This window comes from Sus scrofa, chromosome 13 (assembly GCF_000003025.6).
Source record: "Sus scrofa isolate TJ Tabasco breed Duroc chromosome 13, Sscrofa11.1, whole genome shotgun sequence".
Classification (NCBI taxonomy): domain Eukaryota; kingdom Metazoa; phylum Chordata; class Mammalia; order Artiodactyla; family Suidae; genus Sus; species Sus scrofa.
Genome location: NC_010455.5, coordinates 156841342 through 156913430, shown reverse-complemented (window position 1 = coordinate 156913430; position 72089 = coordinate 156841342). Strand labels below are relative to the sequence as shown.

The 72089-nt window shown below is 37.3% G+C and overlaps 1 long non-coding RNA gene across 1 annotated transcript; it reads left to right on the top strand.

Moving 5' to 3' along the window:
* Nucleotides 18149-64638, top strand: LOC110256438. Its single transcript, XR_002337937.1, has 8 exons — nucleotides 18149-22374; nucleotides 22479-22589; nucleotides 37761-37877; nucleotides 46019-46129; nucleotides 48446-48565; nucleotides 52207-52302; nucleotides 54292-54359; nucleotides 62562-64638. It is a non-coding gene; the product is annotated as an uncharacterized LOC110256438 (long non-coding RNA).

Below are 72089 nucleotides of genomic sequence, written 5' to 3'. Positions count from 1 at the left end.
ATGTGCACTTGAAAAGAATGTATATTCTGACTTTTCTGGATGTAATGTCCTGAAAATGTCTGTTAAGTCTAATTTTTGTATTGTGTTATTTAGGGTTTCTGTTGCCTTTTTTTTTTTTTGTCTTTTTAGGGCCACACTCACAGCATATGGAGGTTCCCAGCCTAGGGGCCTAATCAGAGCTGTAGCCACCAGCCTATGCCACAGCCACAGCAATGCCAGATCCAAGCCAAATCTGCAACCCACACCACAGCTCCTGGCAATGCTGGATCCTTAACCCACTGAGCAAGGCCAGGGATTGAACCTGCAACCTCATAGTTCCTAGTCAGATTCGTTTCCTGTGACATGATGGGAACTCCTCTGTTGCATTATTGATTTTCTGTCTAGAGGGTCTGTCCATTGACATGAGTGGGGTGATAATATTTCCTGCTATTATTGTATTCCCATCAATTTCTCCTTTTATATCTGTTAGTATTTGTTGTATGTATCTGGGTGCTCCTATATTAGGGGCAAATATATTGACAAGTGTAATATCCTCTTCTTGAATTGACCCTTTTATCATTAAGTAGTGTCCTTTGTCTTTCTTTTTTTAATTTTTAATTTTTTATTATAATTTATTTTTTTCCCACTGTACAGCAAGGGGATCAAGTTATCCTTACATGTATACATTTTTCCCCTCATCCTTTGTTCTGTTGCAATATGAGTATCTATACATAGTTCTCAATGCTACTCAGCAGGATCTCCTTGTAAATCTATTCTAAGTTGTGTCTGATAAGCCCAAGCTCCCTGTCACTCCCACTCCCTCCCTCTCCCATCAGGCAGCCACGAGTCTATTTTCCAAGTCCATGATTTTCTTTTCTGTGGAGATGTTCATTTGTGCTGGCCTTTGTTTTAAAGTCTATTTTGTCTGATATGAGTATTGCAACTCCTGCTTTCCTGTCATTTCCATTCCCATGAAATATTTTTCTATCCCCTCAGTTTCAATTTATATGTGTTCTTTGCCCTAAGGTGTGTCTCTTGTAGAGAGCATATTGTAGGCTCTTTTTTTTTTAATCCAGTCTTCCACTCTATGTCTTTTGATTGGAGCATTCAGTCCATTGACATTTAAGGTAATTGTTGATAAATATGTATTTATTGCCATTTTAAACTTTGTTTTTCATTTGATTCTGTTTCTCCTTTGTTTATTTCTTTTTTCACGTGGATGATTTCCTTTTATTTTATGTTTGTGGCCTCTTCTTTTCAGTTCTTGTGAATGTATTTTTTTGGTTTTGATTTGCGGTTGTCCTGTTCTTATGGTGGTTTTAATTGAATTTCTATGATGATTAGAGATGTTGAATAATTTTTCATGGGGCTGTTGACTACCATCTGTGTATCTTTTTTGGAAAATTGTCTTTTAGGTCTTCTGCCCATTTTTAAATTGATTTCTTTGTTGTTTGATATTGAGTTGTATGAGTTTTTTATATATTTTGGATATTATCCCCTTATTGGTCCTCTCATTTGTAAATTTTTTTTACCATTTAGTAGGTTATCTTTTCACGTTGTCAATGGTTCCCTTTGCTGTGCAAAAGATTTTAAGTTTAATTAGGTCCTTTTTGTTTATGGTTTTATTTATTTTGCCTTAGGAGATAGACTGAAAAAGATAATGCTATGATTTATGTCAAAATGTGTTATGCTGATGTTTTCCTTTAGGAGTTCTGTGGTTTCAAGTCTTACGTTTAGGTCTTTAATGCATTTTGAGTTTTTTCTATATAATGTGAGGAGATGTTCTAATCTTGTTCTTTTACATGTAGCTGTCCAATTTTCCCAGCACTTCTACTGTCTTTCTTCCATTATTTTTGCCTACTTTGTCATAGATTAATTAACCATGAGTGCATGGGTTTATTTCTGGACTCTTTATTCTGTACCATTGAGCTAAGTGTCTGTTTTTGTGCCATTGCCATGCTATTTTGATGACTATTGCTTTGTAGTATAGTCTGATATCAGGGAGTGTGATACCTCCAGCTTTGTTCTTTTTTCACAAGATTGCTTTAGCAACTTTGGGTCTTTTGTGATTCCATGTACATTTTAGGATTCTGTGAAAAATGTTATGGTTATTTTGATATTAAATCTATAGCCTGAGCTTCTAACTACAGTTATTTACCACCTCACTTGTACATATGAGCTGCCCATAAAGGTTGACCCAATGACCGAGTTAGCCTAAACACAGAGGCCCTACTATTCTGTGGAGGCTTTAATTGCTAACTCCAAAGTAGGTGACATGAAGAGAATTCCATTTGAAGAACGAGGACTCTTGTCCAAATGTCTATTTTCTGCTTCCAAGTACTGGGAATAGAGAAGTTAACAAAACATTGTTCCTGAATCAAAATACCTAAACCTCTGACTACTTATCTGTGAGCTGTTCAAATGATAGTTTTGCCTCTTCAGTCTATATTTACCATGAACTCCTGGTCAGTCGCCTTAGGATTAATAAGCCACAATGTACCCCTTTTTGTCTAAACCACAAAAGTGTGTTTATTCCTACCATATGTTAATTATTCATGAATAACACCATCAAAAGACACTAATAGAATGTAAATGTTTGAGTCCTTTAAAGGTTCATTTCCAAATTTTCTGAGTAAGCTGTATGGTTAATAAATAAAATAAAGTCTTAACTCTGCTATCTACTAGATAAACACACATATATATATTTATTAGATAAATATACATATATTAATTTACTATATATGTACATATATTTAATTCTTGAGCATGACATTTTGTTTTTCTATACTTCAGTTTATCATCTGTAAAATGGGAATTAAAATGTTCTACCATACCTATTTGCCAGAGTTTTGTTAAACTCAAAATACATCTGCTAATTTGAATTTTTAAAAAATAAAAACATGAAAAATATCCATTCCCAGAGAAAATAACCTCAACTCTTGATTGTAGATTTTGTTCAATGGAAATGTAGATAGCATGTGCTCAGTGGAACCCAAAGTTTATGATTTAAGGCTTTGTTTAACCTTTACCCGCTCTGTATCAAATCTAGCAATCTAATAAATTACAGTAGATCCGAATGATAATAGAAAAGTCAGTTATATCACTTTATTCAATACCCTGCAGTAATTTTTTTTTGTCCAGAGTAAAATCAAAGTCTTTACAGTGGCCTAAGAGTCCCTGTGACTTTTGTCTTCCCAATTACATAATTGACCTTAGACTCTGCTCCAGCCCCCTTGGCCTCCTAGGAGATTCTCCCTTAAACTCAATCCATTTTTACTTTAAAAACATTTACTTTGCACTGGCTCTTCTGTCTTCCTGGAATTTCCTTCCAAATGAGTGCCTCATCTTCTTAAAGTTCTTGCTCAAATCTCACTTTTACAATGAGGCCTATTAGACAGCTCTAGTTAAAACTGCAATGCCCTCAGCACTCCAGTCACTCCCTTACCATGTTGTTTTTCCTTTTTATTTTTTTCCCCAGGGAACTCCTCACCTCTTAAAAATCTATGTAATTTATTTTTTGTATGTTTATTTTCTGTCCAAATATACATAAGTCCCATGAAGACTTTTTTATCTCCAGTAAAAAGAAATGTTACTGGAACATAGCAATTACTCAATGCTGATGATTAAATGGAAAACATGAAAGTTGGCACATAACACTGGAATAATGTCTAAAAACTCAGAAAAAGGAAGATTTTCAGATATCTTGGGTGCAAAAGAATTTCCTTTCAGGATGAGAAATTTTTACTTCTCAAATATGTGTGGTAGATTAGTGCTATAAATGGTGAAGTTGGAAACGAAGGAACTTGGAGTTTCTGGCATTCATTTGTTCCCAGAACAGTTCCTTATACCTGTGGATCTCAGGCTAGTCCCTCAAAATGAAGCCTGGCAGAGGTGTTAGAAACTTCTACTAGCATTGTGCCTGGGAGCTTGGTAAAAATGAATATTTCTATCCCCTGTGTGGGGCCTATGAATCTGCATTTTAATTTTGCAACCTTGTAATTGTTTTAAGCAAGAGCCACAATTAAAAAGAAAACTGACCTATTTATTTACAAGTCAAGGATATTAGTTTTCATAGGAAGTTCATGTCCAGTCAGGGTTTTAAAGACTTCAAGTTTGCTCTATTTCCACAAAAAGGTGGGATAGGCTTCACTGGGCAGTGAGGGGTATCAAGGGACCACCACTTAACTCTGTTGACCTTAAAAAAAAGCTATTTACCAGAAAAATTATTTATTCAGGAATAGCAGAGAATTGCAATTCAGGACAAGCAAACTATGGTGAACCGTAATCAAGGCATATGCACACTGATTTGTATTGAACGACTGGTCAACAGGGTCCTGCTGTATAACACAGAGAACTCTACCCAATATTCTATGATAATCTATATGGGAAAGTAATCTGAAAGAGAATAGAAGTGTATACATGTATGAATGACTGAATCACTTTGTTGTATAGCAGAAATTATCACAGCATTGTAAATCAACTATACTTCAATAAAACTTTAAAAAATAATAAGAAAAGGAACAGAGGAGAGGGGCTTGCTTTTATAGAGGAAAAGAGGAAGTTGGAAGGAACTGTTTTGAGGAATCCAAGTTGGTAAATGTGTTTAAATGGTGAACTCTTGCTGGGCAAAGTGAATTTCTTCCTTTCTCCTTCTGGGCTCTGATTAATAGTGAGAGCTCCCCCTTTATGACTTTATTTTAAAGATTACCTTTATTTATTTTCATAACTCCCAGTTTCTAGGAGCTGTCTTCAAAACTTTCCAAGACTGATGTATTTCAAGGGCAATTAATTTTCAGGATGAATTCAGTTCTGAGCAATCCATGGCTGATTTTTAGCACACAGTGTCATCTCCCTCTTGCCAAAGAAGTGTCTGAGAAAAACCAGAGAGATTTAGAACAGACAGCCCAGTGACAGGAGTTCTTTCATCCATGAGCAGTATCTCTCTAAAACCTGATTCTGGGCCAGTAAGGCATACTTATTTTCCGAGATTGCCCAGGATTTTTTTTTTTTGGATTCTTGTAGCACTCCTAAAACTTCCATCTTCAAATCCCTGACCTGTGCCAATTTCTCAGTTAACTGGCAAGGTTACCTTAGACATTTTCTGCTCCACACTAATGCTGTACCTCTAATGTCTATTTGGCTTTGTCTTCTTTCCCCATCCTTATCTTAAAGAAAAAGTCCTGTAAGTATTCTTCATCTATAATCTTATCTGCAAATTTTTTTTTCCTTAAAAGGGTCCTAGAAGAAATCACTAATCCAACCTCAAGAGCCATGGAACTTTTTTACTACATGTCTTATATTTCTTTTCTCCTCTTCCCTCCAGTATGTTTCTTCTCACCTGTTTTTACTTCCTTTGCACTTTCTTGGGTAGATGTGTCCCTTTTATTTTCAATATTCTCTCTCAATTCAGACCTCCTTTTCTCTTGAGTACCTTAGGCTCATAGGATGTTGGAAGTGGAAAGTCCTTCAAGATCATTTGCTTTAAGACTCTCATTTTTTAAAGTAAAGATGCTGAAGACCAAACAGGTAACAATATTTGCCCAGGGTCCACAGCAAGGTAAAGGCAGGAATGAGCCCCTCTGATTCTCAGGTCAGTACCCTTCCATGGTGGGCTCTCCTTTTTTCTCTTTCTATAAGGCAGAGCTTATACTTGCCAGCTCAGGGGCCACATCTAACCCACTGCCAACTTTTCCTTGACCTGCATATAAATAAAAAAAATTATTTGTTATTTTTTAAAAGTGTAGAATTTCAGAAAAGATCTAGAGGTGGACTATATAGTGGTTCAGACCTTGTTTCCTGGGGATGAGAGCCCCAGTTTAAATCCCAGTTAGACTTCTTACTAACTGGTAATTTATGGAGGAGTTAATAAACCAACTTCCCTTCATTTTCTTCATCTATAAAAAGGGGTTGAAGTCTTTACCTCAATGAGTTTTTTTTTTTTTTTAATTAAGGCTTAAAATGTTATCCTTTTATTATCTCAGGGTTTCTGTAGGCCAGCAATCCAAGCATGGATTAGCTGGATTAGCATCTCATTTGGTATGGTTCACTGGGGTATATTCTAAACTGGGAGTTCTTGGGGAATGATCTTCTTTCAAGCTCATTTAGGTTGGAAGCGTTCAGTTCACTGAGATTATAGGACTGAAGTCAACATTTTCTTTTTGACTATTGACTAGGAATTGCTCTCAGCTTCTAGAGGGTGCTCAAAGGCCTTTGCCTGTGGCCCCCTCCATCTTCAAAGCCAGGAACAGAAAATCCCCCTTGCATGAAGTCCCTCTCACACTTCAAATCTCACTCATCAGACAGCCTCTCCTTTCAAAGGCTTATCTGGTTAGGTCAGATAATCTCTGCTTCTTAAAGATAACTGTTTCATAATCTAATCATGGAAGTGACTATCCCATCATACTCATGATTCATACCTCAAGGGAGGTGATTATATGGGATGTCTACACCAGAGGGTAGGAATCTCGGGAACCTACTGGGAATTCTTTCTTTTGTACTATGAGAATCCAAGAAGCTTAATAAATGGCAGTACATATAAAGTTCTTAAAACAGTGCCTAATAAACAAGTGCTGTGTGTGTCTGTTATCATCTACTTTTTATTATTATGGTCATGCTGTTTTGATTCTGACTCAGAATCAGGAAGCTTATCCTGTTTGTATCCCTTCTGGCCCTTGTGTGCTGCTCCCTCATCTACCTGTGTGTATATCCTCTGCCTCCAGGCACCAATTCCATTACTCTAAGTTCTCCATAAGAAGAACTTTTAAGAACAATGAAGTTTTGTAAATTCACTCTTATCTGGAGGGACAAGTTGTCTGGAATTTTTAAAGTATGGAATAATAATAACATTAAATCCTACTACATAGCACAGGGGACTATATCCAATCTCTTATGATAGAACATGATGGAAGATGATATAAGAAAAACAATGTATACATATGTATGACTGGGTCACTTTGCTGTACAGCAGAGATTGACACAACATTGTAAATCAATTATACTTTAATAAAAAATTTAAAAAATGATAGCATTAAAGAGGACAAAATGCAGTTGCATCACTTCAGGTCTGTAGAATAATGCTAAGGTTTAGGGCTTGCTGAGCTGGGCTATCAGGGCTAGAGAGGTGTGTTTTAAACTGCTGCTATAGACTCCTTAGTAAAGAGGGAAATCAGTTGAGGAAGGTGTCATTAGAATTTAAAACATGGAATACAATAGATATGTTCCAATTTTTGGTATATAATAAGGGCAAAAATTGTTCTGTAAAATCCCTTTACTTGCATATTCATGTTTGTATTGGGAAACGTTGAAAAATGCATTTCTCACTGCGAGTCGTTAACTAAGTTGGAAAGCCAATGCGCTAGAGAAACTTGTTTCTTAATAATTAGATATGGATAATACTTAATTGACACTTCTAATGGATTTAATAGAATATTTCTAAATTACTCTTTTGAGAAGGCTCTTTTTATATTATTTATTTGCTTAACAAACCATGTTGTCAAAGGTTCAGGGAAAATTCCATTACCAAAGGATTGTGTAAGAGACTTGTCATCCAGCAGATATGCTGAGGTAATCTAATATGACATATTTACAAAAATAATAATAACCTTGTATAATAAATCTTTTTTTTTGTTTTTTTGGTTCTTGTCCATGTTCATGAGGAAAATTTGAGAGTATAATACATAGCTTATATTGTTAGTATAGTGGAGAGGATTTAGCTGTTAACAATTCTTTATTCTTCCATTGGGTGCAATTTCCTTGTGCCACTTCAATCAGTGTTCACCAAGGCCCATGTTCTGGCTACCTGGCAACAAATACCTTAAACATATTCTATGAGCTGAACTTTCATGGCATTCTCTATTCTTCCTGGTGGCTTGAAGGCTGTCCTTTAAATTCACTGTAACTTGATTTCACTTTTATAAAGAGGCAAAGAGATTCTGAAGAGCTGTATAAGTGAAATGCGAGGTTATTTTAAGCTTCCACCCACTGACTTGAGTTCTTGGGGACATTCCATTTGATAAAACGAATTAGCCAACTATCCCCCAAATGTATATCTCTTTCATACGAATGTACAACCCTACTGATATATTACATACATTATAAAACACATACAAGAGTAGAAGTAAAAAATGATGAGATGATATAAATAATATTTTAAGTAATTTTTGAAAGATAGAAATTATAATCTTGCCAATAATATATAATAATAACATTTTAGTTGTTGAATATCTTTGTTATTTTGAAACAAATTGATAACGAGAATCAGAGTTCTAGTTTCAAATACAGTTCATATCAATCTGGTTTTAGTGGAAAAAAGATACCTCACATCGATATATAGACCCAAAGGAAGAAGTATGTCATTAACTGCTATTGCTTTATGTGACACTCACTTTTTAATTTCACACATCAGTTATGCAAAGTTTTATTGAAATTTGGTTTTTAATATTCATTTTCCCTATGACAATCATTAGTGTTTAAAATTCATCAAAGTGGATTCAATACCTACTGAAATAGCTCGTTTGGAGGATTTTTAGCTGGGTTAAATAATGCCATTCCCTTGTTTTAAAGTGTGCAGATATGAAAGTTGTTATAGGTGCGACACATCACTTATAGCAACACAAACCCGTAATGATGAAAATATTTCTTAATATTTCACTTTCAGCATCTTTTTTCCATAATTTCTTTTGAAAATCAGCTACTGCCTTACTTAGCATTGAAGCATCACTTCTAATGTGAAGAGACAGATTTTGTTTACTTATTCATTTAAAAAAGTATCTACAAGGGTGCTTTCTATAGATAGGTACCTGTTACTAAAAATCGGCAAATTTGGATCAGTTATATTTGTAAATGAAAAATGGGTATCTCATCAGTAAATTTGATACCTTTTTGTTATGGGATAACCAGGGAATTTCAAGAACTACAAAAGATTTTCATGGTTACTCTCCTTTTCATTACAAAGTGCTGTTCAAATCTTATTTTTGTAAAATCACTAACATCAATGATATTTTGTAGTACTTTGTATACTTCTGTCTCATCTTTGCTGTAATTGCTTGTCTTTTAATGTTAGAGTGCATGTAATTTGCTCTCTCTATGACTTACTCCAATAACTTACATTGTTATCATTTTCTATTATATTCAAAGCTTCTACTCCATCAAGAGTAGATTAAATTATTTTCATAAATGTATCAGAGAAGCAAATATACTAAGTAGAATAGTCTTTGCATATACTTTTCCTTCAGCTGTTCACAAGAAAATTAGTACTTCATGTATACTGTTATTGAAAAAATCTAGAATACACCGTAAGTATTGACATGTGAAAAACAGATATACTTTCCTCTAGTTGTATAGAAAAACTCCTATATTGGGTAATACTTATTTCTTCAAATATGCAATGTTGTTTGTATTTTCTTAATACTTTCTGGCAAAAGGATATATTTAATTTTTAGTCATATTATTTCTCATGTATTTTATCAGCTCTTTTTACTAAAGAAGGATATGTTGATTGATGGTTTATGGTTTTTCTTTTTGCCTAACTAGGAAATTTAATATATATTACATATTTGGTTAAATATTATAAACATCTGGATTAAATATTGCATGGTATTTTGAACTGCTACTAAAAAAACTTGCTATTTGTCTTCATATTTTGCATGATTATTGTGTCTTAGTAATTATGATGGCTTTCAAACTATCATTAACTAGTGTTTAAGGTACAATATATACATAGGACAAGATTAATCTTTAAAAATGATTAATATAAATGCATATTTCATAGAATATTCCTGCTAATTTTGAATTATTACTGGCAAATTCTTTTTAGGTTAAATTGCACTGCATAAAGCTGATTCCATACTTGGAATAAAAGTATAAAGTCTGACATTGTCTTATTGCCTTACATTATTTGAGGTAAACCATTAAAATTTTTCCCCATAACTTTATTATGGAATTTTGCAAATACATGAAAAGTAGAGAGAAACATATAATGAACCTGATGCCTATTTCCCTGTCTTAGTCATTACTACTGTACAGTAGATCTTATTTCATTTACATCTGCCTGCTCACCTCACCTCAGATTATTTAAAATCCATTCTCAGACAACGTATTTTTTTACCTGTATATATTTAACATGTACTTCTAAAAAATGATTACAGTACTAAACACATTAAAAATTAATGATATTTTAAAATATTCTTGAATAGTGTTAAAATTTCTCCTATTGTTTTACAATTTTTTTTTATCTTTGAAGACAAAAGCAATGTGTTGTGGATGCATTTTGGGAGTAAAATCTACAGTACTTTCTGTTTGGTTGTTTGACTGTTAGAGAAAAAGGAAGAGCTTGAAGGTAAAACAATTTTCTGGGTGAGTGGGGTGTTGAATGTTGAAATGAGGAAAGAAAACAAAGGTGATTAGGGTGAGAAAATAAAAACTTCAGTTGAGGATGTGCAGAAATATCCAGATGGAAATGACAAGTTGACATTTGGAAGAATAGACCTGGAACTCAAAATAGAGGCAAAGCTGAGAGATTTAAATAGAGAATAGATATAGCATAGATAATATTTAAAACTATCAGAATAAAGACAAATCAAGCCTAGGCTAAAGAGTAAGACAGAGCTCAGAAATAAGACTGGCCTGCGTTTTTCTGAATGAATGTTTTGTCTGTATATTATTTGAATTCTGCCTTTATTTTTTAATAGATTAAAATATTAAAAATCATAGCACAGCTTTACATAAATTAAATAATTTAGAAACACATGGATACTGCAATAAATATGGTGTTTTTTTTCTGAAAAAAAAGAAAAAGAACTAAGACTGGCCAATTGTAACTCCTTGAGGAGAATAAGAAGAGATCACAGACAGTAGAAAAATTAAGGGTGTAGTGCAGTGGAAACCCTGAGAAAACAATAGGGGGTCAATCATGTTGGGTGCTGCTAAGCAGTTTCCTGGAATGAGGGTTGAAAAATGAGGGAGTTCCCTGGTGGCATAGTGGGTTAAAGATCTGGCATTGTCACTGCTATGGCTTGGGCTGCAGCTGTGGCACAGGATTGATTTCTGGGCCAAGAACTTCTGCATGCTTCAGGTGTGGCCAAAACCAAAAAACCAAAAAACAAAACCTCCCAATCATTCTGAGACCCTGCTCCTCCACTTGCATACTTTCTGGAACTAAAAGAGTCACCTAACATATTTGACTTTTACTTTTATCATATGCAAAGTATGGATGGCAGAGAAAAAGAGGTGTGGGTTAGGAAGTGCTAGGCATCTCATCCAGTGCTACATCTTACAAGGTAGGTGTTGAAGAAAATCTACATGATTTTCTACCAACTCTTAAAAGCTTGTTGTGATATATATGCACATATACTTAGCCATAAAAAAGAGTGAGATTAATACCATTTGCAGATGAACCTAGAGATTATCATACTAAGTGAAGAAAGCTAAACAGAAAAAGACAAATATATATGTGGAATCTAATATACATATTAACACATACAAATGAACACATGTACACATACAAATGAACTTACAAAACATAAAGAGACTCACAGACTCACAGACATGGAAAACAAACTTAAGGTCACCAAAAGGGAAGTCTGGGGGAGGGATAAATTAGGAGTTTGGAATTAATATATACACACTACTATATGTCAAATAGATAACCAACAAGGACCAACTGTACAGCACAGGGAACTATACTCAATATTTTTAATAACCTATAATGGAAAAGACTGAAAAAGTATATCTATATATAATACATATATGTTATGTATATTATATATATATGTATGTGTATATATATATATATATATATATATATATATATATATAAAACACTGAATCACTGTGCTGTATACCTGAACCTAACATGATATTGTAAATCAATTGTACTTCAATTAAAAATTAAAAAAAACTCTGATGTATGAGAATATGTATAATAACATTTTACCTCTCAGGACAGAAGAACAAATTTTCTGAGTCACTCTGTAAACTGGCATGTGCTAGGTATATAGAAGGCGGTATTTCTCCTTACCAAGACAATGAATGTCAAAGAGAATTTTTGTTGTGTACTTGTTGTGGCAGCTTTAAGGCAGATGTACCATAATGGTGATTCCTTGGAGAAGGAGCTGGGGACAAGGTGGTCAAGGCTGTGATCCAGAGTGTTAGTGCATCAGTATGTTGGCAGTTCAGAAGTCCCTGAGGCTTTAGGATTTGTCTCCCTCTAGTGTTATTTATGACAGCCACTAGGAAATATCTCCTTGTCCTCATACAACAGAGCTATCTGGAAGTTCTGCATAATCTGAAGCCCTAGGTCGGCGGTCAGTTCAGGACCCTGTGCAGCCCTCCCCTCAGCATGACTCTCAGAACCTCCTGTCATTTATTGCTGTCCCTGTTGCTGTCATTTATTGCTGTAACAGGAGATAGAGGAAAATGGAGGATGACCCCCTTCTGTAGGTCCGTGCTGTGGAGATGGTGCAAATGGTAAGAGAAGACAGGAAAGGAGGGAAGCAGAACATAAGCATATTGGCCATTTTCTGGAATTGGGCTTCCAACCAGAGTGAAATGGAAATACGGCAAAATCTGACACATTTTAAAAGGATAAAAGTCAGTATCTAGGTAAGAGACGATGGTGGTGCAGACGTAGCAGTAGAGGATATGTTTTGAGGATAGAGCCACCATCATTTCCTAACAGCTTTGACATAGAATGTGAGAGAAAGAAAGGAGGTAAATGTTGCTCCAAGAGTTTGAGCTTGGAGAACAGGAAGAATGGAAGTGAATGAGATGTACAGGGGACAGTGGAAAGTGAGGGAGCAGATTTGGGACAGAATATTGGAATTTCAAAAGTTGTCCATGAGGACATGAGTTTGATCCCTGACTTTGCTCAGTGGGTTAAGGATCCTATGTTGCTGTGAGCAGTGGTGTAAGTTGCAGATGTGGCTTGGATCTGGCGTGGCTGTGGTACAGGCTGGTGGCTAAAGCTACGATTTGACCCCTAGCCTGGGAAACTCCACATGCCATGGGTGCGGCCCTAAAAAGACATAAGACAAAAAGAAAAAAAAAAAAGTTTTATACATGTTGCATTTGCGATATCTGCTGGCCATTTAGAGATTCTGAGCAGGCAGTTGGATATATAAGTCTGTAGTTATACTGTAGACTGTATCTCTGGGGTGTTCTGCAGGGAGAAATCCTTAGGCCCTCAAGTTGCTATCCCATGCATTAGGGAGGCACACTCAGAGTACCTTGTTCAGGAACTCAGTTGAGTGTGTTTCTCAAGTGCAGGAAACTGACCTTGGGTTCTCATACAGAGCCTCCAAGCAGTGAATGCTCAATAAATGATGTTTAAATAGAGAACGCCTTAGCCATTGATGGGAAGCAAGGCCAGCCTTTGTCATTGGCCTATGGTGTCAGCTCTCTGGGGATGGTTTTGAAGATTCTGTCAAACATCCTCTCCCTCAAATTACTCTCTGTATGATTACAATTCTACTTTTGGAATTCTACCCATTAAAAGGCCTGTTCTTAGGCAAAATGCAAGCATGCCTAGGAGAGCAAAATTTCATCCTCAGATTCTTATATCTTACTATATTTGAGTTCTTTGGGTCTATTCTGATAGCATTTGACTAAAGACATTGAGAAGAAAGTGGGGTAATGAAGGGATAAGGGAAACGTAGCTACAAAAAATCTGATTTTACAGACTTCACAGTTGTGCCTAGAGCTTGTCCTGATTGATAGCTTGACAAAGCAAATATCCAAGGATGATGCATATTCCTTCTTACTCATTTTTTTTTTCTTTTTTGCTCATTCTTTTATACTTCATTGCGAATACATACAGTGGGTCAAATGCTATGTACACAGGCAGTCACATATTATTTACACTGTTACACCTAGATGCACAAAGAGGATACAGGAAACATTTTTTGGTCTTGCACTCCCACTTTCTTGCACCTGATTGATTAGTACAGTAACATGAGCAAACACTAAGCACCAGAGCTTCAGGTAACACATTCAATTAATGACATTCAGGCAAGCAAAGAAAGATAAGCATTCTGGTACTAGGCAATTGCAAATTACAGATTAATGAATGCAATTTTGCTTTCACAGATTTTCCTATTTTACTCTGTAACACTAGGATCAACGTTCATTAGCTCAGGAGGGTCTAGGTGAAGGCCTGAGGGCAAGTCATCAATATAAGGTAAGTTTTTGCATTTGCTCAATGTGCACGCCAGGTTAGATAGAATTGCCAAACTTAATCTGACCTCTAGTGGCACTTTGTAATAAGGAGCACACTTGAAATCTGCCTAGAAGCTTTGCTGTGGGTATCCTGCCACCATTTTATCTTAAAACTGAAAGAAACCTTGAGATGATCTGCTTGGCAAGCTTTCCACCCTTCTGCAGGTGAGGAGCCTGAGGTCAAGAAATGTTAAGCAATTTGATCAAGGTTGAAGAGCTAATTCGTGGTGGAGATACTAACTAATGATAAAATCCAGGTTTTGAGATTCCCAGGCAAATATGACAATATCACCAGAGAAAAACCAATCTGAAAGTAGTTTATAAGTTTGAGTTTTGTTTTTTTTTGTTGTTTGTTTTTGTTTTTTGTCTTTTGTCTTTTTAGGGCTGCACCAGCGGCATATGGAGGTTCCCAGGCTAGGGGTCTAATTGGAGCTGTTGTTGCCGGCCTACACCAGAGCCACACCAATGCCAGATCGGAGCCATGTCTGTGACCTACACCACAGCTCACGGCAACACCAGATCCTTAACCCACTGAGCAGGGCCAGTGATTGAACCCGCAACCTCATGGTTCCTAATCAGATTAGTTTCTGCTGCACCATGACGGGAACTCCAGTTTGGTTTTTTTTTTGGTGCACTGGTGGCATGTGGAAGTTCTTGGGCCAGGAACTGAATCTGTGCCACATTTTCAACCTGTGTCACAGCTGTGGGAACACAGGATCCTTAACCTACCTTGCCACAAGGGAACTTCTAAATATGTTTGTTGATAAGGACACACTGAGATATGTAAACTTAATGGCTTTCTGAATACTACAAGTCAGGAGCTTCAGAGCACTTTCAGCTCAATTTTTAAAATTTTAAATGATTTTTATTTTTTCCATTATAGCTGGTTTACAGTGTTCTGTCAAATTTCTGCTGCACAGCGAGGTGACCCAGTCACACATACATATATATATTCTTTTTCTCACATTATCATGCTCCATCATAAGTGACTAGATATAGTTCCCGGTGCTACACAGCAGGATCTCATTGCTTATCCATTCCAAAGGCAATAGTTTGTATCTATTAACCCCAAATTCCCAATCCATCCCACTCCCTCCCCCTCCCCTTTGGCAACCTCAAGCATGTTCTCGAAATACATGAGTTTCTTTTCTGTGGAAAGTTTCATTTGTGCCATATATTACATTACAGATATATGGCATTTGTCTTTCTTTCTGACTTACTTCACTTAGTATGAGAGAGAGTCTTTAGTTCCATCCATGTTGCTGCCACTGGCATTATTTTGTTCTTTTTTATGGTTTGCTCAATATTGTTATTTTAGCTCAAAGTAAATAAAATAGTATAGTAACTGAGTCAAAATTACTGACTTCCATCGAGCCATTCTCAAATGGTGAATTGATTTTTTTCTTTGAATTTACTGTTTAGAACCATCATGGCAATAATCAATAAGTGGGAGAATTCTAACGATTTAAACAGATTAACAATCGCTCATCTGGTTCAATACTCAGTTCCAGATCTTGGGAATGTTCAAATTGGGACAAGCTCTGAATCCAAAGTGAACCTCTAGGGACAACAAGGCATCCTTTGGCTCCTGCCTACATCACCCTGGTCTCTGCTTCCGTGGTCATATCACTGCATCTTCTGTAGTTGAATTTCCCTTATAAAGATACATGAGATTCCCATGTCTGTGATTTCTTTTCTGTGGAAAGGTTCATTTGTACCATATATTAGATTCCAGATATAAGTGATATCATATGGTATTTGTCTGTCTCTTTCTGACTTGCTTCGCTGAGTATGAGAGTCTCTAGTTCCATCTATGTTGTTGCAAAAGGCATTATTTTGTTCTTTTTTATGGCTGAGTAGCATTTCACTGTGTATATATACCACAGTTTCTTAATCCAATCACCTGTCAATGGACATTTAGGTTGTTTCCATGTCTTGGCTATTGTGAATAGTGCTGCAATGAACATTTCATTTAGAGGACACCTCAATTATCTAGGATAATTTTCCCATCTCAAAATAATTAATTTAATCATACCTCCAACATTCCTTTTGCCATATAACACGACCTTCACAGGTTCTATGGATTAGGACATGGATGTTTTTGGGGGAGATTGGTCACATGTCACAATCTCTTACTAGCTAAGTTATCTTGGTCTGATCATCTTAATTTCCCTTTTAGAATTGGTTGTGTGGATTAAAATACAGGATTGATTAACATATATCTAGCAAGCTGCCTGGTACTCAATAGATGCTCAGCAATTTTTCCATTTTGTCCTTTCATTTGATCTATAGATTAAATCTTTAACAGCAGATTAAGGACATAAAAGAGGACACTTAAATTCAATGTCATCCAAGATCTGCTTCTGGAAGTGGGGTTACCATCTGGTGGATGAGGTAGACATCACAAATTCCCCCAAATACAGTATTTCTCAGTCCTGTTTTTCCCAGGCAATGGACTTCTCTCTCCAGCCTCCTGAATGGGGCATCTCACATTCTTATTTTGGAAACTTGGTTAGTTTCCTCATCTCATTTCCCGTCTGCTAGTTTGCATAGATAAAAACTTCATTACTTGTGATCAAATTAATTGTCTTTTAAAATAATTATGTCCTGTGGCGATCAATTATACAAGTCTTCCAGATGGTACATAAAGTGTGGGCTGAATGGAATTATTTTCAAGTATACTCTGTTTTACAGTTTCTACTCCTCCATGGGCTTGGTCTACCTGGGAGAGACACTTTAGAAATGTACTATTGTATTTGGCCCTATATGTTTTGCTTTCCCTTTTTTTCCTCTTCAATATGACTTAAAGAGGATAGGTGTAGTAGAACTCAGTTTCCTTGATTGAAAATGATTCACCGATAGTCATTCTGGAAGCCTTACTCTCAAAATCTCCTTTGGTGACTAAAGAAGTTACAGGCCATAACCTGACTGTCACTAAGCTGAATAGAGTCTTCCAAAAGCAGCTTTCTTGGGCAGGATAGGGTTCACAATTTTTAACTTTCATCCCTTCTGACAGGCAAACAGTCTGTAGTTTTCCCAGTGGTAAGATTTACCACTTTGTAGGACACGGCATATAGAGTTCCAGGCATTTCTGTGACCCATTAGCTCCCTGAAGGCATTTCTCCAGGTCAGAAACAGATATCCAGAAAAGAAGGTGAAGAAAGGTTTGCTATCTATTGCTCCTTAAAAAGATGCCCCCCAGAGTCAAACATTAGTTCTTATCTTAAAGTTCTGTGGACACAGCTATGCATGGCTGCCTTTACCCTATGAGGGCTCTTTCTTTTTTCAGAGTTTTATTAGAGTTGTCTCTGTAACTGGCTGATTTTATGACACTAGCCAATTGAAAGTACCTAGATCCTATATATAGAATGAGATAAGTGAAACTAGATAGTCTGCAAAAATATTTTTGCTCAAACATTCTGTGATTCCATGTTGTAATGATTTTGTCAGTGGAAAGGGTTAACTTTTTGCTGATGGAAAAAAAAAAAGCCATAATAAATTTGGGGAAAAAAGAAAAGGGCTGGGTGGGCAGGTGGAATGAGCTTGAGAGAAAAAATAGAAGACAGAGAAGTTCATAGAATCTGCACTGGTGACTCTGGCCAACAATCAGTTCTCTGTGCCATGTCTCCTAGTATTTTTTTTTTTTCTGCTTTATTTTCCATTGTTATCAGATGGTCATTAAGAGTTCTTAAGCTAAAGGAGTTCCCATTGTGGCTCAGCAGAAATGAATCTGACTAGGATCCATGAGGATGCAGGTTCAATCCCTGGCCTTGCTCAGTGGTTTAAAGATCAGCATTGCCATGAACTGTGTTGTAGGTCACAGACTTGGCTCAGATCTGGCATTGCTGTGGCTGTGGCATAGGCTGGCAACTACAGCTCTGATTCAACCCCTAGCCTGGGAACCTCTGTATGCCTCGGGTGTGGCCCTAAAAAGACAAAAAAAAAAAAAAAAAAAAGTTCCTCAGCTAAAAAATTCTTTGGTTCTCTGTTACTACATCTCCATAGGTTCTAGAGAACACACTTATTTGTTAGCAACAACTTCTGTTTCTTTCGTCAGTCTTCTGTGCTTTATTTCTGTGTGTGCTGCAGTGCAGCAGAAATTCCTGGCAAGATCAAAATAGTCTAAAGGTAGAGTTTTCAATAGGAAATACTGTAAACACAAAGCCAATTTTTATGTTATCACTAAATCAACAAATTCCAAATGTGTAGTTCTAGCCCTGGGCAAAACAGATACCTCACGGTATTGGTTTTTCCATGGCCAAGTGCATGCTTTGCTTCAAGAGAGGTAGGAGTGTTTTCCAGCCACAAAATCCTAAGCAAATTTGCTGTCACAGACTCAGGATAAAGCCTGCACCGATTCTGGATCACAGGGAAGCCAGTGGTGCAGTTGGCTCTTCATCCACTAGATGGAGGTAGAGGAGCACAGAAAAACATCACCTTAGGCTGTTAATCAGGTTGACTGTTTAGACTCTAAGAGGGAAGCTTATCTGTCACTAGATAAGATCCACAGGTAAAATTGATGAATTTCAAACCTTTGAAAACTAGTGGAAAACGTTGGCTTGAGGTATAAGCTAAAGTATAAGTGCTAATATCTTTCAATTATATGTAAAAATTATATTCCTCCATCGCCCTGTTTTGTCTTGATTTGAGCAACTTTCAGCTTTTCACAGTTGGATGAACTTCACCTTCAGCCCACACCAGCCCCACACCCCAAGGAAGTCCTGCAATGCAAGGGATAGCCGCTGCCTCTGTGCAGGTGCATTTGATTAATTTCATTAGTGGAGTTGTCCTTGCGTATTGGAACAACTGGCACTTCCGGTCTCTAGGAGGGATTAGTTTTTGCCTCTTGAGAAGAGTCCTATGGTAAGGAGTTCATCAAACAGGAAAAGGATTTAAATGCTGGTTCAGGCAACAAATGACAATGTTATTGGTGTACTGACCAAGACGAAATTCAGATGGTCACCCATAATTGGTAAGACGCTTGAGCACTAACTAGTATCCCGATTTCCTTCCTTCCTTCTTCTCCCTCTCTCCTGCTCGTTCTCTCCCACTCCCTCTCTTTCTCTCCCTGACTGTTTCTCTCTTCATTTCTCTCACTCTCTCCCTTTCTCTCTTCCTCTTCTTCACTGTCCAGAAGATTCTGAATTTGGAAACTGAAGGGTACCCTTTAAGCTTTGGATTCTCTGTTTTCTCTCTGGTTTTACTTTGCCTAGGATTTTACTCAGTCCTTTGTTTAACTCTACCTGGTAATGGAAGCATTGGTACCCAATCCTCTGTCCTCTGCCTGGAGGCTACCATCCTATGAACACAAGTAGCTGCCCTAAATACCACTGCCATATCTCATCCACAATTCTTTGCCCCTAGAATGTCTCTCTTAATGTGGGGCCATTGTCTGGGTCACACCTGAACCTGTTAATGAAATCAACACCCCTGGGAGTGGGGGAGGAAGGAAAGGAGAGGAGACAGGTAGAGGCTGAGACATAGCCTCAGGTGGGACTCTGTTTCAGGGAAGACAATTTTTTGTGCCTTTTTATTTTAAAAATGTGTGTGAAGTTTGCATGAAATTGATATGCATTCCTGTTTTAGTATATTGAAGTTATTTCATTACTTTGTGCAAATTTTTTTTAGGAAGAACAATTGAGTCCTTCTGGCCGCATCAGTGCTAGTAAATGCTGATTACTTCTAGCATTTGAATTTTTCAGTTAAACACAGACAGGAGCAGTGGTAAAGACAGTAGGCTTTGGAGTACGACTGAACTAGGTTTAATCCCAACTCCTCCAGTTTAGTAAGTGTATCCATAGGCACAAGCAGGCATCTCTCAGTCTCTTTTTTTTTTTTAATCCATGAATAGCAATAATTGTTACCACAATGGATTGAAGATTAAGTGATAGAATGTGCACAAAAGGATAGATAGTATATAAACAGTATAGAACCAGCTACAGAGTAAGCACGCTTAATAAACATCATCATTGTTAGGAACAAGCCATTTGGATACTACACTGAACCATCCATTTGTTCTCATTCGATGCATATGAACTCAGTCTGGCCTTTTCAATAGTACCAAGTTCAATATGGCTTTCTGTAATGTAAAGACAACCTAGAAAACATCAGAGTTGCTTTAATGTTGTTGCTTGCAGTTTGTGCCTCTTTCAGTAAAGCAACTGATATAAATAAAACATCATCAATTTTGGAGAAATGGAGTGAAAATGGGGGGGAGAACAGGGCTTATTTGTTACTCCCATAACTTAACTTCTTGGCTCTGGAATGATCAGGAGATTTGGCAGTTGGCAGCTATTTGATGCCATGAGATTTTTAGGAACCTGGGCAAGAGAGCATTTCCGGGAAGACAGAGGAGGTGTAGTTGGCTCTGGCTGCAGAACTCAGTTTTTAAGTTTGGTTTTTAATCTCCTGAATTGACTATGTTCCTTTTATCACTCTTTGCTCCCAAACAAAGCAGAATTGGAAGCCAAATAGGGCCGAGGGGCCAGCTAATTCTTCATGCTGTCACAATAGGTTTTGGAAGAGGACCTGAGAAATGGTCATCTTAAATGGTCTCTTGAATGAAATATTAATATAGGGGAAGTAGGGAAATATTGTTTGGGCTGCAACCTGGTTCTAGTTTGTGCTACATGGCATCGAGAGATACTGCCTACATCAATCGCAAGTATCACCTAGATACATAGTATGTTTAAAGCATTGCCTTAGATTCACTGGGCCATAAAGAAATTGAAAATCCTGGCCTGGCAATTAAGTACTTTACATGTGAGTGGGAGAAACAACATAGACTCCTTGCAACACTATACTTACAAAATCACTAATGTAGACTCCCTTCACACAAGAATCTCTTAAACAACTAATTCAACACACGAAGTATATACAGGGTCCGAAGCCCATGGTGTGGATTTGATTGAACAAGATATAGCTGTTGCACTTAATGACCTCACAGTCTAGTTGGAGAGAGATGCATACGGATGTCTGTGATGCAACCACTAAGAGAAAGTGCCAGGTCTGCCTGGAGTCAGGAGGGTCTTTAATCTCAGTGCCTGGGTGGAGTCATGTCTTTGGAAGGGATGTGGTTGTTACAAGCAGAATGGATTGGGACATTTCTGGTTTTTGAGGACTGAGCCTGGTCATGGAAATGGAATGATGACTGCTAAAGTCATTTTAAAGGAAGACTTGCAGATCTCTGTGACTTACTCGGTAAGAATTCAAGGAGAAAAAGAGGTTCACGATGATTCTAAGGCACAGGGCTGGGTACCCAGCAGAATGGTGGTGTGTTGCAGCCACAGAAAAAGAATGGAGTGCCCAACAAATTTTGGCTTAGAGAGTTTACAGGTTGACTCTGAGATGTAATTCCTAAGTATATATCAAGGAATATATCAGGAGCTAAGGCTGTTGGAAATTTATTAGTAGGTCTATATTCTCAGTATCCATTGATAATGTCTAGCATGTTTAAATTTGTAATATTAAAGTATACTTGGGAAAGGTGATCATAATATATTAGAAAGCAAGTTAGATTAAATTAAAGATATTTTGCAATATGTCCTAACAGACATATAAATCAAGGAGATGTGGAAATTCTAATTAAGTGAACTGAGAAAAGTTAAAAATAATTAAATACTCCTCAGGAGTCTTTTGTGATAGCAATCATTAATTTTCCCCAATTTTCTTGATTTTGTTTCTTGAAAGTCTCTCAAATCTGTCTCCTTGCCTTTAATGATATTTCTGTGTTATACTTCAGGTTTTCTTTCCCCATCTTCTAGGTTAATAAGAGACTGGTAAATTTCTTTGCTTTCAACTCAATACTCCAGTCCATTTTCCTCACTGTTACATCAGTGATGGTTCTAGAGGTCTAGTGATGACATAACCATATCATATCCTTTGTTTAGATTCACCCATGGTTCTCTTTCTTCTATAGCCTCTTATCTCTTAGATTCTAAGGTCTGCACTTTCCCAGCTGATTGGATCTCACACAGTTGTATACACACTGATCTCCCCACACTAAGGTGTGTCCTTTTTGAGGCCAGGGATATTGTCTTATTCACTTCCGTATTTCCTGAGTCAAGCACCATATATTTCTCCTACTAGGTTGCCTATAAACATGGATTTGTTATGGACTTAATTGAGTTCCCACAAAAATATGTTGAAGTCCTCACTTCATCTGGAGACAGGATATTTAAGGAGGTAATTAAGTGAGTTCTATGGATGGGGCCCTAATCCAGTGCAAGTAGTGTCCTTATAAGAATGGAAAGAGACACTGAACTCTCTCTCTCTCCATAAACTCACAGAGAGAAAAGGCCATGTGAGGACATTCAGAGGCTGTTGTCTGCAAGTGGAGGAACCTCACAAGAAACCAACCCTGCTGGTGCCTTGATTGTGGACTTGCAGACTCCAGAACTGTGAGAAAATACATTTCTGTTGTTTAAGCCCCCAGACTGGCGTATTGTTAAGGCAGTTTGAGCTAAGGCGGGGTTGAATTCAGGAGACTGGTGCATTGTCTCTCACAGCCATTTGCCTTGAAAGGTCACACTGTTATTAATTCCTCAGGTTCTTGGTGTTGCATATCATCTCACAGTTTGTGTGACAAAAACAGTGCAGCAAGAAGGTGAATCTTTAGCTGTGGACGAAAGGCTGATATTAGCAGTTTATTCCCCAATAAGCATTCAAGAGAACCTTTGGGTATTTTAAAGAAATGTACTGCATAAAAAGGGCTTTTTAATTTCTCCTGCAATCCTGCTTTTCCTACACAAACTGCTGGGATGTGATGAAGACCCAGGGGAAGTTGATGTTGCTAGAGAAAAGAGCAAAAGAGGAATTGCTGGGAATCCGAGAATGTCTGTATGTGTCTGGACTCGTAGGGTTTTAAAGGCTCATGAATCAAGCCTGTGGCATCTTGATTTTGATTTAAGATTATCCACTGGGGAGCAAATTTTGTTTTGAACTTTGCTTAAACCTTCCTGAGCAAAGAGATCCTTCAGATATGCACTGTGAGCTTTTCTACCCAGCAGCACAGGACACATGGGGGTGGATGTTTCACATAATTTACTGTGTGCTTCAACTGGACGCACATTGTTGCTCACTGCACAGAGCACAGTACTTGGAAAGGTGCTGCTGGCAAGCTTGGCTTCTGTTTTTTATTTGGTTGCAGCTCCATAGTTATTCTGGGAGTTAAGATAGGAAGACTACTGGGGAACTTGATAATTCTGATTGGCTGACACTAACCACTAAAAACACGATCAAGTAGTTGAAGTGTATTGGTTTTTTTTTTTTTTTTTTTTTTTGTCTTTTGTCTTTTTTGTTGTTGTTGTTGTTGTTGTTGTTATTGTTGCTATTTCTTGGGCCGCTCCCGCGGCATATGGAGGTTCCCAGGCTAGGGGTTGAATCGGAGCTGTAGCCACCGGCCTACGCCAGAGCCACAGCAACGCGGGATCCGAGCCGCGTCTGCAACCTACACCACAGCTCACGGCAACACCGGATCGTTAACCCACTGAGCAAGGGCAGGGACCGAACCCGCAACCTCATGGTTCCTAGTCGGATTCGTTAACCACTGCGCTACGACGGGAACTCCGGTTTTTTTAATGTATATAAAAAATGTCCCAGAAGAAGCCTAAAGTAAACAAATGAATAAAAGCTTAAAGCTAAAAATAAAAAATAAGATAGAAAGAAAATCAGAGCATTATGATGAATAAAATAAGGATAAGCTGCCTCACAAACAGTGACGCCTCAAACCAAAAGTTATGGGAAGTTTCAAAGCTGAGTCTTACTTTCACAGTTTTTTAACTTCTACTCTGCATTTCCTCATCTAATTAATTTCATTAGCTTCATCAAGTTGGGCATGTGTGTTTGTGACTGAGTGCTCCTCTGCAATGACATTGGTGATGTAACTACTATGAGAGCAATATTTCCTTAGATTTGCATGATGTATAATTCTCGGGGTGCTTTCTCTTCTTCTGTTTGATTTGATTTATATGTTGACTGCATCAGGTTGCAGGTTAATGTAAGGTCAGGAACTGTTTTATGTAATTCACCTTCTAGTGCTACACAGCCCCGCCCTCTTCTTATTTATTCACCAATGATTCATTCAGTGGTTATGGTAGGACTCAGATAAATCAGATAATGAAGAAAGCACATGGTTTAATACTGGTCTTTTTGTTTTTTGATTTTTGTCATTTGCTCAGTTTTGCTTTAATTTTTGACTTTGAGTTTCATCTCTGTTAGAACAACTGAATATTATGCATAAGATTCAGGTGACACAAGGGTGTTTTGATCTCTTGTGAATTTGAAATTCTCAGAAATATAGAACCTATATAATTATTTCATGTGATTATATAAGTGGAAAGTTTGGACAAAACCAAAAGTTAGCATTAAATACTTTTTGTGGTTTACTGAGTTGCAATAGTGAGTAACATAAATAGTGGTGATGCAATCAGGTTCCTTATATAATTACATCTTAGTTTACTGCTATTTAGTTGAAATTTAACCTAAACTGAAAACTGATTTATTAGATAAGATTATAGATCACAACATTATGTAAGGAGAACACCATCATTATGATATAGTGCATCTTTGAAAGTGTAAAATAATTTATTTTTCTGTAATTTTACATATCCATGAGAGGAAAAGTATAGGTAAAAATATAATGGTATACTATTAATTAGTTTGCTATTGACTATTTAAATAATATTGTATATTCTAAAGCTTGTGACTGATACTGAAACCAGGAAACAAAACAACACTGTTAGTTTATTTTATCAGGCATTAAATACATTTCATTGTCCAGAATTTGGCTTAATGCTAGTGGAAAAGAACCAACCATGAGTTAATCAAATTCTATAAATCAAAACTGTGATTAATATCATGGGTAGGAACATATCTATGGTGTTGCAGCATTTATAAACAGCACTTGTGCAATCTGTATTTTCTCTTTCCATTAACAATCTCTACCTGTATTTTAAAAAATACTTGAAGAATAGAGGGAAAAAAATGGGTCATTTCTCATTGTGCTGCTTGACCTTCCTGCTCAATTACACTTTAAGTTATGGGAGACCGTAAAGGAAGCTAGAAATAGCTTTGGGTAGCAAGCAAGCTTAAAAGTCAGTGGCTCACAAACCAACAAAAAAGAAAAGGGTCGGATTGCTTCTGCCAGATGATGGCCACCAGGTGGCAGTGCACCTCAAGGAATGGGGGGAAGGTGGCTCTTCTGAACAAGCGCTTCCTGCTATCTAGCTTGAACACTACCTGCTTCAAGCCAAAGACAGGGATGTAGATCTGAAAGTGTTCACATCTTGCAGAAGACCTTGGAAAAATAGCCTCTTGCCAGCTTTCAATGCTTGATTGCTTGGATGATCCTGAATGGAGTTTTTTTCTAGGTTGCAGATCTCTTGGAGGCAGGGCTGACCTCCTCTGAATGCAGCTGCAGTCCTGAACCTGCCTATGAAACATTGTGGGGCTCAAGGTGTGTGTGTGTGGGGGGAGAGGGGGCTTTGCCTTCTTTTCTTCTTAACCTGTACTCTCTCCTGAGGGATTTTATTGTCTCAAGAGGTTTCAATCTCATCTGCACCCCTGATCGTGACCCGCAGATCTAACTGCTGCCGACTCAAACACTCCCTTTTCAGCGTGTTTCACAGGTATCATTAATGCCACAGGTCTCTAACTTAACTTTAACTCTTCATTCTCTGAAACCCACTCCTTTTACGGTGTTTGCCAGGTTACCACCCACACAATCCCTAAAACCAGAAACCTGGGGTCACTTTAAACTCCTGTCTCTTTCTCACTCTTGATAGCCACTCTGTTTTAGGGCCTGTTGATCCTCTCTACCGCCACACATCTTGTTGTTCTGCCATACTTCTGTGCCTCCATCTCAGCCTGTGGTCCTACACCGAACTTCTGAATAATTCCTGTGAATCCACTGTTGTTCCCTTCCTATCCATCCTCAGCAACCAGAGTGACCTCTCCAGATGCGAATCAGATGGTGACACTTGGGGCCTTGTCTGATCTCTGCCCCTCTCTGTGAGCTGTTATATGGATTCTCCTTCAATTCTTTGTTCTTTCCAGCTTTAGAGCCTCGGCGCATGGCCTTACCACTTATATGAATGCTATTCCTCTCCTCTTTCTCTAGCTAGCATTTCATCTTTCAAAACTCACTTTGCTCAGGAGGGCTTTTCTGACCCAGATGACTAGGTCAGGCCTTCCTGTTAGATTGTTTGCTACTTCCCCCGTGTTGTCTGTATCATGCTTATAGTCGCCTTTTCATTGTTTCCCACTAGACTCTCCTTGTTTGGAGGGAGGAAAGAGACCATGACTGACTTATCCATCACTTTATCTTCTGTGCCTAACACAGTGCCTGGGATAGATAGGTCATTCAATACAAGTTTGTAGGATGGATGACCTGAATGGAAATATTTGTGAGAATTAGCAAGTTGACAAAGTTCAATTCTTTTAATGGTGGCCATTTTGGCAGAGTATTTTGGGTGTGCAGAGGTGAGGTGGGCATGCATCCTCTTGTAAAGGGAGGATGTGGGGCGTGGTTAGAAAACCCAAACTCTTCCTCCTGGAGTGATCTTCCTATGCCGAGAGGGATGTCTCACTGACTCCCAAGACTGGGGTGGGGAGTGGAGAGGGAAGGAAGAGACTCTTGAGGGTAAATGTGTGGTTGGCTCACACTTTTGTCTTAGTGGGTTAAGTTGGATGTGCTAAAAATAGTATTATGATAAAGAAAGGCCCTTTGCCTTTTTTTCTGCAGGAATTTAGGGGAGGGACATAGTTGATTTGTCATTCTAGAGTAACACCTTCTAATAGAATTTCCCTTAATAGTAGAAATAGTTGATATCAGTATAACCACTACGGTAGCCACTACTCACGTGGTTGCAATGTAGTAAATGCAAGTTAGGAACTGAACTTTTCATTCTATCTAAGTGAGTATATGCTTATATTTATACCTCAACTAATTTATATTTAGGTTTAGATAACTGTGTGTGGCTAATGATAACTATGTTGGACTGTGTTAGATAGGCTGGGAGCACAGGGATTTTGCTGAGAGGAAGGTGACTGACTGCATTGAATCTTTGGTGGTGGAGCATCTTGCATTACAACAATCTGAGTTATGGATTTGACATGCTTTTATTTATACCAATGCCCCCTTTCCAATAAGCATATAAAATTAAATCTTTCTGGACAAAAAAAGTTTAAGTTGCGGATGTTTTCTCAATAGGAAGATGTAAGGGGCGATTTTATAAGCTTGGCTTCCTCTCATTCTTAGAGTGTGCTACCGTCTTATAATTCAGTGTAGTGGCTTTCATGTCTCATCAGATAAGAGATGCCTCAAACCTATTTCAAAAGTCACTTTCAGAAAGTACTTGGTTGGGATATCGTCCTGCCTCCTGGGATACCAAATAGAAGTCTTCAAAACAAAGCAGCAGCTATGCCCCTTGTAGAATTCCAGTGTGTCTTGTTATCATTGGTAACAGACCACTTGATACTTTCATGGCATATTTAGTGACATCAAAGCATTTTATAAAATTGAATTTGTGTTTCTAACACATGTTCAACTTCACTCCTTTGGTTGGAATGGTACTTGCTTTAATCTTTCTCATGCAGAGAGTACATGAAAAGCACATAACCTTTTCCTGTGTGGGAAATTCAGGCCTGTGTTTGTGTGGTGTTCCAGGGAAAGTGGGCAGGCTGTTTCTGGCTGGAGGCGGCTGGACCAGTGGCCTTGAAGGATTTAAAGGCTCTGCCCACGTCTGATGAGAACTGAGGAAGCTGCACAACCATAAGCAGCTGTTGCACTGGATTGGGAGCTCTGTTGACTTGGTGATCACTAGGTCTAGTACAGTGCATCCTAAAATTTCTTGTGCATGTGAGTCACCTGGACATCTTATTAAAATGAAGATTCTGATTCAGTAGAACTGCGACTGAACCTGAGGTCCCTCAGTCCTGCATTTCTAACAAGCACCCAGGAGATGCTAATGTTGCTGGGACACTGACTGCTCTTTGAGTCATAGGGTGCTAGGGCACACATTTGATTTATACTTTGGTCAGTTTTGCACTGAAAAGTCTTCCTCCATCACTATAAAACTTAAATTCTACCAACTGTGATTATATGCTATCAGCCTGGTAAGAGTTGATGAAAACATTGATTCAAACTGTTTTCTGGGGCTAGAAAAACAGCTCAATACACACTGAAGCATAGTTGGTGGTCATGTGCTTCCATTATCAGTGGAAAACTGTACACAGGTTAGAGTAGCATGCTCAGAAGCAGGCAAACACAGGATTCATTAGTATAACAGCTCTCTTTTAGTCAATTCACTTCTTAAGCCTTAATTATTTTTTAAAACAGAATAAAATGCTACCCTTGATGATCAAGGTGGAGCAATGGTGAGAATAACTTTGGGCTAGGAATAGGGAGACCTATGTTCTGGATCTAATTCTCTCCTGACTGTCTAACTTAATATTGGGAAGGCATTACACTCCTTTGAGTCTCAAATTTCATCTTTCAAACATGATCCATGCTGACTGTGGAAGAGCAGTCTTTTACTTTTCTTCTTAACACAGGTATTTGTAATGTTATGCATGTGTGCGATGAGCTGCCAGCTATTTAATAACAACTGTTTGGGCTGTGGTCAGAGAAGAATTGACTGCTTTGCACAAAGAAGAATCAATTTAAAAATAATAGTAACATTAGTTTTATGGTTCAGGGTTTTGTCAATTCACTTGAATTCCAGCCTGCTAATTCCATGAGTGTGAGGACACTTGGCTTAGTGCCAGGCACAAAGTAGGTACTTAACAAATTCATGATAATAGTGGTAGTGATGGTAGAAAGTATTCTGTGATTGTGGCCTAGAGCTGGGCACATAGTCAATGCACAGTAAACAGTCTGCACATAGTAGGTACACAATAAACAGTAGTCCACAGAATGAATGGACCAGGTGATGGTGCCTGTGGAGCTTCTGCGGACTCCCTTTCTTTTTCTGAGATGAGTTCTATTAACAGAGAAGTCACTTAACTCATCCCCCACCCACCCCTGCCCTGAGATCCCACAATCTTCTCATAGCAACGTCCCCATCTTCCAGGCTTTCTCTTCTTCTCTGCCCCTCAGCACTTGTAAATTTACTAAAATGCTCCCTTGAGTTGTATGTGCTGGTGAGAAAGGTCTGCATCCTCACAACTGCATTCATGTGACAAATGAGCTTGGGTTGTTCCACATTGTCAAGCTTTTCTTCAGCTCTCAGTAGGATCAGTAAAATTATGACCTTAAACCATAACTTTCCAGTTAATAATAATCTCTTTATTGCTTATACAATAAAACAAACCAGGAAAAAAAATCAAGGGCCAGCTGTGTATTTGTGCAGATAAATGTGAACATTTGAGTCAGCGCACACTTGTGGACATTTAAACAAAGAGAAGTAGGAACAGAGATGATCATTGAGGCATAAGTATGAACTTATGCCTCCATAAATCTAGTGTCTCCATAATCTCAGACTTAAAAATAAATTTCAGATAATTCCCACAAGGAATTTAACTCGTTTTCTCTCTCTTTCCATTCCCTTCTCCTTAAGAGAAGATGATTATTTTGGTAACTGATAGAGGTAAAATTAATATGTTTTTTGTTTTAGCAGATAAAATAATGCTCTGTCTCTCCTTTTCTCTTTGTCTCCACATTGATTAAACCTTGTTACAGTTGACATTAGGATGCTCTAGATTTGAAGTAGCCACTAATTCTAGTCAATAACTTATCATTCTCTGACAAATTTCTCAGATAATATAAAACCAATTAATCCTAGCCTGATTAGCTTTTGACAGAGGTTTTCTTTTAAAGATAACACAGCTTAAATTTATATTGCTCCTTCCCCTGAAGAATTCAGACTGTTCCTCTTTTTCTCACTAAAAAATTTTAAATGCATTATAAGTTCTTAAAACCTGCTCCTTCTCTTGCTGCCCCTAGCTCTGTTTTACAGCTATGTCTCAACTAGGGCAACTGCATCAGAAACTCTGGAGCTGGGCCACTGTGCATCTTAACAGGAACCTGAGGGCATTCTGATGCCTGCTCCATTCTGATGCTGGAGAAATGTGGTTTTCACCATTACTGCCCACTAGGTTGCCTAAGCAGGAGTGTGGAAGGAATTCTGATTTCTTTCCTTTCTCTCCCACATGTAATTCATTTGCTCCAACTTCAAACATAGCTCTCAAAAATCCTTTGTTTTTCTCCATTTCCACATTCACTGTGTTAAGTCTTCCTAATTTTTCTCTTGGTCATGGCAGTGACTTCCAATCAGGTACCTCGGCTTCCTTTTTCATCCCTCCCATCTAGTCTCCATACAGTGACCAGAATAACTAGAAAAGGCATGTGGGATGATGCCTCTCATGACAAGGTCCCTTAAGTGACCCCAGGTCTGTATTTGCGGGCATGTATCTCCTTTATCTACTTACTCTTCCAACCTTGCCAGTATCATTTTGAAAGCCCCTCTCTCCTTCCCTTTGTTTGTGTCCCAGGTTCCCACTTCTTTGGGCCACTTCAGATTTCTCAGATACATTGTGTTCTTTTATTTGTCCTGCATTTTCTTGTTCTCTCTGCTTTACATTCTTTGTCGACTTGGCATACTCCTAATGACTCTTCAAGGTCCATTTCACAGGTCACCTTCTTCGGAACTTTATATCCCTCCCTCCGTGTCCATCTTTCTCAGCATAATTAATTCCTTCCTCTCTGTATTCCCATGGGACCATGTACATGGTTCTATTATAGCACTTATTATGGAATTACATTTATGAATGTGTCTGCTTTCTTCATGAGTTTAAAATCTCTGAGGGTGAAGATCTGTGTTCATCTTTGTATCTTCTGTTCTTGGCACTTAATAAAATACTATATAGTTGTGTGTTGAATTGGATGTGTCAAACCTTATCAGTTTTTTTTTCCCCTGAAAATGTGAGGCAGAAACTGCCACCTCTGTGTTATAGAAGAAGGGAAAGTTCTTGACCCAGAGCCACAAGCAGGCCAGGCAGCAGTCTCAGGAGGAATGGGTTGTAAGCTATAGGCAGTGTTGAAAAATTGGCTTTGGTGATGAAGCAAGTAGCAGCTCTGTTCCCTCCCCTGAGGTTATGTGTGCTGTCTTCTACTCCATTTACCCATGAGGTTCTTGAGGCCAAGGACCATGTCTGTTTTATCTTTGTATCCCCACATCCTAGTAGTAATGGTTTTCCATTGTGGTTGTAACAAATTACCACAAACTTAGTGGCTTAAAACAACACAAGTTTGTTATCTTATAGTATTGGAGATTGGAAATCTGAAATTCGGCTAATAATCTGCAATCAGGTATTGGCAGGGCTGAGTTCCTTTTAGGAAGCTCTTTTCTTTTCCTGTTTCTAGTGGCTGCCCACATTCCTTGTCTTATGGTCTCCTTCCATCTTCAAAGCCAGCAATGGCTGGCTGAGTCTTTCTCACATTGTTTCACTCTGACACTCTTCTGCCTCCCTTTTCCATTTATAAGAACTCATAATTATATTGGTTCGACCTAGATAATTCAGGATAATCTTTTCATCTTCAGATCAGCTGATTCACAAACTTAATTCCATCTTTGCAATCTAAATTTCTCTGCCATTTAGCCAACCACATTCACAGGTCTTAGAAATGAGGACCCGGACATCCTTTTGGGGTGTGTGTGTGTGTGTTTCTCTGCCCATCACATTAACATAAAGTCTGTCTTACATTAGGAAATAAAATTTGCAGAATGAATAGACAGGGTCTTTTGTAAGTGTGGCCTGGCTTCAAGTCCCGGGGCTGTCAGAAAAAACTATGAAAGCAATGGTGATTGGGAGGTGGTAAGGGAGAAATTCCCTGGTAGGAGTGGAGAGCTTCAGCTACAGGACCTGGTGGTTGATTTTGCTGTTGGGGACCAGTATGGCAGACTGACTGTGAGGTGACATCCCCCCACCCCAGTGAATCCCACCTCCTGGTGATCTCAATTTGTGTAATATTCCACCCTTGACTGTGGGCTGAACCTGTGACTTGCTTCTAAGCAATAGAATATGACATAGATGATGAGATAGCCTTCCCATGATTAGGTTATTTATACAGCAAAGGTGACACATTGTCATTCCCAAGACTATGTTACATTATATGACTTCAGTCTTGGTAGATTGGAGCTGGAGGCCCTTCTTATAGGCTTGATGATGTAATTAGCCATGTTGGAGAAGTCCATGTTGCAGGCGGCATCTAGAAATTGCAAGTAGCCTCTAGGATGTGAAGGTGACCTCTAGCCAATAGCTAGCAAAAAGCCAGAACCCTCAGTAGTACAGTCAAAAGGAAATTAATCCTGTTGACAACTTGAATTGATTTGGAAGCAGATTCTTTCCCAGTTGAGCTTACAGATGAGAATGCAGACCAGTCAGCACCTTAATTTCAGACTTGTAAATCCTAAACTGAGGACCCAATTAAGCTATGCCCAGGCTCCTGAGCTATAGAAACCTTGAAATAATATAGATGTGCTGTTATAAGCTGCTAAGTTTGTTTTAATTTGTAAATAGCGCTAGAAAACTCCTGCTGGCAGTTTGGGAATCATGTACGAGATTGAGATGGAGCTGTTCTGCCCCTGCTTGTGGGGAAAAGAGTTCCAGACTGTAGGTTTATCTCTATTTTGCAACTGAAAAAAAAAGTTATCAAGAACCAGTTGAAATGCATTACTCTCTCTAGTGGTCAGTGACAAATATAGGAAGAGAGTATATTACTCTGACTTATGCTGGGTTTCCTTCCAGCCCTTTCTGAGGCAATAGCTTGGAGTTGAAGTTCATGGCAGGGGACTTTGCATCTGCATCCTGCTGTGTACTTATGAAAGAAGCCTTCTTGAGGGCTTCTTAGGCTTTTGTTTCTTTCTAGACAGAATCACAGTGAGGTGTCACTTGCCTAAAATCATAGTAAAGATTCAGGTTAATGTTTTGGGATGAATAAATAACATTCATTTTTCTTAGCAGTTATTATTAAAATTGTATGCTGGACTTACTGGAATATACTATTTAACACCTCTATCCTATAACTATAAAAATCAGTCAAAACACACCTTGGATTTGAAAAACAAACAAACAAACAAAATTTATTTGGGAGTTCCCACTGTGGCTCAGCAGAAACAAATCTGACTAGTATCCATGAGGACACGGGCTCGATCCCTGGCCTCTCTCAGTGGGTTAAGCGTTGCTGTGAGCTGTGGTGTAGGCTAGTGGCCTCAGCTCCAATTCAACCTCTAGCCTGGGAACCTCCATATGCAGCAGGTGTGGCCCTAAAAAGAAAAAAAACCTATTTGAAGACGTTATTGTAAAATCACCAGTAGTATTTAGATAACAGATTTTTATGCACATAGAGTTAAAGGTGAGGACAGTGGATAAATAGCTTGGGAGCTTCTTAGGGTGAGCCTGGGGCAGTGGGTTCCAGTGATTATGTTGCTGAGTTTGGCTACCTTGAGAGCTGCCTGTGAAGGTGCTTTGTATACTCCAAAGTGCTTCCCAAATATAATGTCTAGTCATTCCACTCATCTCACAGGTGGGATTATTGAGTGTGAAAAGATAAAGTGAATTATCCCACATGGTTACACAGCTAATTCTCACTAGAATACAGTTTCTAAGCTCAGAGTTTTGTATTGTTTTCACATTAAACTCTAGAAACAGAATTTAAGGAAGATAGCTACATTCTGATAGCTAAGTCTACACACCTGCTTTAAACAGAACCAGATATTTCTGATGCATCCTAGACATGTAATGATTTGTCTTTACAAAAATTCAAAGGAGGTCATATGATCCCTCGGTGTCTTGGCTGCAATTTTGATTGATATCTGTTCACATTTTGAATAGTAATTATCCTTTTCTTTCTTGATTAGGTATTGATTATGATCTTAAGTGTAGTGCTATTTTTCACAGGCCTCTGGACTCTTGTTTTGGACTGAGGGAGCCAAGGACAAGGGGCTTGAGGTCATACCATCTTTGTCCTGGGCTGGGGCACTAGGTAGGGGTTTGGAACAGAGCTAAAAGGAATACTTGTAGGTTGCACATCAAGACAGGTCTGACATGGGCTTCTTCCATGACAATATGCAGAATGTGAGTGTGATGAATGGATGAAGAACTACTGGGTTGCTTGATGCTGGCTCAGGAAGAGGTGAGGTTCTAGCCTAACTTCCTTTCAGAGCTAAACAAGGATTCATTGAATGTTAGAAGGCACTTGGAATTTATCTTGTTCAATCCTATGGACCCAGATGGATGACTTAGCCAAGAACATACTGCTAATTAGTTCAGGCTTAGAACTTGGAAGCTTTTAAGTGTCATAACTATTATTTTTTTGTTGGTTTTCTATTTTGACTATTTCTGTGTTTCTTATCCACCCCATTCAATTATTGATCACACACACACAGACACACACACACAGACACACACATGCACGCACTCACTCACACATACACACAGACATCTTTGCTCCTCCACCAAATTACTGGAGTTGGTGGTGGTGCTGACAGCTAAGGTTCAAATCCATAAAAACATTTTGAATGCTTTTTTTGGAGGTAGTGTAGGAAAGTAGAAAGATCACTGAGTTTGGAGTTAGAAGACCAGGGCTTACCTTCAGATTCTCACAAACTCATAAATGTAGAGGAAGCAGATTTTCTGGGTCTTGATGTCCTCATCTATAAAATGCACATAGAGAGTTAAAGGTGAGGACAGTGGATAAATAGCTTGGGAGCTTCTTAGGGTGGGCCTGGGGCAGTGGGTTCCAGTGATTATGTTGCTGAGTTTGCCTACCTTGAGAGCTGCCTGTGAAGGTGCTTTGTATACTCCAAAGTGCTCCCCAAATATAATGTTATTATTAATATTATTCTCACGTACTGGGCACTATGGTGGGTACAGGACAAATACTGCCTGAAATATAGTCCTTGGCTCCAGGAAATTTATACTAAAGTTGTAACCTCAGGGCAGCATGTGCTGAGCAGCCAATAAATGGTGAGGGCAAGTGCTTAGAAGTGAGAGGACTATGAAATGGGCAATTGGGGGAGATTTTGAGGAGTTACGACTTAGGCAGAGTAGCAGGCAAAAGAGGGCCACCTTAGCAGGAGAGAACCGCTGAGCTGATGCATGGAAAAGATAAAGGACTGGTGAATATACGGAAGAGGAAACGTGTGATAAAAATATTTACAATATTAGGATTAAGTCATGGTGGGTATTTATATCTAAGCCTCCTATTTTGTTATGCAGGCACCAGGGAACCACAGGTGACTTTCGAGCAGGACTGACTTGTCCAAGGTGACATTTAGGAATGTCCCTTTTTCAGGGGTGTAGGTCATGTTACAGCAGGGAGTGCAGGAGAGAGCTGCTTATTCTTTTCTCTTCCTCAGCACTTTAGGGGCATTTGTGCTGCTGGCCTTTGTTAATGACTTCTAAAAAAGGGTTGAGATTATGCCAGGTATTCAAACTTGATTCAGAACTGAAGTTCGCTCTGCTCACCACATGACAAACCAATAAATTCAGAGACAAGTTGTTGGGGCAAGGAATAGCGACTTTAATCAAAATGCTAGCAGATGGAAAAGATGGAGGACTAGTGTCTCAAAAAACCGTCTTGCCTCGCTCGAAATTCAGATTCTTTTTATACAGAGGAAAGGGAGAGGGAGGGGCTGACGGTCACTCACTGTCACTTGCTTGGGGCAAGGGCCCACTGCAATGCTGACCAGTGGCTTGGCAGGACCCCTAAAGGTCGCTCACTAATGGTTGCTTGCTTACAGCTCCACTTGGAAGTGATTTCTGTACCACCTCCCCCTCCCATCCCTCCACAGGCCCGTAAGCCGTGCTCCTTACTAAACTGTGCAAAACCACAAGGCTGATTGCCCCATCTCAGTTTTGGGCCAAATGATTTTAATGAGTAGCAATTACATCAGAGAATGACTGACCTAAAAAATGTCTCTTTTTTTTTCAAAGTACAAGGAAAGCAGGCAGAATCTTGAATCCTTGTAGGAGAAAAGGAAAAGAGACCTAGTAAGGTCACTGAAACCATTCCTGATAGTGTAGAATTTTGTTCTCTCCTCTGCATATTTACTGTGTTTTATATACTCATTTAACTGTCTGAGAAATGGCTATTTTACTACTTCTTGTGGGAGATTTATCAATAGGTTAATTTTTTCAGTTACCAGTATTGATGTTTTTCTTCTTTTCAACAGAATATTTACATGATAAAAAACTTGGTAGTATTCCTGGTGCCCATTATGTAAGAAGCATTATTTGAGCGAGTGTGGAAGTAATATTAGGTGCTAGCATTTAAAATCTAAAATCAGTGAGAATACATTATTTATATTTTGAATATTTTTCCTTCAAAAGTAGACTACTTACCAATCCAGGGTCAAATTGGGAAAATAAGAACAATGATGTATGGAAGTTCCTGGGCCAGGAATCAAACCTACACCACAGCAGCAACCTGAGCCACTACAGTGACAATGCCAGATCCTTAATATGCTGCAGCATGAGGGAACTCCTCCTGTAGTCCTTTCTTAGTCATCAATTTATAACCCTAAATATGTGTGTTAGTTGCCGCATCTGAAAAGTGAGAATGAAGCTACCAATGTTCCTTTCAGTAATATTGTTAGGAAAGAGTGGTTAAATGACAATGAAGATCTTATAGTTTCAAAGTGCTCTGTGTGTTATTAATAACAGAAATCAATTCATATTACTCTATTTCTAATGAAATGCCTTGTCAACTGGAGAACACTTCTAAGTGGTAAGAAATGAAGCCTTGGAGAGGAGAGGTTATTATTAATTTTTATTATGATCTATTATTGTTTTCTAATGCTTATGTAACCTTGAGCAAGTCACTGAACTTCTCTCACCTTGCTGTTCACCTGGACCTCTCATGAGGTGTGCTGACTGCCACAAATCCTGGTTGTCTGCTCACAGCATTTCTTTACCAACGAGACAGGAAAAATAAACTAAAAGACAGTTTTATTGCTCTGTTTGTACCATGAGTTGGTGTCTCACCTGGAAGGCCCTACCCATGCCCATCTCCCATCTGGAGAGAGGAGCAGGACTGTTGTGTCTCCATGTGCTTACATAGTTTTGCTTACCTTGGCCTTGAGACTGGGTCTCCAAAACCAGCTGGTCACCGATAGCATTCTAGGCTGTCTGTTGTGATTCAAGACACTTGTGCTCCTTAGGTAACTCTTCTGTGGCCATCTGTGGCCTTGGCTTTGGCATCAAGCAGCAGGGTATGGTGGTGGCAGCAGGGGAGTGAAGACTTTGAGCACTCCAGCTCTGCTGAAAGAGTAAACATAGGGCTTGGGGAATTTTCTCTTATGAGCCTCACATTTGCCGCAGAGTTGTGAAGAGCCAAAGAAGAACTATAGGTCAAAAGACTTTTAAACTATTAACTGCTATGGGGAGGTAACATTGATTCAAAGTCCAATTTCAACAGCAACCTTCTAATTTTCCTTGTAGTTGTTATTTATTAGATTTGCAATGAAGCAAAAGTAACGTTTGTTATTCAGTGAATGTTGATACCACTCTCCCTTGCTTCCTTAGCACTCCAGAAGGTGACTTTGATATTCTCATTTGCATAATTCTAGGCTAGTCCATGGAGAAGCTCCGGGCAATTTGACAATGGAGAGAATTAGAAAATGTCCCAGAACTATAACCCACCATAATGGAAATTGAAGAAGAATCTTGGATTCTAGGGAGAAGTGGTAAAACACTCATTTTTATCAAAATGAAAATTCAACCTTGGGGGATCCCCAGTTTGGAAAACTTTTTCTGAGCTTCATAATTCTTTTGTTTCAGTTCTTAACTAAAAAAGAGAAATCGATATACCATAAGCAGTTTCTGAGGAGCAAGAGGAAACATGAACAGAATTTCAAAGATTTTTTTTGTGTATGGGAACTTTTTAGAGACATACTAGAGAGTCAAGTGGCTTGGAAAGAACTGATTATTCTCAGGTTACAGTTTGAAGAGCAGAGACAGAAGCTGAGAAGGGAAGCCCTATCCTATAAATACTAGGGACAAAATGGATTAAGAATAAGTTATTAGAACTGCTGTTTTTCTAAGTCAGAAATTAATTTATTTTCACAAAAAGTTTTTGATTAAATCAAAGAAAAACCTTAGTACAATATTTTAAATTTCAAAATAAAGCAAAACCCAAAATATACTCAAAGAAATTATTTTCTGTGATGGTCCAATAATGTGATGTACTCTATTTAAATGTTTTTCTGATGTATTTAGTTCAGATTTTTCAATTGCTCTGGCTACTGAGAACCTATTGAAAAATCTTTTTTTTTTAGCCTATACTTATAAGTGTGCTAGCTTGCCTGTCATGTGTCTCATGCCAATAAGGCAGTGCAGATGACTGGAATGTTAGAGCTGGTCTTTCCTTTTTGGTGTTAAAGAGTAGGGCATGGAGACTTTTGAAGCCCTTTTTAAAGACTGAAACATTAACAAGAAAGACATGGCATTTGTCGCCATCAACTGGTCACAGACACGCTTCTTTAGCATCTCCTTTGACCCACTGGCCACCTACCAAAAGGTTTGTTTCCTGACCCAAGCCAATTCCTCAAATTCCATTTCATGTAAGAAGAGAAAGAGGGTTAAGACTGAGTTCTCCAAAGTTTTCTTCAGTATTTGCTTTCTTTATTGAGGTCTCTTATCTAACAAATTTACAGACAATCACAGAAGTAGAAAACAATCATGGACATAGAGAACAGACTTGTGGTTGCCAAGGCAGGGGGGAGTGGGATGGATTGGGAATTTGGGGTTAATAGATGCAAATGATTGCCTTTGGAATGGATAAACAATGAGATCCTGCTGTATAGCACTGGGAACTATGTCTAGTCACTTATGATGGAGCGTGATAATGTGAGAAAAAAGAATCTATACATGTATGTGTAACTGGGTCACCTTGCTGTACAGTAGAAAATTGACAGAACACGGTAAACCAGCTATAATGGAAAAAATAAAAATCATTATAAATAAAAGGAAAAAAAAGAAAACAAGCAAAGCCAAAAGTGAGATGTGATAGATCTTACAAGAGATTAGACACACTTTTCCTTCCTATGCGTCCAAACTCAAGTTGTCTTTCAAGGTTGTCCTTTTCAACTTTCTGGTTAGCCTTTCCAAGACCACTGAAGAACTCCCTGATGTTTTCTTTCTCCGAATTATTATCTTATTGATAATCTACCCCACAACTACTAGGACCAATTTGAGGCATGTATTTCACACTTTCTCACAGATGTATTTTAAGGAGTCATATATCTCAACTTGAAATTAAAAGCTCTGTGAGGGCAAGGACATCTTATATCTCTCTACCCTACTAGCACATTGTGGGCACATAATACATGTTCTTGGATGCTGGAAAAAGCAGAAAGGGGGGAAAGTCCTCAGAAATAAGGATTCATATATTCTGAGTGCATCTCACTAAGTGATGGTGGCATTTAATACTTACTAAATATCATAGCACCATGCAAATGAAGGAAACATTTCTTACATTCTAACAGAATCTTTGTCCTTTCAGTTTTATTCCTGAACTATGTTTCTTTCTGTTATAAATAGCACATTTTTGGGCTAGACATGATTTTCTCATGTAAAAGCAACTGTTCTGAATCAAGGAAAACAAAATTAAATAAAATCTGAGAAGGGAATGAACAGTAGTAACAGGCTCAACATCCTTTTGTTAGGGGATCAAAGCTTTAATCATCCTATTATCTGCTATTTTGAGCTTTGCTAAAGTTGCTGGAGGTCGATAGGAATTAGTTCCAATTAAAGAACTTTAGAACTTTCCCTCTTATATCACCCACTGTTTTGGATTAAAAGAAGATGATGATGATAACATGGTCTCGATAGTCTAATTGTAGTTTCTTTCCATTTTTGCTAAGAACTTGTAGAAAAGGTCACTTCGGATTTAAAAAATTAAGAGCTTCATTGTCAGAAAGTATTACTAATGCGTATAATTACTATTTTAGATTATCAAGGAGGTCTAAAACAGACATTTTATTTTAATACTTGCTATTCAATTGCATTAGTGACATTTGCTAATAACCTAAGGACGTTACCTACTGAGGTGGGGAGTTTCAAGTTGTAAAGTTTAGCATTTTGATGTGTGATGCCAGCACTTGTAAGACGCATTTAAAGAGAGCAGGAATCAATAAACATGTCAATTTGAAAATGTTAAAAACCTGAAATATTCCCCAATAACTCCATTAGGAAAGACAAAATGTAATGGACAGTAGCAGCTATTTCTTGACAGACCGCCCAATAGCTTCTGTGGCAGAATTACCACAATTCACATTTAAAAAGTTAGGAGAATCCTGGCAGATTGAGGTTGGCAGGTAAACTAATTCCACAAAGTAGTAAACATGGCTAGGTTAATTGCTGACGCTTCATTATCTTTCAGAGCTGTGCTTCTTTACCTGATGTGTTGATTAAAATAAAAATTTCAGCGTTTTTTCAGCCTTTAGGGAACTACCTGGTATGATTAAGAAAATATCGGATAGCTAATTATTCAGTCTTTGATATTTTTCAGTTATTCCTCAAACATTCTTCCTGGACAGTGAGATGAAAGCTCAGTGTTTTACCACCAGATGTTAGGTTCGTTTGTGCAAACTATTAAAACACTTGGTGGCCAGTTTATTCTATTTTTTGGAGAAAGAAGAAAGATGACTTGGTTTAGAAGTTTCCATCTACTTCAGCATGGGGCTTTGGCTCAGAGTCAGTGACCTACCATAGAGATGAATCTATTTATCTTGCAGAGTGGGATTTTATGAATATACATTGAAAAAGTTGTTTTATTTTTCTGATTGTGAAAGTAACAAGTGCTCATTATAGAAAATTTGACTTAAGGCAACAAAATTACTGAAAATCTCTCATATGAAATAACTATTAACATTTTAATTTTACTTTTTCATTTTTTCTGTGAGGTGGTTTTTAAATACGCAGCTGTCCATCTGCATGTGCAGTTTTGGACCTTTTTTCAGCTTAACATTATAATTTGAGAATGTCCCTATGCCAATTCAAATTATTAATGGATATATTGTAGGTTCTATTGAGTGAGTATTCCATAACTTACCTAGCCATTATCGTTTTGTTGACTATTTGGAAGTTTTTCAGTTGAAAAAAAATTTTTTAAGTGAAAAGTTTATAATTTTTTTTTACTTTTTAAAGTAGAGCTGTGAAGGAAATCTCTGTGAACATGGTAGTTTTTGGTATTTTGGACTATTTTCTAGGGTTGATTTGCTAGTGTATAAGTTTTAGTCAAAGGGTAGGATAAAATGATGAGACGATAAAATAGAAGTTTTGGCTGAGGTAAAAGGGTACAAGAAATAATATATTCCATAGCAGATATTGGACAAGATGCCAAATTTTCAGAAGATTATTACAAGCCAGTTACATTTATCTTAATTCTCTTATAACATCAAGTATATAAAAGGGCTATGATTCGAATATTGGAAAGTATTTGAGGTGCCAGTCCTTTGTTTGTTGTGAGTCTCCTTCCCCTCCAGGGAAGTGAAATAACCTCAGGTTATTTAATAGTGCCCTATGGGTTTGAATGACATATTGGACCAGTTTCCAACTTATACCTGAAAGATTGCAAAGGTGAGTGCCTATCTGGCATTTAGCTGTGATGAGGGCACAAAGGAGACATTGTCAAAATGGGAAAATTTGAACTCCCCAAGTTTGTCCAGGAAAGGATATATGAAAGTCTTAGAAGCCATATGTTGGCACGTTCCATGAGAGAAAGCCAACACAGCTTCATCTTTAGTCCTGTCCATCAAATGCTGTTTGACATTGCAGCCAATTTTTGGAGGCTGAAAAGGTACATGACAAGCCTGAAAAAGGTACATATGCTAGTGTTGAGGATACTGTAGTTCTCTGAACACCTATGACAGAGGAAAGAAAGAGGGAAAACAGGCTGGCATAGAAGAAAATGTTTAAAAATTTGGCTATGTTGAATTTCAGGTAGTTCTGAGACATGTAGATAAAAATGCCTATCAAGTATAGGGTCAGAGAAGCCTTGGCTAGAGATGTGGATATGTTTTAATCACATGGGGAAGAATGTTGAAAGCCTGAGACAGTTTAAAGAGTGTGGAGGATGAGGCTAGACAAGGCCAAATGCAGAATCCTGGCTTATATCAGCCTGGAAGAAGATAAGAAACTAGCAAAAGGTATTATGAAAGAAAAAAAGAGATGACCCAAGGAGATCCAGGATTGAGCAGTCATCAAATCCAGGGTGGGAAAGAATTCCGAATGGGACATGGTCAATAAGGAGGCCAAGTAAGTTGGCTTTTAAGAATAAATGGTTTTGGCGAGTAGTGGGACACAGCTTATCCTCACTGTAATGATGAGGGCAGAAGCCCAACTGCAGTGTGTTGGATAGTGAATGGGTGTAAAATGGGTTGGATAGTGAATGGGAGTCTGAGTGAAGACCATCCTTTCTAGCATTGTGACTATGAAAGGAGGGGGAGACATATTTTAGGGAAAGAAAGCCTTATTCAAGGCCATGGAGAAGTTATCATTCTCCAAATATGGAAGAGAGAAGAATTAACAAATTGGCCTAGATCCCAGAGAAGATGAGGAGAGATTACATCTAGAGTTTTCTGGCCCTCTGGGTTGGAAACTGTGAAGCAATTTAAGGTACATAAAGCAAGAAATGCTATGTAACTCTACAAAAGAATGTCCCGTATCAATGCTGAAGAATGATATCATTTTCTAGTATATACTGTGAATGCGAAACAAGGTAAATATTGCATTTAGTATGCTACCAGGGCTCTGACGAAAAGTCATGTGGATTGTGTACTTAGATGTGAATGACATCCCTCTGGAGCTATGCATTGCATGGTCTTCTAGGTGACCTCCCTCTGGTGTGACACAGTGCTTCACACTAACTTTGCTAGAGGACGCTTTTTAAGATTCTTCATATTCCTTTGTTCTGGTCAATATTCACAAACCTTATCTTTCAATCATTTAACTTCCCACTAATCTATTTATGCAAGGATATTCAACAATCAGACTGACGGATCAGAGTCTCTGTTCTGTCTGATAGCTGTTTTAAATTAATAAAGTGGACTTGTGATGATGATTTGGTTCTTTATGTCACTTGTTCACAGGAAGACAATGTGTTGGCATGCTGATGTGAGTGTTTCTGCCTGATGGTTGGGCCTCTCTTAAATGAATAAATTGTCATTCTGGTGTATCCTGGTGGTTGGTGAGAACTTGATTAATGAGAACCCACGCTCAGAGTCAAACCTCCTTCAGCATGCTAACAAAACCACATCTCTCCTCCTTTCCTGAAAGTTAAAGACTAAGACTACGATGAATTCATTAAGCTCAGTTTTACTTGTTCAACTACTCATTGCAGGTAGTCATCTGGCTTTTTCCTGTTTACATTGTTAAAGTTATTGTGACACTTGTTGAAGATGGTAGGAGAGACCATTCCAGATGGGTCTATTTCAATAGGAAAATGAATTACAGAAATGGAGTTTACAGCTAGGGAGAGAGGTTGGTTTCAACCCCAAATGCACCTTGAGCAAGCAAGGATTTATAACCAAGTAGGAGTGAGGGTCAGTGAGTGAAAACTTACTAAGACGAAACATCAGGAGTAAGGGGGAGAGGGGAGATTGAAGGTAGGATAGAGTGATCAGATATCACATGGAAAGTGATGGAATATAAGGAACCCAGAAGTTATTAAAGGTGACCAATACTGAGGATGGGACATTCTGGTTAACTGACTTAGCAGGATTTTTGATAAGATTAGACAATGCAGAGACTAAAACATACAAGACCCCTAATCATGGCCTAGTTGAAAAAGACCTCAGAGTAGCTTGAGTGAGTTTGGTCAAAGACAGAATCTTTGTCAAAAGAGTTTCTCGTATGGACCATTTTGTATTTAAATGCAGTGGCTTGATGATCTCAGTCTCCTCTGTTTAGAGAGGAAAAGTCATGTGCATTGGGGCATATGGGACATTGGAGGGGTTTTGATATGTCAAATGGGAAAGAGAACTCAACTGGAACATGAAAAGGGTTATTGAGACTTGTTAAGGGTCAGCCAAGTTATCCTAGTAGGCTTAGAGCAGTTCCCTTTTTTTAAGTTGCTTATTCCAGAAACCTCTTCAGTTTCAGACAAACTAAGACCACTGGTCACCCTAGATATAGCTTATATTGGAGACTAAAGTGTTATAGAAAAATAAACCTGTAGGATTCAATGATTTGGGTTTTGGCAGCCAGGAAATGGAGCCAAGAGTATGGGTATTTGGCCTGATCGCACATTACAGAAAGATGACTGTTTGGGGATGTTGAGAGTTAAAATGATATAGATTGGGCAGGACAGGGGGTGAGGCTGGTTTGGTCACATTTCTGGTAACAACTTCAGTCTGCATCTCATGGGTCTAGTCTCCTGTCTAGACTTCTGACTGCAGAGTCAGAATGTCATAATCAGGTAATCTTGTTTCTCAACCAGCTGAAGTATGGAATGGTTCTCTGATAAGAGAGCTATGCAGGCAAGAGCAAAGGGCTCTAAGAACACCAAACTAGAGTCCTCTTCACATCATGCTTTAAGGTTCTGTAGAATCATGGAATGTTGGAAGTTGAAGAGAACTCATCATTCTTCTGGTCCAGTTTTTCCCTCAGACATCTGTAAATGTTAAAGTATTCTTTTCATTACAAGTGAGTATATAAAGCTTTATTGATATTGTCTCTATAATTTTGAGAGTGATTGAAGTAATAACTGAATGAACAGTTGAATTTTATTAAGAGAACAGAAATAACCACAACTCTTGGCCAGGTTTTGCAGGTATCTTAACAATATTACTTTAACACGAAACATTTTGATCTGCTGTTAAAAGAATATCAGATAAGAGAAGAGTTAGATTGATTTTGTGCTATGTGGACTGAAATTTAGGCCAATTACATAGCTACTGAAAAAGAATGGTCAGTGTTTTAAAGAACAAGCTCATTGTTCAATATTGAATAGTCTTGTGATTAGTGAGTTTAAAATAGCAGACTGTGTTGTTAGTAAATTCAATTCAGAGGCAATTTTTAGGTGTCTGTAATTGTGGGCCAATACTTAGATTCTGTAGGACAGAAATCAACAATTCAGTTGGCCTGCATAGGTTTGTCAAGTGTCATAGGCAGAATAATGCCCCCTTCCTCCAAAGTGTGTATGTTCTAAGCTCTGGAACCTGTGGATATGTTATGTTATGGTAATTAAGGTTGCAGATGGAATTAAGTTTTCTATTCAGTTTATTCTCTAATAAAGAGATGATCCTGGATTATCTGTGTATGTTCAACATAATGATGAGACTCTTAAAAGATGGAAAGAGACAGAAAAATTAGTGTCAAAATGACGCAATACGAGAGTCAGTGCTGATTTTTATAGATAGAAGGTGAATGCTAGCTGAGGAATGCAGAAACACTCTATAAGCTGGAAAATAAAATAAAAAAGATTGTCCCCTACAGCCTTCAGAAAGGAACACAGCCTTACTAACATCTCGTTTTTAACCCAATGAGACTCATTTTGTACTTCTGACCTCCAGAACTATGAGATAGATAATAAGTTTGTGTTGTTTTAAGCCACTAGATTTTTAGTAATTTGTTGCAGTAGCAACAGGAAAATAATATAGCAAAAAACAAAGAGGAGAAAGGGTGTTATGGAGAGAGCATGGAGTGGCAGCACGGTGGCAATTTGGAGAACGCCCACTCAACACACAGCTCTAATTCTGTGCCAGCCAATATTTCTCAGATGTAAAGGCTCAGAGTTATCAAATTTTCCAATGTTCCAAATAAGGTGAAAATAAAAATTTCTGTGTGTTGTTATTTTATATAATTATCTGCAATGAATTCAAAGAACAAAAAGAAGCCCTGGCACATGTGCAGAAATAAAGACGTACGTGAGGATGTTCACCACAATATTGTTGGTGACAGCAAAGGCGGGAAACAAACTAAATGTCTATGAAATGTAAGTATCAGTAAATGAATTTAAATATATATGATGAAAGATGCACACTTTAGTCAAGGCAGTAAACTGTATATTTTAAACATGTTAAGTAAAAATGTAAAACCTATTGAGCTATCTAGTGTAACATCTCATTTATCAGTATAAAATGGTATCTATAAAAGTAATACATATTGTTTAAGAGTAGTATGTGTATAAATAGAGTAATGTGATCAGTAATGCGGTAGCTGAATGGGTTCGAAAAACCTGGATGAAAGAGGTGACCATAAAAGGGGGAATGTGCGGGGACTGATGGTCATGTGCTGTGAGCTGAGATGCCCTACCATCCAGTTTTGATTGATCACATAAACCAGACCAGAGAAGATTATGGGTTGGGCTAGACCCTGGGTTTCCACTGAGGATACAAAAATAACAAGGACTTAGTTCATTTCTTCAAAACTTTTATGGAGAACTGGGGCAGAAAGATAGTAAATGAGGCAGAAAAAAAATCCAAAAAAAACAAAACATGGAGTTCCCTGGTGGCCTAATGAATGGGTTAAGGATCTGGCATTGTCACTGCTGTGGTACAGGTTTGATCTGGGAACTTCTGCATGCTGTGGGTGTGGCCAAATAAAATTAATTTATGCATTTAGTCATTTATTTATTCAACATTCATTCATTATTCATTAAATGTTAAGCACCTGCTGTGCACCCTGCAGCTTGTTTAACTGCAGTGTATCTTTGCAGTGCAGGATTTGGTTGTAAGAGTAGTAAGAGCTATGTTTAATTTTGTTTCTAAATTCTATCCAGCCTCTACCCCAAGATTAGGTCCAATAATTGTAGTGAGGCAGTTAGCCTTTCTGAGCCTTGGCTTCCTTCTTGGCGTAAAGGGCATTTTTTTCTGTTCTGACACCACACAGAATGATGAGAAAACAAGCAGGAAATCTCTTGTGAAGCGGGGCACATTCCACAATGTGGGTTGGGCTTTACTGGGCTTCATTTCTCCCTTTGGCGTGGTTCTCCCCCTCAGCTCCACTTCTCCTCTAACTTTCCTCTGCCTCCCCCTGATCCCATCCTCATTGCTAGTGTCCAAGTCACTGCCGTGGGCACCCGGGCTCCCACAGCATCTCCCTTCAGTGTGGCTCGTGATTCAAATAAGACAGATATTCCTCAAGCTTCTCTTTCATCATTGTCACAACCTTACAAGGAAAGGGATTTAGAGTTTTTCTTCAGTCTTGTGCACATATCAGAAATCCCAGATGGCTCACCTTGCACATTTCCTCTTTGTATCTGCTTCCAACCTTCCCATTAAATTTTTTTCTAAGTTGCCTGCTGTGGTGAGGATGTAGTCATAGTTTCCCTTTGTTCTAGACAATTCCTTTATCCATGTTTCACCAACTGAAACTATCTTCTTTCCTACAGGCAGTTACAGAGATTCATTTGTGGGAAAAACTCTGCTGGAATAGAAGTATTCATGCTGTGGTATTTCCTAGAAAAAAATTTATTCTTGATAATAGGCCTCAGAGAGTCTGCCTAATTCCCACTGATACACATCTGTTCCATAAAGAGATATCTCTTTGGAATCAGTGGGATTTTAGAATAACTCATCAGAGGAAGTATTGAAAATCAGGTTGTGGGCAAATTTTCACATTGGAGTCAAATACCTCTATCAGAATAATAAAACAATCCATATGTTGGGATTTATTAGCTCTTATTGACAATTTAAAGTCATAAACTTCTGATGAAATGAAACACTGACTTTAAAGTTATGAAGAGATGGCTCTATTTCTAGTTGGAGTTCTTGAGTATTTTTGGTGTTAAAGCAATACATGATTATAGGAGGATGTTAGCTATAAACTGAAGCTGTTTCCTAGAGGGAATACATTTTGCAATAACTCCCATTCAACCGAAGTTCTCAGCAAACCAAGGAAGAGTTGAATTCCTCGTATTTACTTTTTATTGTTTGAAAATTACTATTGCATTACAAGTGTTAGAGTTGTTTGGGAAAGAAGAATGAGGCATTATTAGAAACATATCCCTGGGGCATAATTTAGCATCACCAGTAGGAGATGGAAGAAATGGCTTTATACTAAAAAAGCAATGTCTGAGAAATATTATCAGTAACATGCTACTAAAACTAAAGGCTGGACTGATTAGAATCAGTTGGAGTTTGGCTACATAAAAAGGCATTGTTAGAACAATGGAAAGAGGAAGTAGTTGTATTGGTAAGGTAGGTTGTTCTGGGGTAAAGAAAACATTCCAAAGAATTTATTAAACAGTGAAAAAAGTATTAATAGCCCCCTTGCAGAGCTGTTAACACATCAGTTTATTTTTCTAAAGGTATCAAAGTGCTTTACAAAGTGTAAATATGACTCCTGGACATCTGGGGATATTCTGCATGTGAAAACATCATAAAGAGAAGTAGAATCACTACTTTGACACACCTATGGATATAAAAAGGTAAAAGAGAAGTTAGGACTTGACTCCAGGTCTTTCCACGCTCCCCTCCCCGCCATGGAAGCTCTTTTATTCCCAAATGTGATATTTGAAATATTTTTTGTATAAACTGAGAATTTACTTTACAACACATTTTAATTATAGTCCTGATAATCTTCTTGTGTTTGTCCTGATAATATAAATTATTTTTCTTTCAAAATACTTGGCAGGAAAAAGAAATTAAGTGATTAGGGTAATGAACCATTATTTGATCTTTGAGATCATACCTTTTAGAATCTGGATTAATTAAAAAGTAATTTCATTATTTAAATTATTTTTTTAATTATAAAAAAGTAAAGCATATACGTAATAAAAATTCAAATGGGAGTTCCCGTGTGGCGCAGTGGTTAGTGAATCTGACTAGGAACCATGAGGTTGCAGGTTTGATCCCTGGCCTTGCTCAGTGGATTAAGGATCTGGCGTTGCCATGAGCTGTGGTGTAGGTCGCAGACGCAGCTTGGATCCCGCGTTGCTGTGGCTCTGGCAAAGGTTGGTGGCTACAGTTCCAGTTCGACCCCTAACCTGGAAACCTCCATATGCTGCAGGAAGCGGCCCTAGAAAAGGCAAAAAAAAAGACAAAAAAAAAAATTCAAATGGTACATGATTAGTTCGAACAGAAAGTTAAATTAGCTCTCTGACTCCTATCCCATGCTCCAGAGGTTAAATATTAACTCTCTTTTGTATACCTTTTAATGCTTCTATAAGATCATTTTTTTCTGTGTGTATGCACAGTATTATGTTATAATGTTATATATTATGTTGTATATTATATATACATATTATATATGGCATATATCCAGTGTCCCTTTGATTATACAAGTTGAATGAGTAATGCATGCTGTTTTTATACCTCACCTTTTTTACTTGTCCAGAATATTTTGACGTCTTATCTTTCCAAATTAGGGCATGAGACTTGTCTCTTTTTCAAGGATGGCACATTGTTCTGTTTTTTGTTTTTCACTGTAATTATTTAGCCAATACTCTATTCATAAACATTTAGGTTGTTCCTTGTGCGCGCCTGTGTGTGTGTGCGCGTGTGCGTGTGTGTGTGTGTACATGCACGTGAGCTTCTTGTATTTGCACATTCATGCAATATAACTGGAGGAAAAATTCCTATATGCAATATTTTTTGGCCAAATGAAGAATATGTATATTGCATTTTACCAGATATTTCCAAATTGCCCTTACTGAAGATGTACCAGTGTCTGCTCTCCAGCAAAAATTTAGGAAGTGAAATGCTTGCTAAGCCTCTCAATGGGATTGTGTATAATCACACTACTTGATAGCAGACAGTGGTATCTTACTGCTATATTTGATTATCTTTAATAAAGAGTGAGGTTGAGGATATTTCTCTGTTTATTTTCCCTTTAAGTTCTTTTTTTCTCTGAAATGGTAGTTCATGTCCTTGGACTAATTTTCTCAGAGTTTGCTTTTCTTGTCCATATTGATTTGTCAGAATTTTTTGTCAGAACTTTTTGTGTGTTAAGGAAGTTACTTATCATTCTCTTATATGTTTTGAAAGTACTTTTCTTAGTTTGTTATTTGCATTTTGACTTTGCAATGATGGTTTTTGCACATTGAATTGAAAAGAATTATATACCACATTGATCAGATTCTTCTCTTAGGGTTTCTGGAGTCTGATGTTTAGAAGGTTTTCCTCACTCTAAGTTTATAAAGAGATTCACATTTATTTTAGTTTTTTCATGTTTTAATTCTTTTTATATTTAAATCTTTGAAACATCTAGAATATATATTATAGTAAGGAATGAAGTAGGGAATTATTTCAATTATTTTTCCGAATGATGACTATATTGTCATCTTACTTATCATTGCCCCAAAGAAGTAAATTCCGTGTTTATTAAAAATGAAATTTCCATGTATGTATATTTTCATACATATCCATGCTGTCCCTTTCCTCTGTATATATTTTTCTATGCTTACCAAATAATTTCAATGGGTGTGCTTTAAAACATGTTAACTATCTACTGGGGCTAGTTTCCCCTGATAACTCTTTTCTCATGGAATTTTCCCAGCTAAACAGGTGTGTTATTTTTCTAGATGATTTTGATATTTACTAAGAGAGTGCAAAAAATCCAATAGGATTACATGATTTTATAGATTAATTTGAAGGAGAATTGACACATTTGCAACACCAAATTTTCTTCATATTAATCTTGTAAATTTCTATTGTTTACTTTTAGTCCCTCTCTTTTGCTTTTGTAAATGTGGAATTTTCTTCTACTGTATTTTAAATTTTTTATTGTATTTAAAAATTAATTTGAGTAGTTCCCGTCGTGGCTCAGTGGTTAACGAATCCGACTAGGAACCATGAGGTTGCGGGTTCGATACCTGGCCTTGCTCAGTGGGTTAAGGATCCGGGATTGCTGTGAGCTGTGGTGTAGGTCACAGACATGGCTCGGGTCCTGCTTTGCTATGGCTCTGGTGTAGGCTGGCGGCTACAGCTCTGATTCAACCCCTAACCTGGGAACCTCCATATGCCATAGGAGCAGCCCAAAAAATGGCAAAAAGACAAGAAAAAAAAATTAAGTTGATCTGCACTGTAATGTGCATAGTAGGATTAGATTGGCCTGCCATTTATATGTATGTATAGAAATTATCTCTCTCTCTATCATTGTATTTTTGTAGCTGTGTGTTCTTTGTAATAAGAGTTTTAAAATTTGCCTTCTATTCATGTTCTGGAATCTTTAGCTTCAGGATTTTTTTTTGAAGATTTGACAAAATTCATACCATCTGGACAATAATTTCATCCACATTTCAAATGTATTTGCACAGTAGAGAACAATGTACCCTCCTATAATTCAATTTCTTTTCTGTGTTTATTTCCCATATTTTAAATTTCTTATTTTTTTTGTGTGTCTTTTTGCCTTTTTTAGGGCCGCTCCCGTGGAATATGGAGGTTCCCAGGCTAGGGGTCTAATTGGAGCTGTAGCCACAGGCCTATGCCAGAGCCACAGCAACGCCGGATCCGAGCCGCGTCTGTGACCTACACCACAGCTCATGGCAATGCCAGATTGTTAACCCACTGAGCAAGGCCAGGGATTGAACCTGCAACCTCATGGTTCCTAGTCGGATTTGTTAACCACTGCGCCACAACGGGAACTCCTCATATTTATTTTTGCAAATGTTGATTAGATTACCTATTTAAAAATTTTATTTTTATTGGGCTTTTAAAGGAATCAGCTGTTGAATCTATTCCCTTGCCTAATCTACTCTTCTCCTTTTTAACTTTTATTATTTCCTTCCTGTAATTTTCAAGGTTTTTTGTTCTTTTTCTAGTTTTTTGGTTGAGTTATTAATTTATTTATATTTTACCTTATTTAGAAATATATTTTAGACAATGATTGTTCCACTGGAATGTTGCTTTAGTTGTGTTAGTATGTTTGAATGCATAAAGCATTCACAAACTCTTATTTCCAGATATGCTACCATCTAAAATTTTGATTTTTAAAAAATATTTTCAAGTGATTGGGTGTTTCCTTTTCATTTCATTTGTTATGTAAGAGTTATTTGGGTTATGGACAGTGAATGCTTTCTGTACCATTTACACTTGAAGTTATTGTGGTTTCTTCTGTGGTTTAATACAGGATCAATTTTTGTATGTGTTCCATGGGCTTGGAAAAAAATATGCATTCTCTTTTTGGAAGATGTAGAATTCAATAAATCATTCATTCATTCACTCAGTAAGTAATATACAAATGCATAATTATTATTTTAAATGTATGTCCAGATTCTATTCCAAGCACTAGAGATGGTGGAGTTAATAAGACAAAATAAATCTCCGTGTTTGTAGCCGTTTCTTTCTAATAAAGGAGATAGCAACAAATCAAGAAAATACAATTGGATACGTTTTCATTACTGACAAATGCTGTGAAGAAAATTAAATCACTAAGGAGATGGGGAATGACTAGGCTGAGGAGATGGGAGAGGGCTATGTGTTACAGGATCCTCGGCAAAGGCCTTCTTGAGTCATGTTTGAGCAGGGGCTAGCATGAAGGAAGTGAGGGAGCAGTTAGTCATGAGGGAACAGCATACCTGGCAAAGGAGTAACACTGATGGTGAAAGGATGTGGATATTTGAGGAGAGCAACAGCAAATGAGGAGGAATGTAGCAGGAGGTAGGTCAGAGAGACAGGCAGGAGTCACAGTTGTGCCACCAGAGATTTTCAAACCAGACAGTGACACAATTTTTTTCATATTTTTAAAATGCCACTGTGGCAGTTACCTATTAGATCTGCTCTATTATGATATTTAAATGTTCTATGTATCTTTACTTATTATAGTTTTGTCTGATTGATTTATCAGAGATTCAGAGAGTTGGGTGAAGACATCTACTGTGCTTCTTTCTATTTATTTCTGCCTTGCATGTCATGTTTTCATTATGTGCTTTAATGTTAAGTTAGGCATAAAAGTTTCAAGCACTCTGGATCTTTTACTTTTCTTGTTTTTCCCCTGAATTTACCCATTATGTGCCAAATTTGCAATGCTTGCCTTATTTTTTTATTTTCTTGATACATCTTTGCTTATTACCTTTTAAAAAACATTCGGTGATTTATGTTGTATCAATTGGCAAATTGTCAAATAGATTTTAAAATTCGGTCTATGTCTTCTTTTGCTAAATGATGTTTTTACTTTGTGTATTAAAAAAATTAAAATTAGTAAGATTTATAATATATGTTTAAGTGTTTGGTGGTTAACTCTAAATTTGCATGTATACTTAAGTCAATTTCTCGATTTTTAGATAGTATGTAGTGAATTACCACTCTGAAATTTGTAGAAATTGACACTCATACTTCTCTAAACATACCTGCTTAATAATCTGCCTCCTTTAAGAATATTTATGTCTGTTCTAATCCCTTCACTCATTTAGATATATCTAGTTTCTTTATTATAGAGCAAATTTCCTGAAATCTTTAATTATTCTTTGTTTTTACTCACTTTTTAAAAAAATTCAAGAAAATCTCAGAAGTATTTTATATATATTACATTCTTGCTTTTTTATAAGGTCTGTCTTATAATAAACTTTGGCATACACAGACAATTTGGGGGTCCAGTTTATTTCCCATGATAGTTTATAGACATTGCACAGAATTGAAAATTTTTTTCCTCTGTTATATCTTCTTCATCAATATTAATGCAAGTACGATGATCCTCCCTGTGTCTCTTCTTGATCTATCATCTTCTATCTAATTACATGCATCTTTTTATCTTCTTAATCTTGTTCTCTCTGATGATATTTTCAAAACTGTCTTCTAATTTTAGGTGCTTCTCATGTGGTTTTCATTTCTGTAATGACTTTATTTCATTTTTTTGCTTCCATTTATCAACTGTCAACTTATTATCTCTCCTTTGGTTTCTTTGTCTTCTTTGAGCTTTTATTCCCCAACCCCCAAGAGTCCAAGTTAACTTTATCTGGAATTTATTTTCTTTGAAATTTACTTGTGTAAGTTTCTCTGAAATGCCTCTTCTTATGTTTAATTTTCAACTAATATATTCATTTCTAACTTCCCTGAAATACCATAGTATAGACCTTGTGTTGGTCCTATTGTTCCTCTGGGCCTGGGCTATCTACTTGCCTAACAGTGGTGTGAGGAGGGGTGGAAGGAATGGTCTGACCTTGGATTGCAGGCTCATAAACTTTCTTACCAAAACCTCTGTTGTCTTCCCTCCAAGGTGTGTCTCCCCTTAATTTGTGAATTTCTCTTTTTGGGGATAATCAAGAGGTCCTTGGGGGCTGCAAGGTAAGTTGGAATGTCAAAAGTCTTTCATGGACAATCTAGCATATACTTAACATAAATCTCACTGCCACCAGGAATAGAGTCGCAATTGCCACTTACCCTCTCTGCTGTTCTCTGTCTTCCTGGCGGCCTGCTTCTCTAGTTATGAGGCTCTACTCTTTTTTTGGGCAGATATTATTCTTAATTTAAAATTCTATTTGTCCATTCCCAGTTTCATTAGAGATGACGTTTTCTTCACATTTTGCTGCTTTCGGTGTGCTTTGGGGAAGAATGTTAAACAAAAAACCATTTACTCCCTTATCTTTAATTGGAAATCCTCAACAAAAAAATTTTTTTTGCAGTCTAAAGAAACCTTATTACAAGTGATTTTGAGGAATTCACAGGGACTCAGTAGTGTGAAAAATTTATTAAAATATAAATCTATTACGGCATCATCAGAATTTTCACTGAGGTGTCCAGGGGTCTCTAGCTAGCAAGTGTCCATTCAAGTTCATATTTCCAAGACATCTATTATTGAACCATTAATCTGCAAAATGGTGGTTTTAAATGTGTAAAAGCAAAGTTTAGGATAAGACTGGCAAGTTTTATTTTAGTCTAATTTCTTTTAACAGAATTTAGTAGGAAATTAGGGAATCATTGACATCTTTACCAAGGAAGTCATTTGATTAGAACTCTATTTAAGAAAGATGGATTAATATCCAGCACAAATGAACATCTCCTCAGAAAAGAAAATCATGGACTTGGAGAAAAGACTTGTGGCTGCCTGATGGGAGGGGGAGGGAGTGGGAGGGATCGGGAGCTTGGGCTTATCAGACACAACTTAGAATAGATTTACAAGGAGATCCTGCTGAGTAGCATTGAGAACTTTGTCTAGATACTCATGTTGCAACAGAACAAAGGGTGGGAAAAAAAATGTAATTGTAATGTATACATGTAAGGGTAACTTGATCCCCTTGCTGTACAGTGGAAAATAATAAAAAAAAAGATGTCAAAAAAAAAAAAAAAGAAAGATGGATTGGAGAGAGAAGAGAGAAGGATTAACGGGAAACTGATTAAGAGAATCTTCCAGTCATATTTTCAGAATTTGTTCATGTTTTTTTACTGACAATTTCAGACTTACCAATCCTGAAAGAGAGAGTAAAAAGAGGAAAACATTACCAAAATATTGGTATACTCTAGTGTAAATGACATTTGTCACAGTGCCTCTACTTGTCCATTACTAGAACACTACAACTTCTAATTTTTAGTCAGATACAACTGATAGCTATGTAGATTTATGTAGATGCTGAACCAATATGGCAACACAGGAGGCTCCCAAATTTCCTTCCTCCCATCAATAGAGTATGTGGCTACACATAGAGCAGTTCCTTCACAGAAGAATCCAGAAACTAGTTGAGTGACTCCTACACATTGGGAGACTTAGAGAATAGCCACATTGAAATGGGTAGGAAAGACTGAGACATACTCTTGCCATAATTCCCCCTCCCAACACAACACCATACAGTAAGAAAACCCCCAATTTCAAGATTCTCCAGGTGTGAAGGATTTGAACCACAATTCTAGTGCCCAGACTTTTAAGGCTGCCACACCTAGGGGATTGCCACCCTCCAAATCACCTAGCTTTGAAAGACCATGGGGCTTATGTTCATGAGTCCCACAGGATTATAGCAAACATAGAAGCAATTGTTAACAGGTGTGCAAACCCTCACTGTAGCTCTTGCCCCACAGTTAAGGGCAGAGGGAGCAGGCAAAAATCACCACGGTCTATTGCCAATATGCCAGTGTATGTTACAGATACACAATAAAAAAAATGGCTTGTGTCATCAGAAAAATATAGGGGAGGGGAGTCTTCAGATGCATTTGAAGTAGAGTTGTTTTCAGCTTAAAATTGACTGTTGTAACTATGTTTCATGTGGGCCTCATGTTAACCACAAAGCAAAAACCTATAGTAGATACACAAAAGGTAAAAGAGTCAAAGCATACAACATCTGAAAATCATCAAATCGCAAGGAGAGGAAAAAAATAGCAAAGGGACTACAAAATAGCCAGAAAACACTTAACAAAATGGCAATAGTAAGTCAATAGCTATCGATAACTACTTTAAATGAAAATGTATTAACTTCTCTAATCATGGAGTGGTTGATTGGATAAAATAATAAAAAAGATCCAATTTTATGTTGCCTGCAAGAGACTCACTTCAGCTTTAAGGACACACAGTCTGAAACTGATGGGTTGTAATGAGATATTCCTTGCAAATGAAAAAAAAAAGCAGGAATAGCTATTTTTATATCAAAGACAATCAACTTTAAAACAAAGGCTATAATTGGAGAAAAAGCCCATTACATAGTGAAAGAGGTATCAATTTATTGAGGATATAACATTTATAAATATTTATGTACCCAACAAAGGAACACCTAAATATATAAAGCAAATATTAACACATTTGAAGGGAGAAAGAGATAGTAACATAATAATAATAGAATTCAGTGTCCCATTTTCAACAATGAATAAATTATTCAGACTGAAAATTAATGAAAACAGTCAACTTAGACCACATGCTATATTAGATGGTTCTAATAAGCATATACATGCCATCCATGGCAGCAGAATACACATTCTTCTCAAGTGCACATGGAACACTCTCCAGCATAGATTATATGTAAGGCCACAGAACAAGTCTTAACAAATATAAGAAGATTGAAATCATATCAAATATCTTTTCCAACCACAGTACCATGAAACTAGAAATCAATCATGAGAGGAAAACTGGAAATTCACACCTATGTGGAGATTAAACCACATACATCTGAACAACCAATGAATCAAAGAAGAAATCAAAGGGAAACTTAAAAAAAATCTTGAGACAGATTATAATGGAAATACAACATTACCAAAATTTATGATCTGCAAAAACCAAACGAACAAAACAGTTCTAAAGGACAATCCACAGAATGGGAGAAAAACTGCAGATGAAGCAACCAAGAAGGGATTAATCTTCAAAATATACATACATCTCATACAGATTTATACCAAAGAAACAAACCAATTAAGAAATAGAAGATCTAAATGGATGTTTCTCCAAAGAAGACAGACAGATGGCCAAAAAGCACAGGCATGAAAACATGCTCAACATCACAGATTATTAGAGAAATGCAAATCAAAACTACAATGAGGTATTATCTGATACCAGTCAGAATGGCCATCATCTAAAAGTCTACAAACAATAAATGCTGGGAGAGGGTGTGGAGAAAAGGGAACACTTGTACACTGTTTGTGGGAATATCAGCTGGTGCAACCACTGTGGAGAACATTACACAGAGATTCTGTAAAAAACTAAAAATAGAACACCATATGTTGCAGCTTATGCTGATCTAGCTCATATTAAGTGAAGTAAATCAGACAAAGAAAAGCAAATATACGAGATCCACTAGTATGTGGAATCCAATAAAAATGACACAAAATGACTTACAAACAAAAACAGACTCAAACTAAAGAGGAAACATGGGTGGGGGAAGGATAAATTAGGGGACTTGGATTGACATATACACACTACTATATATAAAGTAGATTAGTCACAAGGACCTACCGTATAGCACAGGGAAATCTACTCAATATTGGGTAATAACCTATATGGGAAAATAATCTGAAAAGGAATGGATCTATTTGTATAACTGATTTACTTTGCTTTATACCTGAAACTAACACAACCTTGGAAGTCAACTATACTCCAGTAAAATTTATTTAAAATCTGGGGTTAATACATGCAACTTATTACATTTGGGATGGATAAGCAATGAGATCCTGCTGTATAGCACTGGGAACTATATCTAATCACTTGTGATGGCTCATGATGGCAGATAATGTGAGAAAAAGAATATATATATATGTATGTATGTATGTGTGTGTGACTTGGTCACTTTGCTGTATAGTAGAAAATTGACAGAACACTCTAAACTAACTGTAATGGATAAAATAAAAATCACTAAAAAAAAGTGATAAGACCTGAAGAGCCAGGCAGTGCCAGGAAAAAAAAAAAGTTCTAAGAAGGAATTTAACACTTATAAACAAATACCTTTAGAAGAAAGACAGATCTTAAACAACCTAGCCTTATACCTCAAGGAACTATATAAAGAAAAACAAACTAAGCCCAAAGTTATTAGAAGAAAGGAAATAAATGTTAGAACAGAAATAAATGAAATAGAGGCTGAATATATATAATGATACAATTGTTAGTGATATATACCAATTTTGGAGAAGGCGCTGTTAGACATTGTAGAGAAGAAATAGGAAATAGAATATATTGTTTTACCCTTGAGAAGCTTATATTCTATTCTATGCTGTGGTAGTCAGAATAAAGGCCCCCAAAGATGTCCACATCCTAAGCCCTTGGAATTTGTGCATGTATTACCTTACTTGTCAAAAAGAATCTCCAGATGTGATTAATATTAAAGACTCAGAGATGGAGAAATTAATTTAGATCATCCAGGGGAGTCCAGTGTAATCCTGTGAGTCCTTAAATGTGGAGAACCTTTCTTGGATTTTGTCAGAGAAAGATGAGATATTATAAGAAGGGACAGAGAGGTGCAATATTTCTGGCTTTAAAGATGAAGAAAAGGACTCACAAGCCAAGGAATGTGGGTGGCCTTGTAAAAGGCAAGGAGGTGAATTCTCCTTTAGATATTCTAGAAAGGAATGACATCCTTCTAACACAATTTTAGCTCAGTTAGACCCAAATTCTATGAGTTCTGACCTATAGAACTGTTGGATAGTATTTTGTGTTGTTTTAAGTTACTATATTTATAGTTATTTTTTATGGCAGCAATAGAAAACCATACCTATATGTAGAATCTAATAAAAATGATACAAAAAAACTATATTTCTATATTTATATATGTCTATACATATACGTATACATATAGAAAACCCATGTATAGATGTATATGTGTACAATCTTCTGTTACATATAACAGAATACTTGACAAGCAAGTATTTTTATGAACCAGGAGCTATTCCTCTGGTCTTAGGAACTTATATGCACAATGTCCCAGAGCATCTTATACATCTAAATTGTCCTTTGTGTTCACAGTCTCCAGCAGGCAGAAGTTAGGACTGAAGAGGCCTATCATGCCTGCTTCATATATATATGTGAATTGTGGCAAAAAATATGGCCCTTCATATATTTTGTCAATTAAGTTTTGACAATTTGCAGCAAAATATGGGAAGTACCATAGAGGCATGACTGAAGCACCATAGAGACATGACCAAAGCCCTCTAAGAGTTGAGAGCAAGAGGGACAAAAAGGACTTTAAGAAGGAGGGGGCATTTGAACTGGTTTTTTGAGGTTGAATACAATTTCAAGAAGTAAACATGAGGAAGACAAATTCTAAGCAGGGGGAATGGGGTTAGCAAAGGCAAGCCAGTGTGGAAGTATGTACTATATGGGGAAAGAGGTGGATAGATCAGTGTTATGGTGTGGTTGATTTGATTAATATTGCTAAAGTATTCGTTTTTATTACTGAATATTTTTACTGAATCACAAATTCATAGAATATTCATAATATGATGATATAGAGAAGCTTCGGTTGGAACCAGATGTAAAAAAGTTTTGAATATTAGACAAAGTCAATTTTTATTTAACATACATTAAAAATAATACATGGCTATATTAAAAATGCGTTGATTTAAACAAAGAGAGAGATGAGTTCCCTGGTGGTCTAGTGGTTAGGGTTTTATGCTTTCACCACTGCAAACTGGGTTCAGTCCCTGGTCTGGGAACTGAAATTTCACATTAAGCCACTGCATGCTGTATCCCTAGAAAAACCAAAACCAAAAACTAAAAACAAGCAAAAAAAGAAAATCTGATGTTCCCATTGTGGCTCAGCAGGTTACAAACCCGACTAATATCCATGAGGATGTGGGTACCATCCCAGACCTCATTTGGTGTGTTGAAGATCCAGTATTACCATGAGCTGTGGTGCAGCCTGGATCTGGCATTGCTGTGGTTGTGGCGTAGGCCGGCAACTGCAGTTAGGATTTGACCCCTAGCCTGGGAACTTCCATATGCTGCAGGTGAGGGCCTAAAAAATTTAAAACAAACAAACAAACAAATAAATTAAAAAAGAGAGATTTGGTTAGCAATTACTTTAAAAAGGGAAATTGAGGAAGAAAGAGAAGAAAGACGAATTGGAATAGTTAGGAGACCACTAAGCCTGTCTAGATGAGGTAGTGACATCCATCTAAATAACACTGTCAGAATTTTTGCACCTATCTTCTGTAGTACTTATTTTGATGAATTTTACTTTATAGCCAAGATCCCTATCTTATGGACTTTAGGCATATGTGAAATTTGAAACTAATATGTTTAACATAAAATTATATTTATAAGCAATTTTACTAACTTAAAACACATTATTTCAATGATTGGCAAATTAAGCTGGTAATCCCTTCCCCCCATGCTGAAATAGTTTTGATCTTTAGAACCTGCCTGCTTTTCTTACTGAATGAGGGGAGAACCTCTTAAAATTTTCACCTTGTTCAGTTTGGTCATAATCCTCCCTTGTGTTCTACCATGATGGTTCTGCTTCTCAGATGGTTCTGCTTCTGTCCTCATGATGTTTATGCCTGTATCACTAGATGCTGTCTTCCTCAGCTGTGGGCAACTCACACTTCAAGTATCTTGAAAACTGCCAATTTCTCCAGGAGTAGAAATCATTTCCTTGAGTTTACTTTTGCTCACTGTGTCTTTCTTCTTACCAGCTGTCCACTGAACTTTTTATCATGTCCTGTTTTCTATAGAGCACTTCCCTCTCCAATCACTCCACAGACTCCTTTGTTTAGGCCATTTCTCACAAGGAACAGCCTTCAGCTTTATTTTTATTGTGTCATTCTGGAAACATTATAGAGGTGAAAGTTTTTGTGACATGTGATTGAAAAACTGGGAAAATATAATTCATTAACAGATGATGAAAACTAAGGAAGAATCGGCAGGATGGCCAGGGTCTGGTTTTAGATCATGCAGAACTTGAGGCTCTAAATGCCTCATGTAAGTGAAGATGAATAGCAGACATTTGGAAATGGCAGTGTGGTCTGGTAGAGATAAAGATTCTATGGTAAAATTTGCTGGTAGACATCAAAGAGGATAATTTTATATGTGAAAATATATGAGGAGAGTGAATTTGAGAAGATTCATAGAAAAGGAAAGTGATTCAAAGAAAGAAAAAGGTCACGGGCATGTTTCTTTGTTATCTTTGACAACTTTCTCTTTGTGCTATTGGTAAGAAGTCTAGTTGACTCATTGAAGGTATCCTTCTGGCCAAATTTTAGCAACCAGAGTCACTTGGCTTATTCTTGTACCCACTGTCCTTATCATTGGCCTGGGATGTGGGGATTTGACTAATCTGTTCTCTAATGGTCCATCTCACTATGTGCCATTTTGCCACTAGAATTAAAGGTACACAACCTGAGCATCATTTCTTAAGTATACATTTTGCCTTTACGTTTTAGCAAAATCTCTCCAAGTTAGTCTGGAGAGGAAAAACCTAAATACGCTTTTCCCTTCTGAGTCTATGGCAATAAGCAGTAATGAAAGTGTAGTCTTTGCGAATGAAAAAATGATCTGCACCCATGTTGGTATGCTCTGGGAATACTTCAGTGCTTCCAAATAGCTTTTGCTCTAATGTATTTCTTTATAGTAATGGCTAGCTCAGTTGCACCCATGTGAAAAGCTTTTAATTTGGTTAAATTTATGCTAGGAGCTGTCGGAAATTAGAGCCTTGCAGGGGTTCCTCCCTTCCTCTCATTGTAATTCTCTTGTGAATTTCTCCCCTGCAAAGTTATGCAGCTCTCCATCTGGCCATATTCATAAGCCATCCTTCTCATGGAACTTTGATAAAATGCATCAGCTTCTTTGGAATTAGATTAGCATCTCAATCTGAGAGCTTTCCAGGCTCTTCCTGCTGACAGAAGATGAAAGCCTCATAAATAAAAATGCTGCTTTGTTTGCCTCTATGTTGTGATGGACCCTGTGGAAGAGAAAGATGATTAGATTTAAACATCTTTCGTTCTATGTTACAGATATTCTCATTCTCCATGGCTTGACATTAATGCCCTCTCTTCTAGTGTTATCTACCGTGAAGATTGTATAATAGAACTGGAAAGTTAAATAGCACCCTTCAAAGTAACGTTTGTTTCTTCTAACTACTCTAGAAATCTTCTCAGTGGAATATGTGGATTCGTTGTGCTTCATTATCAATTACCATCATTCTAAATAAGGTAATAATAAATTAGTCTTCCCTTCAGAATTCATGTCCAAAAATAGTCAATAATAATTGGTTGTCTATTCGGAATAAAATACGGTAACAAAATCTGTATATGTTAGACTGGAATTAGATAATAAATATGTGTATTAGCATAGGTTAATAATTTGTAGATGACATGTAAGCATGTAAGGAAATTCTGGGACACAATATTCAGAGTTAAGATCTGCTTGACTTGAGATGTAACTGAATAAAGTTGGTATAGGACTCAATCTGACTTATTGATATGATGTTTGCCGTTATTTTATTTTTGCATTAAAATGATTTGGGGAAGCTGAGCTTATTATTATTAATATATTTATGATAAAGTTGGTTGTAATAATTTATATTATTTGGGAATAAAGTGGTTAGGATCTGGAAGAGGACTCTGGTTGTAGGATTTTAAGAAACATCAATCAGACATCAATGTTTGGCAGCATGAGATGTCCTTTTCAATAGACAACTGGTAAAATTCCTATAACACTCCACAAGTTGTTCTAACCAACATATCAAGATGCTGGAAAATTTCACACATCTGTATATCTAAAGATGGGTGGCCTGTAGCACATAGAGGAGGAAAAACCAAGACAGCAGAGGTAGTGCCTATGATCCTGCCTCTCTGCCACAACATCTAAGACTGCAGGCTCAGAGAACCCAGAAGCAGAAGAGGAGGCTATACACACAACTCCAGTTTCCTGGCCATGGCAGTACACACAGCCACAGGGAAGTAGACAGCAGCCTCAGGGCTGGTGACTCTGTCCCTTCAGCTGTGGAAGCACCCATGACCCTCTCCTCTGAATCCACAGTGGTGGCACCTGTGAACCTGACAACCCCAGAGGTAACAGAGGCAACCCAAGATCCTGGCTTTACCACCCCCTGACAGTGGCAGAGACTACAACCCCAGACATGATGGAAGCACCCACCATCTCAGTGCCCCAGGCAGTAATGCAAGCTATAGCTGGGACACTGGCAGCAGCAAAGCAAGAGCAAACCAGGAGACATAAGCAGTAACAATGAGGACACCAGGCAGCACCTCTAGCAGAGGTGGTAGAGGATGGAAAGTGCTGATTTCAACTATAACCAGAGACAGGTTAAGCAAGAGAAACCAAAAATCTGTGATATAATGCTACCCATTGGAAAAAAGAAAACAAAAACAAGAGAAAAACCTCTAATTACTAGTGCTGAGTTGTTAGAATCAAAATGATTCTAACGAAGAAATGTGTTTGTTACTTCAAATGCGCAGATAGAGAAATAATCATCAAGCACCTTGAAAAACATGGTAACAATGTATCACAAAAAGTAAATAACAAAACTCCCATAAAACCAAACTGAAAGCTATGGAGTATTGTGATTGAACTAATAGAGAATTCAAAATAGCTGTCATGGTCATGTCTTAGTGAGCTACAGGAAACTTGGAAAGGCAGTTCAGTGAGTTTAGGAATAAAATTAATGAACTGACATTCTAAAGAAATTGACATTCTAAAGAAAGAACAAAACTGAAATTCTGGAACTGAAAAATTCAATAAATGAGATTAAGAACACATTAGAAATCAATGGAAATAGAGAAGATCATACGCAAGAGAGAATTAGTAAGATCTCTAATAGATTTATAAAAAATGACATAGGTAGAAGAGGAGAGAGAACTAAGTTCTAAAACAAATTGGGGAAATTCTATAGAACTATCTAGCTTCATTAGGAATGGCAACATAAGAATATTTGGTATCCCAGAAGGAGAAGAGAGGGAGAAAGGAACAGAGAGTTTATTTAAATAATAGCTGAAAACTTCCAAAACCTGTGGAAAGAACTGAATATACAAATCCATAAAGCTAAGATAACACCTAATTATCTCAACACAAAAAGACTTTCTCCAAGAAACATTGTATTAAAACTTTCAAAAGTCAATTATTAACCTCAAATTCTTGCAAGTCTGTTCTCCATGTCCATAATTTTCTTTTCTGTGGAAGGGTTTGTTTATGCCATATATTAGATTCCAGATATAAGTGAAATCATGCACTATTTGTCTTTCTCTTTCTGACTTATTTCATTTAGTAAGAGAGTCTCTAGTTCCATCCATGTTGCTGCAAATGCATTATTTTGTTCATTTTTATGGCTGAGTAGTATTCCATTGTGTATATATACTACATCTTAATCTATTCATATTGTCAATGGACATTTGGGATCAATAGATACAAACTATTGCCTTTGGAATGGATAAACAACGAGATCCTGTATAGCACTGGGAACTATATCTAGTCACTTATGATGGATCATGATAATGTGACAAAAAAGCTTGTATGTGTGACTGGGTCACCTTGCTGTACAGTAGAAAATTGACAGAACAATGTAAACCAGCTATAATGGAAAAAAATAAAAATTATTTTAAAAAAAGTCAATGATAAAGACTTTTAAAGGCAGCAAGGAAAAAAGGACAGTAACCTACAAAGGAACACCCATTAGGCTATCAGAAAATTTCTCAGCAAAACTCTATAGACCGGGAGAGAGTGGAATGACATACTCAAAATATTGAAAGATAAAAAATATTAGCAAGAATACTATCCAGAGACAAAGGATGTGTACTCCGAAAACTCTAAGATGCTGATGAAAGAAATCAAAGATGACACAAACAGATGGAAATATATACCATTCTCTTGGATTGGAAGAATCAATATTATCACAATGAGTATACTACCTAAGGCAATCTACAGATTCATTTTAATTCTTATCAAATTACCAAAGACATTCTTCACACAACAAGAACATATATTTAAAAATTTGTATGCAAATAAAAATGACCCCAAATAACCAAAGCAACATTGAAAAAGAAAAACAGAACTGGAGGAATCAGGATTCCTAACTTCAGACCACACTACAAACCTGCAGTCATCAAAATAGTATGATACTGGCACAAAAACAGACACATGGATCAGTGGAACTTGATAGAAAACACAGAAATAAACCCAAGAACATACCATCAACTAAGCTCTGACAAAGGAGGCAAGAACATACAGTGGAGGAAAAGTAGTCTTTTGAATAAATGGTGCTGGGAAAACTGGACACCTACATGTAAAAGAATGAAATTAGAACATTCTTTAACACCATATACAAAAATAAACTCAAAATGGATCAAAGACCCAAATGTAAGACCAGATACTATAAAACTCCTGGAGGAAAACATAAGCAGAATGCTCTTTGCGTAAATTATAGCAACATTTTGTTTGATCCATCTCCTCGAATAAAGACAATAAAAACAAAAATAAACCAATGGGACCTAATTGAACTCAAAAGCTTTTGCATAGGAAAGGAAGCCATTAAAAAAATGAAAGGACAACCCAAAGAATGTGAGAAAATCCTTGAAAAAAATGCAACAGACAAGGGCCTAATCTCCAAATTATCCAAACAGCTGATAGAACTCAACTATGAAAAAATACAAACTACTCAAAAAATGTAAGTAGACCTAAAAAGACATTTCTCCAAAGAAGACATATGGTTAACCAGTAAGCACATGAAAAAATACTCAACATCACTAATTATTAGAGAAATGCAAGTCAAAACTACAGTGAGGTACCACCTCACGCCCGTCAGAATGGCCATCATTAACAAGTCAACAAAATAACAAAGGCTGGAGAAGGTGCGGAGAAAAAGGTACCCTCCTTCATTGTTGGTGGGAATGTAAATTAGTACAACCACTATGGAAAAAAGTAGGGTGGTACCTCAGAAAACTAAATATAGAACTACCATATGATCCAGCAATCTCACTCCTGGGTATATATCCAGACAAAACATTCATTCAAAAAAATACATTCATGCCTATGTTCAAAGCACTATTCACAATAGCCATGCCATGGAAACAACCTGAATGTCCATCAAAAGATGAATGAATTAAAAAGATGTGGTACATATATACAATGGAATGCTACTCACCATAAAAAAGGACAAAATTTGCAGCAACATACATGCCACTAGAGATTCTCATACTAAGTGAAGCAAGTCAGAAAAAGAAAGACAAATACCATATGATATTGCTTACATGTGGAATCTAAAATATGGCACAAATGATCCTATCTACAAAACATAAACAAATCATGGACATGGATAGCATACTTGCAGTTGCCGGGGGGAGCAGGGAGAGAGTGGGAAGGACGGGGAATTTGGGGTTTGCAGATGCAACTATTACATTTAGAATGGATAAGCAATTGGGTCCTGCTGTACAACACAGGGAACTATGTCTAATCTCTTGGGTTAGAACATGGTGGAAGATAGTATGAAAAAAAGAATGTATATATATGTATGACTAGGTCACTTTGCTGTACAGCAGAAATTGAAGGAACATTGTAAATCAACTATAATAAGAACTTAATAAAAAACAACAAAAAAGAAATACCAATGTCAGTGTTTCTGAAATCAAAATTAAAGAAATTTAGGGAAAGAGAAGTATGTGGTCTCAAAAACAAAAGTCTGAAGAACATTGCTAAAAAGACTAACAGATTTTGGCTGAATTATTACTTCTTAACCCTTGGAAAAATATCTCTGATTGAGTGATGAGGATGAAGACAGCCTACTAAAAATCAGACTGATTCAAGAAAGAGCTGATGGAGCGTCATGTGGATTTGGCAGTAAAAATGATTTTGCGTCATTGGAGCATATTCAAATTTCTCATCTTGGGATAAATTGGAATCCTAAAGTTTTTTCTGAAAAGAGAGTTTAAGTATGATTTTTGTCTCATTTGCTCAAGACTGATGTCTCTTCCAAGCTACTTTCTATCTTTCAATAACTGTCATTTTCTTCCATACTCTTTTTAAACATTTAAAAAATAAAATTTGAAAGTAATTAGGTTACTTTATTTTCTAAGGTATGGAGAAATCTATAATTCATTGCCTTTATATATGAGGACTTCCTTAAGTTAAACTCTACTTCAGGGCAAAACAATTGCCTAAGATGGTGGTTAAAATTTTAGGCCAACTCTGATCAACAATTTATGCCTGAGATATGCTGCTTAGTGATAGAAAACCAAGAGTAAGTTTTCTTAATATACTAGCTACCATCTCAGAAAACTGTCAGTCTCATCATGTTTTTTTTATGGGAAGGGATTCTAATTGCAACAGGAATAAAAAAATAGACAGGAGCCATATGGAACTTTATCCATTTGCTGCCAAGAAATTGTCTTCTGTTTTAAAAGCCAAAGAATCCAAGATATACAGAGGGAAAACAATCCTTTATAGATGCAATGATGTATTTGATTGAGTGGCATTGATTGGAAATACGGAATGAGATATTTCTTTTTAAGAAATTATTTAATATACTGGTTGTGAATTGAATTATCTGAAATGAACTTTCTGATCACAGAACTTTTATTTACTTTTGGTTCATTTTAGATTTCTGTTCATGAGCACACTTTAAGTTGGCCCTTGTTAACTTCTACAGGATTGAGTGTTTGAATGTGGGGGTGGAGGAGTTTTTTGTTTAAACAGGAGAAAGTAGAGTGATTTTATGCTTTTTAAGATATTTAAAACATATGATATTAAGATGTAATAACTTGGCTCTAGTAACTTATAGTGTTTTGAAATCACAGCATAAAACTGAGTATTAGAGTCAAGTAAATTTGAGTCTTATTAAATTGCTTATGCCAACAATTGACATGGAAATTATAGATCGAGGAACCAGGAAAGAAATGGATAAGAGCTCTATGTAAGATGGTGGTATAGTAAGTCCTAGAAGAAGGGAAGTTTGGGCAGGATGGCTCAATTTTATCTCTGAAAAATGTATATATATATTTTTTTGTTAGAAAATGGAGGATAAAAAGATGTCATTGAGTAAATGCACAGTTTCCCTCAGACACAGAAGACCTGATTAGCTATGGTCTGACCTAGTTCATTTATCTGTTTTTTTGTACGTGGTTGATCTTTTTTTTATTTGGATTGAGGTATCAAATGCCTATAGAAAAGTATACTTCTCATAATCACACAGCCATGGTTCAGGTTGGAGGTTGCCATATGAAGGGAGTATGGGTCAGTGGAGAAGTGAGAGAAGGTCTTAGTGTCCAGCTATAATGGAAAAAATAAAAATCACTATAAAAAATAAAAATAAAACAAGAGAATGAAAAAAATAAAAAATAGAACCGAATGGCTTAAAAATGCATAGTAGAGAAAGAAACACAACTTTAACTTATACGGTGGCCTATACATTTTGTTTGGCTGATTAAATTCTGTTATCAACTTGTTGTGTCCATCTCTGCTGCTATGGCCCTTCTGATGTCACTCTGACTTTCATAGGTTTTTGGGAATTTATCAAACTCCTTTTGTTCCTAAAGATTATGTTCCTGTCTTGTCACAGAAGGAATTCAGAAGAGATGGAAACTGAGAAAGAAAAGTGAGGATTTATTTAATTGAGAAATAAACCTCTTAAGGAGAGACAGGCAGAGATGCAAGCAGCTGCCCTTCATTTTTTTGGCACTCAGATTGTAGGTGGAATCAAGTAGTATGAGTGGGATATTCACTGGAAAGGTGGGGGTCAGGGGTCATATTCCTTAATTTTCATCCCAGCTCCATCTTCCCAAAGGGAGGAGGGATTTTTGTCCTTATTTATTTTTTTTAGTTTTTTGGCTTTTTTTTTATTACTCAAATGAATTTATCACATCCATCTATAGTTGCATAATGATCATCACAGTCCAATTTCATAGGATTTCCATCCCACAGCACAAGCACATCCCCCCACCCCACAAAATGTCTCCTCTGGAGACCATAATTTTTTCATTATCTGTGAGTCGGCATCTTTTCTGCAAAGAAGTTCAGTCTGTCCTTTTTTCAGATTCCACATGTCAGTGAAAACATTTGATGTTGGTGTCTCATTGTATGGCTGACTTCACTTAGCATGGTAATTTCTAGGTCCATCCATGTTGCTAAAAATGCCAGTATTTCGTTCCTTTTAATAGCTGAGTAATATTCCATTGTGTATATGTACCATCTCTTCTTGATCCACTCCTCTGTCGATGGACATTTAGGTTGTTTCCATGTCTTGGCTATTGCAAATAGTGCTGCAATGAACATCGCAGTACACGTGTCTTTGCGAGTCGTGGTTTTCTCTGGATAGTTGCCCAGAAGCAGTATTGCTGGATCAAATGGTAGTTCCATTTTGAGTTTTCTGAGGAATCTTCATACTGTTTTCCACAGTGGTTGCACCCATTTACAATTCCACCAACAATGTACTAGGGTTCTTTTTCTCCACCCCGTCTCCAGCACTTATTGTTTGTAGACTTTTTGATGCTGGCCATTCTGGCTGGTGTAAGGTGGTACCTCAGAGTGGTTTTGATTTGCATGTCTCTAATAATGAGTGCTGTTGAACATCTTTTCATGTGTTTTTTGGCCATCTGTATGTCTTCTTTGGAAAACTGTCTGTTTAGATCTTCTGCCCATTTTTTGATGGGGTCGTTTGTTTTTTTGGTATAGAGCTGTAGGAGGTGTTTATAAATTTTGGAGATGAATCCTTAGTCAGTTGATTCACTTGCAAACATTTTCTCCCACTCTGTGGGCTGTCTTTTCATTTTGTTTAGGGTTTCCTTTGCTGTGTAGAAACTTTGAAGTTTGATTAGGTCCCATTTGTTTATTTTTGTTTTTATTTTTTTAATTTTTTTATTTATTTATTTTTTTTTTTGTCTTTTTGCTATTTCTTTGGGCCTCTCCCATGGCATATGGAGGTTCCCAGGCTAGGGGTCCAATCGGAGCTGTAGCCACCGGCCTATGCCAGAGCCACAGCAACGCGGGATCCGAGCCGCATCTGCAACCTACACCACAGCTCACGGCAACGCCGGATCGTCAACCCACTGAGCAAGGGCAGGGACCGAACCCGCAACCTCATGGTTCCTAGTCGGATTCGTTAACCACTGCGCCACAATGGGAACTCCTATTTTTGTTTTTATTGTCAATACTCTAAGAGGTGGGTCTGAGAAGATGTTGCTGTGGTTTATGTCAGAGAGTGTTTGGCCTATGTTTTCCTCTAAGAGTTTTATAGTGTCTGGTCTTATATCTAGGTCTTTAATCCATTTGGAGTTGATTTTTGTGTCTGGTGTTAGGGAGTATCCTAATTTCATTCTTTTCCATGTGGCTGTCCAGTTTTCCTAGCACCACTTATTGAAGGGGCTGTCCTTTCTCCATTGTATATTCTTGCCTCCTAGATTAGTTGGCTGTAGGTGTGTGGTTTTAATTCGGGGCTTTCTATCCTCTTCCACTGATCAATATTTCTGTCTTTGTGCCAGTACCATACAGTTTTTGATGATTGTTGCTTTGTAGTATAATCTGAAGTCCAGGAGCCTGATTCCTCCAGCTACATTTTTCTTTTTCAGGATGTCTTTGGCTATTCTGGGTCTTTTGTACTTCCAAACAAACTTCAAACTATTTTGTTCAAGTTCTGTGAAAAATGTCCTTGGTAGTTTGATAGGGATTGCATTGAATCTGTAGATTGCCTTAGGTAGTATAGTCATTTTGATAATATTAACTCTTCCAATCCATGAGCATGGTATATCTTTCCATCTATTTGTGTCATCTTTGATTTCTTTCATCAGTGTCTTATAGTTTTCAGAGTACAGGTCTTTTGTCTCTTTAAGTAGGTTTACTCCCAGATATTTTATTCTTTTGTTTGTGATGGTAAATGGGATTGCTTCCCTAATTTCTCTTTCTGCTCTTTCATTGTTAGTGTACAGAAATGCCATTGATTTCTGTGTATTAATTTTGTATCCTGCAACTTTGCCAAATTCATGGATGAACTCTAACAGTTTTCTGGTAGAGTCTTTAGGATTCCCTAGGCATAGTATTATGTCATCTGCAAATAGTGACAGTTTTACTTCCTTTCCAATTGGGATTCCTTTTATTTCTTTTACTTCTCTGATTGCTGTGGCTAGGACTTCTAAAACCATGTTGAAGAGTAGTGGCAAGAGTGGACATCCTTGTCTTATTCCTGATCTCAGCAGGAATTCTTTCAGCTTTTCACCATTGAGAATGATGGTAGCTGTGGGTTTGTCATAGATGGCCTTTATTGTGTTGAGGTAGGTTCCCGCTATGCCCACTTTCTGAAGGGTTTTTATCAGAAAGGGGTGATGGATTTTGTCAAAGGCTTTTTCCGTGTCTATTGAGAGGATCATATGGTTATTATTCTTCAGTTTGTTAATGTGGTATATCACACCGATGGATTTGCGGATATTGAAGAACCCTTGCATCCCTGGGATAAATCCCACTTGGTCAAGGTGTCCAATTCTTTTGATGTATCGTTGGATGCGGTTTGCTAGTATTTTCTTGAGGATTTTCAATGTTCATCATTGAAATTGGCCTGTAGTTTTCTTTTTTTGTGGTATCTTTGTCTGGTTTTGGTATCAGGGTGATGGTGGCCTCATAGAATGAGTTTGGGAGTATCCCTTCCTCTGCAATTTTTTGGAATAGTTTCAGAAGGGGAG